Below are 72,089 nucleotides of genomic sequence, written 5' to 3'. Positions count from 1 at the left end.
ATCTCTAGCTCTACCTGGGTCCAGTCTATTATTCCTGCAGTGTATCTGATAACAGGTATAGCCCAGGTGTTGATGGCTTGTATGGTGTTCCCGCCATTGAGTTTGGACTTGAGGATTTTTCTAACTCTCCTGATGTATTCACTTCCCATTTTTCTTTTAACTTCAGCATGTGTAATGTTATCAGCCTGGAGAATGCCTAAGTATTTGTAATGTTCTTTCTCTTCCAGGATGTTGTTTCCATTGGGCAGTTCTATACCTTCAGTTTTTGTTATTTTTCCTCTGTTCATTATTAATGCAGCACACTTGTCTAGTCCAAACTCCATTGCTAGATCGCTGCTGAATATACGGACAGTGTTTATCAGTGATTCGATTTCTGACGGGGACTTTCCATACAACTTCAGATCGTCCATGTACAGCAGATGGTTGATTTGACTTGATGTTTTAGATGGTTGGTATCTGAGGCCTGTTTTGTTTAGTATTTCGGAAAGTGGGGTCATGGTGATTACAAACAACAGAGGGGATAGTGAGTCCCCTTGGAAAATGCCTCTTCTAATGCTAACCTGTCCAAGTGTCTCGCCATTGATTGTTAACTGTGTACTCCACATGCTCATTGCTTTTTTAAATAAATATAGCAATAGCACTTACATATCTGAATGTTTTTGCTGACACCAGTTGTTTCTAAACATTTTAGTATCCATGTGTGAGGCAATGAATCAAAGGCTTTCTTGTAGTCAATCCATGCAACACTTAGATTTGTTTTTCTTCTCTTGCAGTTTTCTAAAATCATTTTGTCAATCAACAGCTGGTCTTTTGTGCCTCTGGTGTTTGGGCAATTTCCTTTCTGTTCAACTGGAAGCTGTTTGTTTGTTAATAAGTGTTGCATCACTTCATCTGCTATTATTCCAGTTAATAATTTGAACATGGTTGGCAGGCAGGTTATTGGTTTATAATTACTTAGTAGTGCACCTTTTGCTGGGTCTTTCATTATGAGATGTGTTTTCCCAGTTGTTAGCCATTGTTCAATATCACCTCCTTGCAAAGTGTGATTGAACTGTTTTGATAGTTGTTTATGAAGGCTTGTTAGGTGTTTAAGCCAAAAGCCACGCAGTTCATCGTCGCCTGGCGCAGTCCAATTTTTAATTTTCTTTGCTCTTTCATTATTAATTCTGGTGTTATTATTAGATCTTGCATTTGTTGGTTACATTTTTTGACCTCTTTCATCCAGCCTGCTTTTTAATTATAATCTATTGGATTGTCCCATAATTTCCCCCAGAACTGCACTGTTTCTTCTTTATTTGGTGTTTCTAGGTTTCTTGCAGTTTCTCCTTCTATGCTTTGGTAGAAACGTCTCTGATTCGACTGGAATTGGAGATTCTGCCTGTGTTGTGTAATTCTAGCTTCGTATCTGCTAATCTTCTTTGACATTGCTGTTATTTGCTGCTTTATTATTTCCAGGACTTCTCTAATTTTCCTTGAATCTAGGTAGTATTTTTGGATCAGATACTCTTTGGTGTTTTCATTCTTCAGCTTCTTGTCTTTCATATCTTTCAATTTACTGGCATCTGATCTAAGCCTGGAGATTTTATTTTCTAATCTAATCTTCCATTTAGGTGATGTACTGCTTTCTTCTTTTACAGGTCCACTGATCTTATATCCGAGCTCTTGTGTTGTTGTTGTTGCTACACTGTACATTAGTTGGTTTGTTTCTTGCAAATTATTGGTTGTTATTTCTGCAAGTGCTGCATTGACATCTTTTAATGCCTGAACAAGTTGTTTTTTGGCAACTGTTTTTAGAGCTGGAAGTCGAACCCTGGTGGTTGTTTGGTTCATGTGCTCAGTTATTTTTTTGCTTTAGTTCTTGTTGCTTTTCTGTTAAACGGCATTCGGGTTTTTGAGGTGAAGGCAAAGGGGAGATTGCCTGGTTTTGATTTTGAAACAGTTCAGCAACAGTGGCATCCTCTATTTCCAACACCTCCTCCAACTGAGCAACTTCTTCAGTTGGTGGTAATTCTTCTTCCCTATCTTGAGCCTGTGTTGCTCTTTGCAGTTCTTCCAGCTCAACTCCTGTGAATACTTTATTTCTTATTATGAATCTTCTCTGGTCTGCTAGCCTTTGTTCTGTTATTTCTGTATCTGGATGCTTCTCTTTCCAAATGTGGTACATTCTTTTTAAATAACCTCTTCTAGTTGGACTAGACTTGTAATAGCAGCTCATTATTTCCTTGTTGGCATTTTTCGTATATTTTTTTCGGTTAAGCGACGTTTTTTCCAGTAACCTTGCAGTCTCCAGCCCTGGTTGCTTAACTGAAGATCCTGAGTCCTGTTGCCTACTTGCCACCAGATGTCCAGGGACTCCAGAACCTGGCGCGGTCCTTGTTGACCCGGGTGATGACCGATCCGGTATAGTTTTATTAAAGTTACGTCTCACCATATTGTTGATGGGAGAGGCACTCTTTGTCTGGATCCTCTGGTGAGACCTGCCCAGTATCGTTGGACCTCTGGCATAGCTCTCACCTTCCTCAGAGCACGCAAGCCCCACAACCACGCCAAGGTAGTGCCGCCTTCTTCTTCTTCTTCTTCTTCTTCTTCTTCTTCTTATTATTATTATTATTATTATTACTACTACTACTACTACTACATTTATATCCTGCTCTTCCTCCAAGGAGCCCAGAGCGGTGTACTACATACTTGAGTTTCTCTTTCACAACAACCCTGTGAAGTAGGTTAGACTGAGAGAGAAGTGACTGGCCCAGAGTCACCCAGCTAGTTTCATGGCTGAATGGGGATTTAAACTCGGGTCTCCCCGGTCCTAGTCCAGCACTCTAACCACTATACTACACTGGCTCTCATAAAAAAATTTATGTATTTATTGATCATATTTTATACCACCTGATATGTAAATCTCTAGGCGGTGTACAAAGTTTAAAACAATATAAAAAGTCACTGATTAAAATCCATGAAACACAATAAAATCACATAAAACAGTTATTAAAACAAATTATTAAAATTAATTCTAATTAAAAGCCTGAGAAAACAAGTGAGTCCTGAGGGTCTTCCTGAAAACAAAAAGAGAAGGAAATGCTCTTATTTCAGCAGGGAGCATATTCCAAAGCCCTGGAGCAGCCACAGGGAAAGCCTGGTCCCGGGTTGCCACCAAACAAGCTAGTGGCAATTGTAACCAGACCTCTCTGGAAGATCATAACAGGCTGCAGGGTTCATGACAAAGAAGGCGTCTCTTAAAATTGTTTTGTAGGCATGAAATTTATTTTTAATATAAAGTATTGTATGGTGCAGATGGTCTTGCATAAAAAAACTAGCATATGGGGATAAGGCAAATGTCACAAGAATGAATATGCAATGCTCATTATGAGCCTCACTGAACAGAACAAAGGTCCATCTAGTTCAGCATCCAGATTTCTACAGTGGCTAACCAGATCCCTCTGAGAAGCCCACAAAGCAATCTTGAAGGCACTAATCCTCTTCTACTGTTGCTTCCCAGGAGCTGATATTCAGTGACAACCCAAAAGTTCCATAGAACTGCAGTTGGGGTGGGGCTATAGCTCAGTGGTGGAGCATCTGCTTTGTATGCAGAAGATCCCAGGTTCAATCCTTAATGTCTCCAGGTAGGACTGGGAAAAACTCCTGTCTGAAACTTTGGAGAGCTGCTGCTAGTCAGCATAGACAATTCTTAGCTTGGTCAATTCAGTATACCATGCCTTCCTATGTTCCTACAATGGTTTCTTAGTTGTTGAAAGAGCTATCCTTCATAAATTTGTCTAATTCCCCTTTGGATCCACAGTGTAGAGTAACTACCAAATGTTCAGATCAGAATTCAGAGATGACAGAAATATATTTCACCTGAATTTTGTGGTTATATATAGTTACTATACATATACATATACATATACATATACATATACATATACATATACATATACATATACATAGAGAGAGAGAGAGAGAGAGTAGCTAATGGCTACTGGCCTGCCAACTATTTTTTTAGGCAGATTATGAGCGGTGGGCCCAATATGCCTTTCTTAATGTTTCAATGGTCAGAAGATGTCTCTGAATGTGGGGGAGGGTTTAATGCTTAAGTGTTCTGCAGAGGACTGAATATAGTTCTGAATGGAGTTCTGAATGAGAGAAGCAATAGAAATTGACTCATCTTGTCCCACCCCACCCCCCACCCCGCCACCCCAGAAAGGTTTTGTGTAGTGGAAACTAAAGAAGCTGTAGACAGATAGATTCTGAGTGTAACAGAGACTCAATGGAGAAGCTAAGACACATTGCTGAAAGCTCATGGAAGGAACTTTAGGGTGCAAGATGTAACCTGCTGCTGATTGGTAGGAGCGCACTGCTATTTGCCTCTGTATAATGCTCATGTAACCCCCACCATTATTACCTGCATTATTGTTAGTTTATAGTGTGGATTAACAATAGAATTTGGCAACTAAAGGGTGTAGTAATCTCCCCTCCCCTCTCTTAATTGGTAGTGGAGCTGCTCAGAAGGTTCTTGGAATCTTCTGAAGTCCACCAAGAAGCAGACAGCTCCTGATGGAGAAAAGGAGATTTTGGAAGCCCTCTGTTTTATGAACTTGCTTCTTTACTGCATGTAAAAGGGAGAGGGTCTTTTCTTTCAGACAGAGAAGGAGAAATTGTTTTATGTAGGATAGTATTAGTCAGACTCTGAGAGCAAGCAGGGTTGGTTGGAAAGTTGATGCTACTGTAGTACAATATTGCTAAAAGAAATTAATAATTATGTTAAATATGTATTTTAATGGTTATATGCATTTGTGTAGCAATGTAAAAGTTTTTAATAAGAAGGTCCTTGAAATCTTCTGGAGGTTCCAGTCCACCAAGAAACAGAGAGATCCTGAAGGAGAAAAGGAGATTTTGGAAACACTCTGTTTTATGAACTTGCTTCTTTATTGCAGTTCCTCTTCAAACAAGTTATGCACCAGTTTGAGACTCTGTACAAGCCCAATTAGCTTGTCACATGCCTCTTTTCTTCATTTCAGCTGCACACCCACAAGACCTCTTGTAGGAATGATATGAACTGTGCAAAAGTGCTTTTGGGATAATTTTCTTAAAATAAAGAGACTGGAAGTTTGTGTTCGTTTGGTTTCCTTTATCAAGCCACATGCTACTTTGTGAAAGAGAAGCTATCATAATATAGCCTTATGATAGCATTGTATATATGTTTTATGATTTCTATCTTTTTGTAAACAGGTATTTGAAGTTTATGTGTGCTTAACAAATTCATATCTGCAAAGAAACTTTAAATGCTTGTAAATCCTTGAATTTGGCATTAGAATTTGTCTTTATTGCAATCACTAGTGGAAATACACTGAAGCTCTTCCCATGATCAAGTGGGAAGGTGCAGTGGACAGTCACTGCCCAGCCCCTCCTCTCCCCTAAAGAGTAAACCAGAAGTGAACCCTGTCCTGACTGATAGGCTGGTGAACTCCAGGGATCAGCCAATCAACCCACCAGGTGGGTGGGACCTAGAGAGCCATGAGGAGGAAGAGAAGGGTTCCTTTGTGAGAAGCAGCTAGGCTGGAGGTGAGAGAATCATGAGTGGAAAAGGCTTAGGGAGGAGCAATGGAGTTTTGCTCCCTCGTGGTCAAAAGCTAGCCTGGAGATTTCTCTCATGGAAGGACCTCTGCAGATCCTTGAGAGACAGGATTACAGGAAGCTTGATTCTCATCAGGTGTTGGGTGAGTTTTCAAGGAAAAGGGGATTCAGCACAGGGAACAGTTTGTTAGTCAGATTTTGCATTAGAAACTTAAATTTCTTCCATGTGGTTTGCATACCCCTGAAACTGTTCTATTGTTGTTTACCTGTAACGTAACTAATCTAAGCCTGCGCCCATCCAGCTAGGTCATTGCAAAAGAGTGTAAACTTTTAAAGGTGTTTTTGTATTTTCTTACATCCATGTTCTTTGCAGCTGAGTAGCCACGATTTTTAAAGTATGCTGCCCCAATATAATCTGGGGTGCTTTTTGAAGTATTCTTGTAACCACTGAGTATTGCTTTTGTTTACCTGGAACTAAAAGCTGAGAGAACCTCAGACAGAAGCTGTCTGTAGTATTCTGAATAAAGCTTTTTCTCCCCCTTTTGTTCTTTGCATTTTAAAAGCCTCTCTGAGTGGATTTTTGGCTCAGAAGATAGGGGGTTGGAAGGGAGTCTCACTCTGGTGCACACACAAACCTTAGGAGCTCAGCAGCGGTTAGTTTTCTCACCACATGGAAGCTTGCACATGGAAGCTTTTTGTACTTTTTGTACTTTTCCAAAAGCAGAGGAAAGAAAGTTTCCCTGGGATTCCACCCACCCCCAGGGTGGGGGTCAAACTCTGTTGATAATTGGGTGGTGGCGGCAGCCTTAGGTCCTACCAACATTACAGGAATATTTTGGGGTCAGCCTTTGCTTGGAAAGCATGGAGGGGATGATTCAGCATTTTCTTCCCCTCATGTGGGCTTGCTCTGAGAAAAAGGCTGCTAATCCGCTACAGAAGGGCTACCCTGTTATGTGGGGAGGAAGCCTGAAAGTGCTTACCTCCCCACAGACGATCTAATGGAACTCCCTGGGTGGACAGATTGCCCACTCAGACAAGTGGCAGCTCCGCTCGGGTGCCATTTCCCACTGTGCTGACCTCCACACAGTACTGAACTTTTCTCAGTGCTGGGAGGGCCCTTTAAGAGAGACGTAGCCCTCTCTTAAGAGCCCTGTGGAGAAATTACTGGGAAGGACTACATTTCCCAGCACTCCATGCACACCTTTCAAGATGGTGCAGGGGAGATTTCTTTAGCTACCCCAGCTGCAGCAGAAGTTCACAGGTAAGGAGAGCACTGCTAATTAATATTGTTTGGAGTTAAAGTTCTAAATAAAGTAGTTTATTTAGGAAATCTATCAGGGAGATAGACAAGCCTACATGCCTGACTGCTACATACAGGAAGTGCGGGGAGAGAGAAGAAGGAAGTCTCTCCAGGTGAGCCAATGAAACCTGAGACTATCAGTCTAACAAAGGGGAAACAGAGAAAGCATGGTCAGAGAAGGAATGCCATTACTGGCTGTCTCTACCCCTTTGCCCCTAGTGATCAATAGGGTTTCTGGTGCTAAGAGTTGATGCCATCAGGAGCTGCATCTCCAATATGGTTTCCCGGCTTAAAGGATGCCCACTGATGCTGGGGAGGGCACAGCACTGCACAGTAGGAACAGTTACCACTGCATAGTACTAGGGGGATTGTGCAGAGTATTCAGCTTTGGTCAAAGTTTCACACAGGCTCAATAAAACAATTAGTCAAGGAACCACAGTTAGAGCTGATGGGGGCTGCCACGGGCCCCCAGGTCTTACAGTGCAGAAAACCACTAGATTTTGCTGTTTAAACACCTGCATTTATTGACTGATAGCTGGTTTAGTAACACTCCACCTAGCAACTTCAACCAGCGCCCTCTGCTATGGGGCTCCGTTCCTCAAATCCAGAAAGTTTCTGTGCATGTTGAAATTCATAACAAAACTTTATCAAAAATTTAAAATTGTTTTCTTGAAGAGCGAAATGACAACTTTTTCGAACCATGACTTTATCTGTTTCTTCCTGCCTAAAACTGTATTATCTCAGTTCAGGCAAGGTTTACTCAAGGTATCTTCCCTGTTGCTAGGTTTTAAATGACTGCAACCTTCAGCAGAAGCAAAGTGGTGATTCTAAATACAAAGAAGCCCATCTCCAGGCACTGAGCAGTATCTAACTATCGGTGGTCAAATGGACTTCAGTCCTGCTCTCTTTATCAAAGAATCTTGTGGTTGTGTTAGTTACTGTTTTCTTTCCTTGGTTTCCTAGCCAGAGTTGCAGATAGCAGAAACACTTCAGAAACAACAAAACCCAGTACCCCATGGGTTAGCAATCCATGGAGGTGGTTGGCACCCTCACTCTGGGCCACCCCAGCACCCCCCAAGTGCAGTTATGGGGCTGCTGAAACCTCCATTATTCCCTATGGAGAAAAACCTTAAAGCCACTTGTGGGGTGCTGGGGTGGCCCAGAGTGAGTGGTGGTCTAGTGCAAAGAGAGTACCAACCACCCCCATGGATTGCTAACCCATGGGGTATTGGGTTTTGTTGTTTCTGAAGTGTTCTGAGTGTAGATTCTTTGGTAGCATATAAGATTTTCAATGACAAACCATGAATCCACTCTCATCTGCTAACCTTAAAGACACATAAACTTCAAAAATCACTTAAAAATCAGCCCTTTGCCCAATTCCTTTCAAATAATTCTGATAGCTTCCTTGCCCACCTTGGGAACTACCACCCACCACACTCCACTCTAGGACACCCCTTTCTCCCCGACGTGAAGCTATACATTTGCTGCAATCCTCATTATTCTATATGAGGAATTCCAAAATAATTTTAAAATTCACCAATAATCAGAGTGTCCGATTGCCTTGGAACTTTGTGGGTAGTAGGCACCCCTGGTTGTCTACCACCCACCCCACTTTTGTGCCCCTAGGTGCTCCATAATAGAGGATATGGGTTGGTTCTGGTCCCATTATACACTATGAGAAAAATAATTAAAAATATTTCAAATATTCTTAGAAAATTATAGGGGTGTCCAATTGCTTCCCATTATACACTATGAGAAAAATAATTAAAAATATTTCAAATATTCTTAGAAAATCATAGGGGTGTCCAATTGCTTCAGGGTTTGCATGGTTGTTGGCACCCATGGGTGCTTCACAATAAGGAATAATGGGCTGGTTCGAGTCCCATTATACCCTATGAGAAAAAAAATATTTTTCAAAAATTCATAAAAAATTGTATGAGTGTCCGATTGCTTTGGGGTTTGGGTGGCAGGTACCCCTGGGTGTCAGCTACCATCCTATCAATTTTTGGCTGTCTGAACCGGTTTGAACCGGTTCTAATCGAACCACCCCCTGGTTCGGTTTGAATTCGAACCCGCAGCTCGAACCTGATGGCTGGTTTGGTTCGAATTCGAACCTTCGAACCACCATGGTTTGAATTCAAACCAGTTCAAATTCGAACCAGTTCGCACATCCCTACTGCCTTCTATGCACTTGACTTTGGCAAATGGACTTTTTATTACAAGAGGGAAATTGGTGGAAATGGGTAATAAGGACTTTATACACCTGTTATCAGTAACTGAAAAGGTGTATTTAAAAGCAAATGGCATGGTGACGTCAACCACATACAGCTTTTCTGGTTATTATTTGGGGGGCGGGGAATATGTCTGTGGTTAAAAGGTATAAAGGTATAATGTTTACCATGGTAAAGATTAAAAATAAAGATAGGGCCTACATTGTTTTGTTATAAATTATAACCAGCTATTTTATCTTCAGACATGAATATTTCTTTGGGGTTTTTTAATCATGAAAGTAGAAAATACATAAAATAGTTACAATATTATGCACATTACTTAATTAAACAAAAAGAAAACTTGTAATATTTTATTATTATGGGGGGAGAATACAAGTACCTTATCTTGTAACGTGCTATTCCAAAACATCACTAATAATGCCCCATCTTTCAATAAACTTATGTTTGTGAAACAGAATGAATCCTTTTATGATACATGAATGTTGCCATGGTGCCATCACTAGCACTGCTGCCCTTGAATGTTGGACTGAAGAGATGTGGAGCAGTGTGAATGCACTTTCTAACAATACTGTTTTAAATAATAAATTGTTTTATAACACAACTCTAATAAGTATTCCAATGGAAGCCTTTTGCCGATGAAACTGTCACTGTGGAAGGGATCCCAGATTGAGATCAGGACCAGGGAAAAGGAAAGGGATTAAAGCCTCCCTTCCCCTGCTCCCTCCCATGGTCTCCAAAGTTTCCTAAAGAAATAGAGGTCAAATCATATGATGATTTAGCTCATAGTGGCCATTTTGAACTGTGCTGCATATTATTTTAAAACACAGCCAGAAAGTTGTGGCTCTATCCATGGATTGCTCAGTTCACACACGGTTCTCTACACAAATTGTACACCGGGTACAGTTTTAGAACATCTATTCATTACAGCAACACTGGTGTTCTGATGCTGCACTATAAAGGCGTAAGCCTTGTACTTTCTGCAATGTGGGAACAACTGTCACATCATTGCTAGTGCCAGATGAACATAAGAACATAAGAAGGCCTATCTAGTCCTGCACCCTGTTTCACACAGTGGCCCACCAGATGCTGCTGGAAGCCACAGGCGGGAGTTGAGGGCATGCCCTTTCTCCTGCTGTTACTCCCCTGCAACTGGTACTTGGAGGCATTCTGCCTTTGAGGCTGGAGGTGACCTATAGCCCTCCGACTAGTAGCTGATGATAGACCTCTCCTCCATGAAGTTATCTAAAGCCATGCAGGTTGTTGGCTGTCACCACATCTTGTGGCAAAGAATTCCACAAGTTGATTATGCGTTGTGTGATAAATTACTTCTGTTTGTTGGTCCTAGATTTCTTGGCAATCAATTTCATGGGATGACCCTGGTTCTAGTGTTATGTGAGAGGAAGAAGAATTTCTCTCGGTCCACTTTCTCCACACCATGCATGATTTTATAGACCTCTATCATGACTCCCAGAAGTCCTCTTTTTTCTAAACTAAATAGCCCCATGTGCTGTAGTCTTGCTTCATAAGAAAGGTGCTCTAGGCCCTTGATCATCTTGGTTGCCCTCTTCTGCACCTTTTCCAGTTCTACAATGTCCTTTTTAAGATGTGGAGACCAGAATTGTACGCAGTACTTCAGGTGTGCTCATGGTAAATGGATGTGAAGCAGGAGTCCCAAATAATTCTAGATGGACACACCTGCCATTTCCATGAATATGCATAGCAAAAACAAGGCAACAGTTACTTGAGATATTGTAACCTCAAGGGTAAATAAGGGCCCTTCCCCCCCCGAATTTTTTTTTTTAATTCTTAAAATACCAACTGTTCTTTCTGTGTTGCCATGTAAACAAATGTTAGGTATCTATCAATCTATCTATCTATTAATAGATGCAAACTTTTTCTTAATGTTCCCTTCTGCAACTGAATTATCTCCCAGTTCCACCCCAGAATGTCACTAATGGTAATTTCTTATCACAGTTCCACTTGGCATTTAGTTCCATCAGTTTCTGAACTTTCCTCAGTTCTTATTCTGCCAACATTCACTTTTCATCTCTTCCCAGCAGCCAATTTATCCTTTGTTACAGAGAAAACTTTCAGCCTAAGGGAGGTCAGACTGTCTCTTGGATTACTCCGAGTTCCCTATTCCCACACCCTGATGAGAACAACTAAAATAAACTTTTTAGTTATATTGTTATTCTGACACTTTCCCCCCATTGTATAATACTTGGTATTGGCAGAGAACAACAGTGTAAATTTTATCTAGATAACACATTCCCTGGCCACACATCAGGGTCTCTATGTTCTTCAAAATATGGAGACATACCATGAATAAGTCTGTGTTCTTCTCCTTCTCCCATTTTTGATTTAAATGTATTTATGTACACCTAACCTTGAATAAGATTGGGCTGCACCTTTTCACACTTTGGAAGATCTTGTCAAAATTAAGCACTTTCTTATCATATTCATTTCAATGGGAGAGTTAAGTACATTCTAGGCATGTGCATGAACCAAGGTTCGTGCACTGGTTTGGAACCAAATCAGTTCAGATGAGGTCCAAACTGGTTCAGTGCCATTTGGAGCATGCTCTTTTTAAAAAAGGAGAGCAGGTCCTTACCTGCTCTTCACTGCCGCATGCAGCTTCCTGCTGCAGTGGTGCTTGCCCCAAGAACCCGCGTGTGGCGCTAGTACACGCATGGCATCTGTGCATGCATGGGCACCATTTGCTTGGTTAGAATGGTGCTGCTGACCATGCAAATGATGCCCGCCCATGCATGTGCAGATGCCATATGCATGCTGGTGCTGTGCACAGGTTCTTGGGATAAGCGCCGCACCTGCCAGAAGCTACATGTGATAACGGAGAGCAGGTTAGGACCTGCTTTTCTTTTTAAAGAGATCCTACTCCCCTCCCCATAGCACCAAACCGGTTTGGACCTTGTTTGGTTTGGTGTCGAATCAGTGCACGAACCTCAATACGTGCACATCCCTAGCGTATGCTCTTCCAGTAAAAAGTGCTTAATTTTGGATGGGTCATGGCATCAGCTTTTTTCATGTGTATACATTATCAATAACATTATAGAATGGCCTATTCTCATTTGGAAAGCATTTCCTTCATTACATAATCTCAACAGTACTTGTAAAGAGTAACATCAAATGTAACTCTTTAGGTGATTTTCCTTGTAGGTCCATATTCTCAAAAGGAGGAGGATTATTTTTGCCATAGGACATAGGATACTGAGGAGCATATGGAGGATGTTTTGTTAGTTGTGAGAAGTCAGTTGTTAGTTGTGAGAGCTTGAGTTGAGAAACAAAATCCTGTGGTGGGAAGGAACTTAGAAGAACCTACAAAGGCCTACCCAGGTACCACACACACTCATGTGAGGGCCCCACAGCTGCTCAGAGTCTCTGCAACTAGACACGAAGAAGCTCAAGAACCCTAATTCCTTTAGCTGCCTATTTCCTGCGGTCCCACTAAAAATCAAAATGCTCTAGCAGGCCCACCAGATGAAGAGGCTAGGCCTAAAAATGTTGAGGCCTAATTTCCAGCCCATATTGTTCATAAGGTGATTGTTACCCTATTGGGGACTGGTGATTATATTAATGAGGTTAGGATCTGGATTAATAAATTCCAAACATTCATAATGATGTTTGGATTCATATACATACTAACATAAGAACAGCCCTGCTGGATCAGGCACAAGGCCCATCTAGTCCAGCATCCTGTTTCACACAGTGGCCCACCAGATGCCTCTAGGGAGCCCACAGACAAGAGGGATGTGCATACCCTCTCTCCTGTTGTTGCTCCCCTGCAACTGATATTGAGAGGCATTGTGCCTCTGAGGCTGGAGATGGCCCACAGCCATCAGAAGAGTAGCCATTGATAGACCTGTCCTCCATGAATCTGTCTAAACCCCTTTTAAAGCCATCCAAGCTGATGGCCATCACCACATCCCATGGCAAGGAATTCCATAGAGAGATGGAATAGATAGATAGACAGACAGATGACAGATAGATAGATCTTCCGTATGATCTGGGGTGTCCAACTTCTCAGCCCTCAACACCCCCAACCACAGTGGCCTATAGGGATGATGTAACAGCTGGAGGGCTGAAGTTGAGTACCCAGATATAGGTACAGCATACGTTTACCTCACTGGTTTCTTTCACCCTCTGATTGGAGATAGATTTGCCAGCTAGGGACATTTATCAAGGACATGTACCTATTTTGGGGACCAAATGACTTTTTTTAAAAAATTAACATTAGGAGGAATAGAGGCTATTTTGGGGACCAAACAACTTTTTCATTTGTTGTGGCATCCAAAGTTCTGGGGAGAAGATGGTGCTTTTTGTTTGCTCAGAACACTTTGCTCTCAGGTGCAGCTTGTTTCCTTCATATGGGTGGCAGCAGAGAGAAGTTAGCATTTAGCTAACTAACTTTACCCAGTTAGCAGTTACCCCTGCTGAGTAAAAAGGCACCTTTTAAAGTGATGAATCTCTTCTTTTTCTCATGGGGAGAGCAACTGGCCATATCCAACCCCAGCACAGCATTCCTTCAGTGGCTGATGCTGGTGTTACCTTGTGTTTCATTTTAGATTGTGAGCTCTTTGGAGACAAGGGAGCATCTTATTATTTATTTTTCTTTGAAAACACCTATTGAAAAGTGGTATATAAATGTTTGTAGTCCTAGAGAAGAGCAAACGAGTAGGAGATGGTGCATGCACCATTGTGCCAGCATGCGGAGTCTGGCTTGGTAGCTAGCTGACTGCCTAGCCTTGAGCCCAGAGGTGAAGTTGCTGGCCTGGCTGGGGAGAGCAGGCTGGGTGATCTGTAGGGAGGAGGACAGAGGGCTGTGTGTGTGTGTGTGGTGAACCTAACCAGGAGATGAATCTACAATAAAGAAGCAGGGGCCTTGAGAACTCTACACCTGGACAACAGACTGAGCAGACATACAACTCACCTGGTCATCAGCTTCACAGAGGTGAACTGTATTTATTATCCAATTTTTATCAAAATATTTATTTAACATATTTCTGTACCATATACCATCTATACCACAACAACATATTTCTATGATATGCAAATATAATACCAATATATGAAAATTTTATACAAAGTGGAGACTTTTGGGAGACTTTCTTGGTGGAAAGAGTCCCCTATTTCCACTTCTTTGGGGATGAATATCGACTTCTTTCAGCACCTGGACCTAGCTGGAGATCTGAAAGTGAGTGGCTTGGAGTTGCCATATGTTACATTTGTGGACCAGTGATACCGACTTCTTTCCCACTGATCTCATCTAATCTATAAACCCAGATTCTGTAGCTCCCTTCTGAAGCAGCATGAATGAGGCAGTGGTGGATAATGTGGGATTACAAACATGACAAATATTATTGGATGCCACACTGATGTCACTGATAACAAATATCTGAATATGCAAATATTCAGGGAGTCTTCAGCAAAAGAGAATATTTAGAAGAAAATCTATTGCAGCCTTTACCCAAAACAACTCTTTGATCTTCATGAGTGTTTTGTGTGTGATGTTTTGAGGCAAAATTGGCAAAAGAAAATTCAATTTATTTTAAATCCAAGTTTACTCAAAAACTGACACGTATTTACAGATCACCTTTTTCCTTCTCGGCGTGCACTTGTTTTGTAACATAAAATGCTTTGACTGGGACTAAAAATGTTGATTGTTTTACAGCAGATTTCACGTATGCTTCATGCACTTAACTACAAGTATTTGCTTATTCAGAGGGGAAACTGGTACTTATTTGGCATAGATAGGACAGGAGCTCCTTTACCTCTATAGAGGCATGTCTCATTGCAGTTAAAGGGGCAACTTAAGCTTGGTATGTTGACCAAAGACATCCTGCTCTGTTCCTCTTGCCATTTAAAATGTCTCCTCCAAACTGCATCCTGTAGCCCTTCAGTAACCTTTAGTATTCTGCTGCAAGAGGCATCAGCAGCTCCCCACTAAATGAAGTAAACAGTCCCTATCCCCTGTAAGGGGCTAGGACAAAAGTGCAGGGGTTATCATGCCAGTGGCAGCTGTCATAACAGTTCTAAATCTAAAGTTGGATATAAACACCGATACAAGAGGGAAGGTACTATTGCAGTCCTTCCAGACAGTAATAAACTGCACAATGTGAGATGCTTGCACCCATGCTCTAAGTGAGCGTTTGTTCACTCTCCAGTGAAACCAGACTGTTTTCATTGCTACTTTTTTGGCCAGTGGGGGAAAGGGTGTTATTCTTGGAAAGCAAGAGCTGGCTAGGAGGAGGCACTGCAAATATCAGGCAATGTCCCTACTTAGCATATGAACAAATTGTAAGATCCTGATGGGAAATAGGACAGAAGCCTGTGGAGGGTGAGTGAGTGCTCGCTTAGAACTTGCACGCAAGCTTCCCACATTACCCAGTTTATTACTGTCTGGAAGGACCCAAAGTAGCTCTTCACCCAAAGCTATGATTCATTGGCACAATGTTGCTCCTCATAAGTCCCTTACAGATGTTCAAAACAGGCACAACAAAGATGAATGGAGGAGTGGCACCGTCGTGGCATGTTCTGTCCCTGACCTATGCACATTGAAGAGATACAGAACCTAGGAATCCTGGAAAGAGCTGGATATGAATAGGCTTTCTCCAGACACTCAAACAAATGTACTTCATATCTGCAAGAGACTATAGATTCAAACTGTATATAGCTATTATATGACTCACTGAATAAAATGAAATGATTTACATGCTGCTTCAAAAACATGTACACTCCTTGGAGGTAAAATTGCTTCCTTCATCCACCCTTTTGAGTGAGGCTGGAAATGTGTATGTTTACAGTTTCTTTTCATGACATCACTTTACATTTTTCTTCCCAGACTTCTGCTTTTCATTGGACACATTGAAACACTATTATAATAAGCTTAAAAACCTAGCACTTGTTAAGTGCTTGCTTCTATAGAACACACTTTATGTTTACCAAAACAGTGTACAATTGCCAGCTATTGAATTGGCCAAGTAAATTTTCATAAACTGGTAATTTGACAGAGAAAAGGCTAATAATGTAGCACGGATTAAAATACATCAAAATGATGCACAGTACAGTTGCACATGCTTTGGCATGGCCCAAGAACGCAAAGGAGTATTGCCAGCTACATGAATACAGCAAGTGCAGAATCTGTCAGCAGGACTCTACTTGGCTTTGGTTTCTTGTGACTCTGTTGCATCCAGGTCTGTCAGACAGCAATAGAACAGCATCTGAATAAACTTTGTGATTGTAACTGCAAGATAAAATAGGCGCAGAAATTAAATAATGTCAAAGTGGTAACTCCCCTCATTCAACTTTGTACAATGCTGAAAGCTTCATTTGTATGGCTTATGCAATATTCCTCCTGAAGCTCCACCTTTCCTGTTAAACCTTTAGTCCCAGGGGTGGCCCAAGGTATTGTGGCTCCTGAGGCGAGGCACCAATGCCACACTGCGCCACGCACCTGGTAAAGGTCGCCTGCATTTCAAAACCAGCCCTTGCAAGCTTTGTTTTGTTTTGCAGGGGATGGGGAAGGTTGCCAATGGCCTCTTCACATGCTTCTTGCAAGCTTTATAAGGAGTGTGAGAAGAGAAACTTCTTGCAGAGTTTGCAAGGGTCAGGTCAGTCCTGAAGAACTGCTCTGAAGGCAGCAGCTGGGGGCATCTCATGGCCCTGCTGGTGACCTAATTATCCGCCACCCGAGGCAACAGCTGTAACTTGCCTCATGAAAGGGCCGCCCCTGCTTAGTTCCCCGACTCTGCTGTAAGGAAGTCCAAGTATATGCGACTGAAACAACTGCATATTAAACTTACACACACACACGCACACCATTTTCTCCTGCCTCCATTTCCCTTCATAAAGCTCCATGTACATGGATGGAGCAACATAATGAACAAATAATTATGGCGTAGTCTTTATAATCTGTACTTTTAAATAAATGAAAACTTGTGTTGCTTACCAGAAAGCCACTGAAGACATCGAGGCCGCATTTCAGCTGGTAAATAGACTCCCAAAAAATAAACAGGAATTCCAGAGAGTGCTATACCAATTCCAATAATGGAATTGATTGTATCACTGTAGAGAGGGACCATGACTAGGAAAAGGGTGCATAAGCAGTACACTATGGGGAAGAAAAGGCTGAGCTGCAAATACAAAAGAAAAAAAGAAAAGAATGCAGGTTAGTTAAAAGAATAGCATGACCTGACATATCAGAAATTGATATCTGGAGAATATGTTCCGTTTGCTTTGAGTAGAAATTGTGACTTTAAAATATAATTGCCAACACATTCTTAATAGGAAATTTACAATGCATGCACACACATACACACTTTTAATGCTTTAATTATGTAGTTTGCTACTTACTTTAATGGGCCGTGGCCTGTCTGGCTGGGTGTATCTTAAGTATATTAATCCTGCAATTGATAACCCAACAAACAACCAATAGCTGAAGCAATAGTAATTAATCAGGAGAAAGACATCTTCCACAAGGAGATAAATCAAGGTCATTAAACCCTACAGATAGAAATACAAAAGGTGAAGTATAAAGGAAGGGGCAGAAATCCTTACATATTCTCAATAAATCTAATAGTCTATACACAGCATTCTTTGCTTAAACCGTAATACTAAATTCCTGAAAATATCTTTCATTTACTATTGAGCTTTTCAAATCCTATACAAAACACACCTGGATTTCCAACCACATCTTGCAAGAACTGACCTTTGTTTCTTTTTTGTTCACTTATGTCTTAATTTACTTCCTTTTTCTATTGTTGCATGACATTGTGTGACATGGCTATAGTTGCCCTAATCCTGTATGAAAGATCTACATGCTGAATCAGATTCCGTGTGCAGATCCCCTCAATAGATCAGAATACACATGCATCACAGGGACACCCATATCCTGTGACTGGATTTCTACACCTAGCGGTTAGGGTGGGAGCCTGCACAGTTCAGAACCCTGGATCAAGAAGTACATGCACAGCGCCCAGCAGATGGCGAGTGGAGCTGGATGTGAATGTACATTCAGATACAGTCTAGCTGATATGATCCCTATCAGCATGACATGGAAGGACGTGAGCATCCTTATCTACTTTCAAAAGGCCACTACACACGATACTGTGTGTGTGTTGCTAGTTGTATGCAGCAAGACAGAGGCCGACATCCAAACAAAACACTTGCGCAATGAACAAAGTTGTGCTAGGACAAGAAGATTGGGTAGTTGTGCCACACGACTACACTCTTGGGTAAAGGTGCCCTGGAAAACATATGGGGTGTGTCACAAGCGCAGACATGATTGTGCTAGTGCAACACTAGTCTGGAACACAACTAGCTAGAGCAACAGGCTTGTGCAAGCACAACACCCTTGTACAAGCGCAACATTAGTCAGGACGCTGCTCAGTGTTCTTAGGGTTGGTAAGGGCAAGGTTTGCTTGCTTGGCTCAGTTCATGCAGCATTAGCCATGATCGAGCATATGACTCGTTCTCACGGCCACCTCTACCTGGGCTAGTGCTGGTCATGAGAACCGCTAGGGTTGGTCCCAATCCTGGCACTCCGCTGGGTAGCCTGGGTTTTTTTACCTGGGCTAAAAGTGAGGGGGGGGAGGGTGCGTGAGCATGCTCCCTCCTCCCTCACTGCCCAGTAGGGGTGTGCACAGAACTGGCTGGCCCAGTTTGGTTCGAATCCAAACCAGACTGGGCCAGTTCGGTCCGGCACCCCTTCGAACCCCCCGGTTCGGTTTGGGGGGGTTCGCGGACCTTTAAATAAATAAATAAATAAATAAATAAATAAATAAATACCCCCTCCCCCTGCCGGCCTCCCTTGCAGCCCAAACTGGCTCATTCAGCTGGCTCTTTGGCCCATTCGGGCCTTCCCCCTCCAGCGCAGCAGCCATTTTGGAGGCCGCCATGCCTGCATTTGGCCTCTGTGTGACCCAGGCCATGCAGAGGCCAATTGTGCAGGCGCGGTGACTTCCAAAATGGCTGCTGTGTGGGAGGGGAAAGGCTCGAACAGGCCAAAGAGCCGGCCTAAGGGGGATGGTTCAGTTCGACCCCGAACCTTCGAACCGAACAGGTTAGATGTCGAACACGTGGAACATCAAACCTGTTCACACATCCCTACTGCCCTGTAGTGTGGAAGCTTGGACTGTCAATAGCCCAAGTTTCCATATTGCTGGGCGGAAGGAGTGCCCGGCAGTGGGAAAATCCCCATATGCTCTGTGTGAGGAGCACGGCGCATTGTGGAATGCAAGAGGAGCCAGCACACACACCAGTTGTGTGGAGCCTGAGAGCAGCTCCTGCCTCCCCGCTGGCCTCCCCAGCCCCACCCGAAGTGGTCGTGTGGACAACCTTAAAGAGTAACAATGCTAAAAGTACCCACATTTCGCTTTCTTACATCTTGCCATCACTTACATTAAAAAGAAGAGCAGGAACAGGTGTGAAACATTTTATATGAATCAAACTCAGGCTATCAGGGAGGTGACCTTCTCTGGCTCCAACATAAAAAAGCCTAGCACAAGGTTAAAAAAAAAAAAGCAGGGGGACAGGCATCAGTGCACAATACTTTTATTTTCTAATGGGTCACTGACAAGGGTCTACAAAATCAATCTGTTACATTTTAACCCGGGGCTGGCTCTACCATGAAGCAGGCGAGGGCCTGCAGAGAAAGGTGTTTCTCTGCCCTTCAGAGAAAAAAATAACCCTTCAGAGAAAAGTTATTTTAAAACACAGCTCTAATATGTATCCCAATGGAAGCTTTTTGCCAATGAAACCGTCACTGTGGAAGGGATCCCTGACTGAGATCAGGACCAGGGAAAAGGAAAGGGATTAAAGCCTCCCTTCCCCTGCTCCCTGCCACGGTCTCCAAAGTTTCCTAAAGAAATAGAGGTCAAATCATATGATGATTTAGCTCATAGTGGCCATTTTGAACTGTGCTGCATATTATTTTAAAACACAGCCAGAAAGTTGTGGCTCTATCCATGGATTCACACAGTTCACACACAATGGTTCTCTACACAAATTGTATCCCGGGGTACAGTTTTAGAACATCTATTCATTACAGCAACACTGGTGTTCTGATGCTGCACTTTATAAAGGCGTAAGCCTTGTACATTCTGCAATGTGGGAACAACTGTCACATCATTGCTAGTGCCAGATGAACATAAGAACAGCCCTGCTGGATCAGGCCCAAGGCCACCATCCTGTTTCACACAGTGGCCCACCAGATGCTGCTGGAAGCCACAGGCAGGAGTTGAGGGCATTCCCTCTCACCTGCTGTTACTCCCCTGCAACTGGTACTCGGAGGCATCCTGCCTTTGAGGCTGGAGGTGACCTATAGCCCTCCAACTAGTAGCCGATGATAGACCTCTCCTCCATGAAGTTATCCAAACCCCTCTTAAAGCCATGCAGGTTGTTGACTGTCACCACATCTTGTGGCAGAGAATTCCACAAGTTGATTATGCGTTGTGAAACAAATGGTGCCCAGTGCTTTCCCCCTTTCCTTCCTAATACATAAGTAAGGAAGGGGGAGAGATTTGAAGGAAGAAAGGAATTGGGGTATGATTTTAATGGAGGGGGGGGAGAGAAAGGGTGGTGGTGGAGGAGGATCCACTTGGTGCTCCGCTTCAGGTAGCAAAACATCACGGGTCCACACTGTTTCTTCCAAGAGACTGAGGTAGTGCTCAGGGTTCCCCACATTTTAGCTTCACAGCCACCTTGTGAGATAACTTAGGCTGGGAGATGGTAACTGGCTGAAGGCCACTCAGTGAGCTTCATGGCTGAATGAGGATTTAACTTGGGTCTCCACAGTTGGGGCTGCCTGAAGGGCAAGAGAGAGGGGGGGATGCCTAAGGCCCCATGCTCACAGGGGCCCCATGCTGCAGCTCAGCAACAGGGATTCTTACAATATAGATTCTATACCGGTGGCGGGGGGTCGGGGTGGGGGTAAGGGTGGCTGTACAAGCTAGAGATAGCCCTAATAGGGTGGCTCAACATTGTCAAGATTTGCTGGAATAAACTAAATAAATAAATAAATAAAACGGTGATTCATCGTAGTACCCCCACAAACTAGTCTTGCCCTGGGCCCCATGAAAATTAGCGTTGGCCCTGTCCACAGTCTTAATGCACCAACCACCACGACCACCCCTTTCTGTGGCATGAGAAATTCCCATATACTCCATCCACTGACTTTATCTGATCCCAGTACTCAAACATGACTGGAACTGCAGCCATACATCCAAATGACACTGATAATATTGGAGCTGGCCTTTATTCACTGCTATCTAGAAGAAATGGGGCTTAAAAATAAGCTGGTATACTATCTCATTGTGCTAGACATATAGGAACATAGGAAGCTGCCATATACTGAGTCAGACTATTGGTCTATGTATCTCAGTATTGTCTTCACAGACTGGCAGCGGCTTCTCCAAGGTTGCAGGCAGGAATCTCTCTCAGCCCTATCTTGGAGAAGCCAGGGAGGGAACTTGAAACCTGCTCTTCCCAGAGCGGCTTCATCCCCTGAGGGGAATATCTTGCAGTGCTCACACATCAAGTCTCCCATTCATATGCAACCAGGGCAGACCCTGCTTAGCTATGGGGACAAGTCATGCTTGCTACCACAGGACCAGCTCTCCTCTATAGTGGGATGTGGAGGGAATCGGAAGATGTGCTCACGTGTCTCCGTGAAGGCTTTACAAATTACTGTGTGGCTGGGGGTGCAATTCTTGGCTTTTTGCAGTCTGTTATGCTGTAGAGCAAAGAATAATGAACTCTGTCTTTCCCTCCCTTTGTGCTGGGAGTCCTTACACAATTTGCAAGAGGTGCCAATGAGTAGTTTATAATGTTTACTCTTATAAAGGTAAGGTGTGCTGTCAAGTCAATTTCAACTCCTGGTGCCCACAGAGGCCAGTGGTTTTCTTTGGTAGAATACAGGAGGGGTTTACCATTGCCTCCTCCCACGCAGTATGAGACGATGCCTTTCAGCATCTTCCTATATCGCTGCTGCCCGATATAGTACCAATGGGGATTTGCACTGGCAACCTTCTGCTTGTTAGTCAAGCATTTCCCTGCTGTGGCACTTAATATTGAACCAAAAAGAAAAGGGCTTAGTGCAGCATGCTTGGTGACATGGTGGAGCTAACATGTGGCAGTAAAGGTTTTCCAGAGATGCATTACTAAATCAGACCACCAGGTGTCATTGTGACTGGAGTACTTTCCACGCTCACAGTTTAATCCAAGACACACCCATGACTGTATACTGCAATCAAGTACAGAATTACTTATTTCCCTTTTTAAACATTACAATGGAGTGTTTACCTCTGAAAATATCTGAGAATTTCCCCTAAATTTTATTGCAGTGACATTCTGTTGCATTTCTTGCAGTGGCTCGATTGCCATGAGGCACCTTTTAACGTGATGATTCTCTTTATTTAGCAGTGGGAGAGTAACTGGCCTTATCCACCCCCAGCACAGTACCTCCAGTGACTGTTGCTGGTGTCTGTCTTATGTTTCTTCTTAGATTGTGAGCCCTTTGGGGACAGGGTTCCATATTCTTCATTTATTATTTCTCTGTGTAAAACACCCTGAGCCAATTTTGGAAGGGTGTTTAGAAATCAAATGAATGAATGAATGAATGAATGAATGAATAAAAGCCATATTTAAAAACTATATTTTTTAAAAAGCCATATTGGAGGGGCAGGATATAAATATTTTAAATGAATGAATGAATGAATATTTCTAATCTCAAACTTTCTAAATGGTTGTGGAGACACTGCAAAAGCTGCCAAATGTGCAACTGCTTCTGGTGCCTTCTTGATGGTTCTTAGAAAATGGCAATTGCTTCTTGAATATCATCCTGGAATTGAGCTGTGAGCAGAAATATCTACAGTGGCACGACATACTACAAACACAGCACCCGGACTAAGTATGCAGCAGACTTCCAAGGCATCCTGAGCTCAAGTTGCAAATGGAGGGTCTGGCTCCCACTTAGGACTAACTGAGAGACATGAATCCCTTTCTAGAAAAGTTGTGATTTATTGTGCTCTCTCTCACACTTGCTGTGTTTGCCTGCTGGGTGCTTTAGCCTCCTGTCTTGGGAAGAAGGGGAGAAAGAACCCCCAACCCCCAGCTGACGAACAAAATGCTCACTGTTGGGAGTGGCTAGAAACATCATGTTCTAGTGGGCAAGTGCTTTGTTGCCAGCTAGCTGTGGGAGGAGGGTGAGGTGGTGCCCAGTGGGAGGGGTGAGGGGACATCATGGTGCCCCCAGACTACATTTGTCCCTCACCCTTTTCCAATAGTGGCTTCGCCCTTGTGTGTGTGAGAAAGAGAGAGAGAGAGAGAGAGAGAGAGAGGATTTCTAAATGTGGCCCCCATAAGCTAGGTGTTGGCCTTTGCTTCAGGCCTGTGGGCATGGCATAGGAGGACTAGGCCCTGCCTATGCTTAAAGAAACTCTAAAGAAAGAAGGGAGAGAAGCCCTGTTCAGGCATGATAAAAAATGCGGGATACTGTTCCTGACCCCCAAGAGTGCCCTTGCAAGCCCCTCCCCACACTGATGGGCTCTGAAGTTCTGGCCCCTACTGTCCAAGTTTTGTGTTTGCAGAAAGATTCTTCCAGTGCTTTGGGACATTGGGGTATCCCAGCATACTGATCACAGGCAGCATCTGTGCACAAATCTCTGCAGACAAATACTATAACCACAGACAGTGGGGGTGCAGCTTCAAAATGCATCAGTGTGGGAGTGCGGCTTGCAAACATGCTCTCAGGGATGCTGTATGTGAGTGCACATTCCCCAGTTGTGATGCCTGAACAGAGTGGAAGGAGGATCATCTTGGGTGGAGAGCTGGCCTTGTGGTAGCAAGCATGACTTGTCCCCTTAGCTAAGCAGGGTCTGCCCTGCTTGCATATGGATGGGAGACTTGATGTGTGAGCACTGCAAGATATTCCCCTTAGGGGATGGAGCCTCTCTGGGAAGAGCATCTAGGTTCCAAATTCCCTCCCTGGCAGCATCTCCAAGATAGGACTGAGAGGGATTCCTGCCTGCACCCTTGGAGAAGCCACTGCCAGTCTGTGAAGTCAATACTGAGCTAGATAGACCAATGGTCTGAGCAGTATATGGCAGCTTCCTATGTTCCTATGTTATTTCTGGGGAAGAAATATATATTGATTATGGAATATATATATTCCTTAATATATTGATTAAGGAAGAAACACCTTGATTAAGGTGACAGTGAATTACAATATATAGGAAATGTAAAGGGAGGGGGAGGCATGGGCAGTTCTTCTTTGAACCAAGGTTATTTGCTCTGCATATATTATTTAATTACAGGGCATTGCTGAGAATGCCAGCCTTCTTCTTGGCCTTGGGCATGGCTGCCATTGCTGGGAGGAACAGAGGAGAGCAGATTGTCTCTGCAGTACCAATGGAGGGAGTTTGCAGATGGAGCGCAGACTTTGAGCAGGAGGGACTTGGATCTTTTTTTCTGGGAGTTGTGTGGGCAGTTTTCATTTGGGTGCTGAAGGATGATGGGAGTTGTAGTCCAGAAACATTTGGGGACCCAAGTTTGAGAATCTCTGATCTATACAATTAAATCATATGATTACTGCCATTTTAAATTTCCCTGCTTTTTTTTTTTTTTGAGCAAATCTTCTCCCCATATCGCTTGTAAGAGGCAGTGACAAAACACAGCTGTACGATGCATGAGTGTGATGCATTATTCCGTTAAATGTCTTGTGACAAAATGCTCCTGACTTCACCTGCACAGTGCTAGCTTCTGAACGCCTCATACCTGGAAGCTGCAATAATTGATGAGTTTAATCCTCCATAACAAGACATCGCCACCGCAATAGGGATGATCCATTTAGCATGGCTAAGAGCTTCATTACCAAACGTCTGCAAGAGGAAAAAACCAAGGGCCCATTCAGTTAGTTTCAGCCAACTGTTATGGAAAGTTACCGCTCAAGCACAAAGCCTCTTTTTGACAACAAGGATCACCATTGTCTTGAAAAAGCCTTCTAAAAAGCCAGGCTAATTATATTTGATTTATCCATAACATGCAACTAAATTGCCAGTTAGTGGGAGATCAAGCAATGACAAGAGAAAGTGAAACAAATTCCTGTATTAAAAGAATCACCACAATCCAGCAACAGGATTGTTTTTCACTGCAGTGGGACTTTGTGAACCCTCTTAAATGGCATGCTAGATAGCAAAAGGGATTAAGATTCTGTAGCTGGTTCTGCAATATATAAGACAGGTTCACATGATTCTAATTAGGGTAGGAGTAATGCTCAGGGTAGGAGAACCAGGGGCACTCCCGATTTCTGCTTCTGAATGGCGGTAGGAGGAGAGGAAAGGAGAGGTGGGAGCTGGGTAGGATGGAGCTGGGTAGGCGGGAGCTTGGGAGGTGGGAGCTGGGTAGGACGGGCACCCAACCAGCTCCTGCCCCTCACACAATCACTCTCCCCTCCTCCTACCTTGTGATTAGGGTTTACACAATCATCGATTGAGAGTGTGCCTGGCTCTCCTACCCTGACTGGCTGCTCCTCCTACCTAGATGACAAGGACCATGTGTGAATGAGCCTACACAGAAGTGATACAGGGAGCACTCCTCCATCCCTTGGAAACAATCAATAACAGAAATATATAAAACATATACAAGAAAAACAGGCGCTCACATGTCCAACCCACAAAGACATCTGTATGCCCCAGAGCAATAACTGCACACCTCAGGAGTACTATCACTCTCTGTTTGATGACAGAGGCTGGGAGAGTGCTCAGATGATAAAGGAAGACAAGGCCTTAATAAAATCCACAAGCTCCATCTCCTGACTCTGCCAATTTTAGCAAACTTATGGCTCCCCTGTAGCTAAGAGGGCTGCCACCAAAAGGTAAGGAGGTCGGACCTCTCCACCCAACCCCCTGTAACTTGAGCACTGGATTCCAGGGGATAACAGGAGTAGCACAAGTACGAAGAGTTACAAAGGGGGCAACTGACAGAGATGTGTAATAATTCATCTCTTCATGTTCAAGGGTTACATGAAGCCAGTAACCACAGATGCACAACTACATCAAATATAACCTCTACTCTGGACATTGTACATTTGATCCTCAGAGATAGGATAGTGGGGGATCTCTGTGTGTGTGTGTGTGTGTGTGTGTGTGTGTGTGTGTGTGTGTGTGTGTGTGTTTCTTAATATCTTTTTATAGAAGAGGAAGAAAAGAAAGATAAAAGTAATTTCACAATTAGCAGTTCTTAGACATCTCATAATTACATACATCAATCGGGAGGTCCAACAGCCCTCTGTTCTCCACTTTCCAAAAAACACCCACCCACACAAATCCGCCCTTGCCAAGAATTATAAAAACAAACAAAGAAAAAAACAAAACACAGAAATACCACTTTAATTAGCCGTGTATTCTAGAAAGAAAAACCAAATCTTAGATGAGGGTGTTGACTCTGTGCTAAATTGTAAATTATGAAAGGCTTTCGAATGGAAATAACAGTATTCCATAAGTAAGCAGTAACCTTAGCCATAGAGGCATATTCCCATAATTTTAATAACCACTCATCTACCGTCGGGGTTATATATGTTGTCTCCATTTAGCCACATATAAGGTCCAGGCTGCAGTAATCATATACAAAGACAGCTCCAAATACTTAGTAGGAATATAGGATTTAGTCATGTTTAACAAAACAAAAAAACAAAACCTCTGGAGAGTAAGGAAAATTTATGTTTAAAAGATAGTGGGGATCTGTGATTATTGGGGTTGCTCAGTAATAGAGCATCTGCTTTGCATGCAGAAGGTCCCCAGCTGGTGGCATCTCTAGGTTAGGCTGGGGAAGACTCCTGCTTGAAACTTTGGAGAACCACTGCCAGTTAGTGTGGGCTGTAAACAATGCTGAGCTAGATGGACCAATGGGCTGATTCCATATAAGGCAGCTTCCTATGTTCCTATGCTATGAGGCACAACTTCTCCCCCAAACATACCTCCTGCCACCCAAACTTACCTCCTGCACTTCTTATTTGGGCCAATAGAGGGAGTACTGTTCCTTCCTCTCTCACTCAGTGCCACAGATGAAACTAGCCACGTGGGCTAATCAACTTGGCATGGATTCCCTTATATATACTTTGAACCTGTTCAAAAATACACTTTTCCCCAAGGTGTCTGTCATAACCTGCCTGCCTAAGGTTGCTGCCTGGCCTCCTAACTGATCTCTTGCTTTCCTTTAACTTTAATCTGGCCTCTTCAGTGGCCTCTGCAGAAAGTCTTTGCAGAACTGGCAGCCAGACCTGGCAACTACTGGAGGTGTCAGCATCACCAGCCTAGCTACTTCTTTGCTTTCAGATTAGAACGTACTCCCAAGCACTGGCTTTTGGCTTGTCTTCCACTCCTAGTTTCTGTTGGACACTCAGCTTTGTCTCTTGGCTTCAGTGTCAGTGTGGATTCCCAGCTTGCTTCCTGACTCCGGATCCTCGGAGTCTCGCCTCTGGTCCTATGCTTGGCCCTCCCAGTCTTAACTATGGGTTCCAACCTACCCTCCAGCAGCTGCCCACAATGCAGCACTGACAATGGCATGCACGATCCCGGTCCCCCCTGCTACCACATACTCCATGTCGCACTGGAATAATGCTTGCTTGATTGTGAGTACCAGTGGTCGAGCCACCTGACTTCTGCAGTCTATAACATAAGAATTCCATTTCTCATACTTGGGTTGCAGTGCTGGGTCACTGCCTTTCACCACTTGAGGCGAACAGCAGATCGGTGCCCTACCCTTCACTGGACCCACCCTTGGCAGCTGATGCTGCCCCACCCCTTTGCTATCCCCACTGTAATATATAGCTAGGAATAGCGTTGCATTCTCTCAGGCTACTACAGGGGGCAGCTGAGTGCACCCTGCAACTCTTTCACTATTTTATTTATTTATTTATTTATTTATTTATTTATTTATTTACACAGTAAGACAGGTGTTATTGACTGGTTTGTTTTATCCAGACATCGAGTCCTTCCCAAGGACCTGGGATGGCTGAATTTTATTGTCAATGTTGTTGCTGTTATAGATATCGTCGCAGAATATAGGCTGTCCCCAGTAGGGTTGCTTTTTGTAATTGGCTGATGGTGATTTCTGTGGCCCCTATGGTGTTGAGGTGCTCTTCAAGGTCTTTTGGAACTGCACCCAGGGCGCCAATTACACTGGGATTATTTTGGTCTTCTTCTGCCACAGCCTTTCAATTTCAATTTGTAGATCTTTGTATTTTGTGATTTTTGCTGTTTCTTTTTCTTCTATTCTGCTATCCCCTGGTATTGCTATGTCAATTATTTTCACTTGTTCTTCTTTCTTCTCAACTACAGTTATATCTGGTGTATTGTGTGGCAGAGGTTTGTCTGTTTGTAATCGGAAGTCCCATAATATTTTTGCATCTTCATTTTCTTCAACTTTTTCAATTTTATGGTCCCACCAATCTTTGGCTGCAGGTAGCTTGTATTTTTTGCAGATGTTCCAGTGTATCATCCTTGCTTCCTTGTCATGCCTTTGTTTGCAGTCAGTCTGTGCGATCTCTTTACAAAGGCGGCACTTGCTGTTTGTTGTGGATTTTTCTACTGTTGCTCTTATTACATTTGTTCTTAGTGCCTGTTCTTGTGCAGCCAGTATTAAACCTTCTGTTTCTTTCTTCAAGTTGCCATTCTTAAGCCATTGCCAGGTCTTGGTGAGGTCTGATTTTCCACTTATATTGTGCAAATATTGATCACGCAGTGGCTTATTTTTCCATTTTTCTGCTCGGTTCTTGACTTGTTCTTTCTTGTAGGCCTGCTTTGTTTCATTGGTGTTTAATAGTTTCTCATTATTGACCATTTGAAGTGCATCTTCTTCACTGTCCTTGATATATTCTTCAAGGCCTCTTTTCTCCTCCTCTACTGTTTGATGGACTTGCAGCATTCCTCTTCCACCTGAGCTGCGAGGGAGGTATAGCCTATCTATATCACTGTGGGGGTGCAGAGCATGATTGATGGTCATTATTTTCCTGGTCTTACGATCTAGCGTCTCTAGCGCTTTCTGGGTCCAGTCTATTATTCCTGCAGTGTATCTGATAACAGGTATAGCCCAGGTGTTTATGGCTTGTCTGGTGTTCCCGCCATTGAGTTTGGACTTGAGGATTTTTCTAACTCTCCTGATGTATTCACTTCCCATTTTTCTTTTAACTTCAGCATGTGCAATGTTATCAGCCTGGAGAATGCCCAAGTATTTTTAATGTTCTTTCTTCTTCTTCTTCTTCTTCTTCTTCTTCTTCTTCTTCTTATTATTATTATTATTATTATTACATTTATATCCCGCTCTTCCTCCAAGGAGCCCTGAGCGGTGTACTACATACTTGAGTTTCTCTTTCACAACAACCCTGTGAAGTAGGTTAGGCTGAGAGAGAAGTGATTGGCCCAGAGTCACCCAGCAAGTTTTATGGCTGAATGGAGGTTTGAACTCGGGTCTCCCCGGTCCTAGTCCAGCACTCTAACCACTACACCACGCTGGCTATTTACAGGAATCTATGTTTGTTCTCAATATCAAATGCTGTCTGTTCCTAAAAAGTCAGAACATAATACCCAACCCTCACTGGCTCCACTCCCCCACCTCACAAGCCCAGAAGCCACCTCTCCTCCAGCCGCCAGCTTCAGTGGCTGGAGTGCACTGCTGCTGGCTGTTTGCAGGGCTTGCGCGAGCATGGCGCATGCTTCCAGCAGCAGTGGTGGTGGTGGCAGCAGCTGGCCTCTCCATCGCCACTCTGCTGCTAAACCACCAGCAGCTCTTTCCTTCCCTCCCTCCCGCTGTCTCTCTCTTCCCTCCAGCAACAAACCTGACCAGAGATAAGACAAATTTAACTGGAGGGAGGAGAGCAACAGCAGGGGAGAGAGAAAGGGAAAGAGCTGCTACTGGAGAGAGAAATTGGGAAAGACGTATCATAAAAAGTAGCCCTTTTTGTCTGTTATGATTTAATGTGTTGTGTGTTTTTACTGTATGTTTTAATCCTCTGTTGTGAGCCGCCCAGAGAACAATGTTTTTATATATATATATATATATATATATATATATATATATATATATATAAATAAAATAATTATTTTTAATTATATTATTATTATTTATTTACACAGTCAGACAGGTGTTATTGACTGGTTTGTTTTATCCAGACATCGAGTCCTTCCCAAGGACCTGGGATGCCAGAATTTTATTGTCAATGTTGTTGCTGTTGTTATAGATATCGTTGCAGAATATAGGCTGTTTCCAGTAAAGCTGCTTTTTGTAATTGGCTGATGGTGATTTCTGTGGCCCCTATGGTGTTGAGGTGCTCTTCAAGGTCTTTTGGAACTGCACCCAGGGCGCCAATTACCACTGGGATTATTTGGGTCTTCTTCTGCCACAGCCTTTCAATTTCAATTTGTAGATCTTTGTATTTGGTGATTTTTTCTATTTCTTTTTCTTCTATTCTGCTATCCCCTGGTATTGCTGTGTCGATTATATTGACTTGTTTTTCTTTCTTCTCGACTACAGTTATATCTGGTGTATTGTGTGGCAGAGGTTTGTCTGTTCGTAATCGGAAGTCCCATAATATTTTTGCATCTTCATTTTCTTCAACTTTTTCGATTTTATGGTCCCACCAACGTTTGGCTACAGATAGCTTGTATTTTTTGCAGATGTTCCAGTGTATCATCCCTGCTACCTTGTCATGCCTTTGTTTGTAGTCAGTCTGTGCGATCTTTTTACAACAGCTGATTAGGTGGTCCACGGTTTCATCTGCTTCTTTACAAAGGCGGCACTTGCTGTTTATTATTATTATTATTATTATTTTATTTTATTAAACAACGCAGTGCAAGCAGCTGGCAATGATGGCCTGCCTCAGCTGCTAAAGCTGGTGGCAAGGGGAAGAGGGCAGGGTGTGGGCTTGTGAAGTGGGCTGGGGCCACTGAGGGACTGGGGTGTAAGGAGGGAAGATAGGTAGTGCAGCAGGACTGAGGTGGGGTGGCAACAGCAGAGGCAGGTGAGGCAATACCTGCAGCAGGGGCAGGAGGCCTGGGTGGGTTGCTTGCCCGTGCTGCCCCCTGCTGGCCTCCCCAGCTGTGGGCGTTGCCTCCCCCGGCTTCATGGTGGAGCCATCCCTGTTGGGAAGAATTCAACAAGTTTTGCTTCTTCTCCTTGACTTAGGGAGTTTGCTGCAAGATAGTTTGAAAATCCTGATCAACAGGGAGTTTAGGTTGATGCAAAGCTGTGTTGGGGAAGGTCCTTTACCAGCATTCTATGCACTGTTCCACCACACGCAACAATTGATTGCTAACTAATTAGGACTTGCAACTCACCACAGCCACAGCATCGCTCACTAAGAGAGCCGGCATGTCCAACACAACATAGTAGGCGACATTAGTCAGCAGGTAAATGATTGTCACAATTGGCATTGAAACTGCAATGGAAAGTGGCAGGTTCCTGCAGGGGGAGATAAAACCGCATAGCATAGTATTAGCAGTGGAGCTAAAGGTACATCAAACAGATGGGGGCAATATAAAAAGCTAGTAATTTGTACAGGCATCTTTCCACATATGAGGGCTATGGAAGTGAAGTTTATAAACCCAGTCCCTCTGGGAATCATGATTAATGCCAAGCCAAGCCAGTACTGCTGGGGTCTATGATTTAGATAAGATTTCTAAGATCATGGCTTAGCCATATATCATGGCTTATAGTTCAAGCCTAGGGTGGATCACACAGTTCCTAACAGCTGCTACTACTATTACTACTATTTATATACGGCTTTTCAACAAAAAGGTTCTCAGAGCAGTTTATATAGAAAATAATAATAATAATAATAGTAATAATTTAATATTTTCAGATTTCTAATATTATATAAGCCACCTAATGGTGCCGTGGGGAAATGACTTGCCTAGCAAGCTAGAGGTTGCTGGTTTGAATCCCTGCTGGTAAACACCTATATTGGGCAGGAGCGATTTAGGAAGGTGCTGAAAGGCATAATCTCATCTTGCATGGGAGGAGGCAATAGCAAACTATTTGAAGTATTCTTACCTGTATTCTACCAAAGAAAACCACATGGCTCTGTGGTCGCCAGGAATCAGCACCGACTTGAGGGCACAACTTTACCTTTAATATTACATATGATATTAATGTTTTATCAAATGTAAGACCTTCAATTATGTAAAGGTAAAGTGTGCCATCGAGTCGGTGTTGACTTCGGAAATAGTAGTTATTTTTTGTTTTCCCTTTTTGAAAGGTATATTATATAAGGTGTATTATATTTTTAAAAAGTTTTTTTGAAAAGGCTAACACATTCGTTTTCAGCATAAATGTCTGCAGACTAGAGTCCACTCTGTCTGTGGACTCCAGTCCACAAAAGCTTATGTTGAAACACACTCCTTATTCTTTTGAAACTCAGTCCCAGCTGGGCTGTATCATGTGTTTCTCAGAAATGTGGCGATTGGCCCTCAGAGTCATGCATCTGAGTGCTTTGAAGAAATAGGCTGTGTTTGCATGCATAGTAATCACAATCTTGGGTGAACCAGAGCCAACCTTTTGTATGCAATTGATCACAGGAAGTAAATGTGCAATGTGCAAACAGCTACCTTGGTCACCTGGAGCCATTTTGAGACCATTGAGGTGATGGTGTCCCGATTTGCTAGTCTCTACAACTATAAAATGTCGTTCATACATGCAGTAATTTTTTAAAAAAAACCATCAACCTACTAAGGGGGGGAAATGAGGAACAAATATGTAATGTGAGAAATGATCTTTTGATATTTCTAGAAAACTGGAGCACCGTAATGCAAGGATTCTGTCTTCTAAGACATGCAGATACCTTTCTGGGTTTTTCATTTCTTCAGTAACAAAATTCAGCGTGTCCCATCCAGAGTAGGAAAAGAGAGCGGAGTAAAGAGCAAGTGCAATGAATCCTGCATCTGTGGTTGAACCTTCAAATGGTTCCTTTAGGTTTTCAGTTTCTCCTGTAGAATATTCAAAACCTACATGTATTTATATACATAACAGATTATGTATACAAAACAGGGCACATCCAGAATGTTCACCATGTGTAAATTATGGATCAAAGTAACCCCATGTTGCCTTTATCAAGGTTGACCCATAGGCTACTTCTGCTGTATCTTTTGCACATTTGTCCACTTTTGCCAGCAGCTTGTATGCAAGAATTGTCTACAGCAAAGAAAGAAACTTGCAGAAGATCAGTTCCACTTCTTTGAAAAGCGAGATCTACTTTTGGGGTCACCTTCGACATATCCACTGATCTGCAATCTCTTCCATGCATTTCCTATAACTGTTATGCCATTCACACAGGTAGCCAGCTCTAATCTACAGTTAAGTATGGAAAAGGGCTACCAAAAGTAAAAATGAACTTGATCCACATCAAAAATACACATGAGAATCTGGGCTTCAAAAGGCCTCCAGTTGTCTAGCATCATGTATGTAATTTTGATAAATACACAATATGCTTTTACTCTGTGTCCATATTTATTGAATACATTTTTGAAAAGTTTCTTAGGTAATAGAGATTACCAAATATTTGGTGCATCACATGGAACTGACGTTTCAGGAGAAACTAGATGCTGATGCAGACAATCTATAGGATAATTTGTTCTATGAAGAACAATAATCTGGAGCAAGTGGTTACTGGATTACAGCCACAACGCTGGTTCACATGGTAGTTTCAGTCACTCTAAGTTCTCTGCATGATCACCCACATGCAAGTACTGTGATGTGAATGAGTTGCACATAAATACAGTGGCTGACATGCTATGACATGTTGCGTTTGTGTAAACTTAACTTTGCACAGTTGCAAAAGAGTGCTTTTGTGCTAAACTGAAGAATTGTGCAAATACAGTTGTATAATTGATGGCTATTGAAAATAATGGCCATCAGTTGCACAACTGTGATTGTGTAATTCTTGCAGTTAGTGCAACCGTGCTCTTGTGCAACTGCATGAACATTACATTTACTACACACACATAAAAATGTGCAGTATGACAACTAGTGGCCAGTACAATGCTCAGCCTAACACCAGCATTTATCTTCTGCTGGGGCTGCTGTGCATGTAATATCTAGCTCCAGTGGAGTTGCACAAGAACACAATTGCATACAATTCAGAAATGCATGCCTTCACATGCACTACAGAGTCTCCATTGTTTTCAATGACAGGGAGCATTTCCGAGTCGCTGTGTAGCTGCACTCTTGAGCAGCTTCTCCAGGGCTAGATTTTATGTGTGCAGCAGCCCCGAAGGAAATGCTGGCATTATGCTGCACATCATGTTAGCCACGGTGCAGAGAATTCCATGATAGTAGAAACTATTGCAAGTGTAACCATGTATCCCTGGTTCGTTAGAGAACCATTCTCCACATGGTTGCATACCTGGGGATGGTTGGTGCTGAGGGGGGAAAATATCTGCCAAAAATTGTGTATGAATTGGTCTACAGCTACCTTGATATGTTGCTCAGTTTTGATAGTATTTGCACATAGAAGTATATTCTTACCTTGGCTAATTTTATAAAGACCCACAGCTATTACCATAATAAGGGCCATAACTTTTGCATATGTGAAAAGGTCTTGTACTCTGGTCCCCCACTTCACATTGACACAGTTAATAAATGTCAGGGAGCCTAATGAGAAAATGGGATACAAAGAAGATAAGTATCAAAAGTGGGATCTGAGTTACTTGAAGTAGTTCCATTAACAGTACATTAAAAAAAAAACAACCCAACAGAGTGTAATAAGGACAGGAGCAAACATCAGAGTTCTCTAAATACATACCAAATAGGATTGCTATATTTTCATATTATGCAAATTAGCTTGCAAATAATTTGCATATTATGCAAAATGAACTGATGCACTGTCCTGTTGGCTTGTATTTGCTCTGGATATCTACCAACAATAATTGGGGAGGATCTCTTTACCTGACCATTACCTGAACATTAAACACCCTGACTTTATATCCCAACACTTCCTAACATACAAGTTCAGTTTTTAACCTTGTCTGGTTAGCTGTGTGCAATACTGTCATGGATTCCTCATCAACTTCAAACTACCACCCCACTCCATTTTCCAATTCCTCAATAAGTTATTCACTGGTGAATAAATATGCTAATTTAAATATGCTATTTATTGGTGAAGTTGAAGATACCAGATAAGATTGATGAAGATACCAAATCAAAAGCTCATGTGGAGGAGCAGTGCTGAGTGCATTTTCATCACCACTAAATTCTACAACTGACCCTTCAAAACTAGCGCTCGTGATTAAGGCTTTCATGTTTGAGCTTTGTCATGGTCGCCATTTACATCCTGAGACAAGTACATAAAATGTAACACCAAAATGACTCCTTTTGGTTAAGAATACTAGTATAAGGGACAGGGAGAATTCATGATGGCTTAAAACAAAATTTAAAAATACACAAAAACAAAACAATATCCATAGAAAATAGATGAAGACTACACTAAGTTTGAGATGTTAATAGCACTAATAGAACAAACAAACAAACAAAAACCACACACTGAGCTTTTCAGTTAAGGCTACAGTCCTATACACACTTACTTAGCAGATATTCTGATCGAAACCAATGTTACTTACTTCTAAGTAGGCATGCATAGAATGGATTGTACTATAAAGCCAAAAACCTTAAACATTACAGCCTAGGTAGCAGTGATTTACATCAAAAGCAAGCTGTCCTCTCAGCTGCCCTCTAGGGATCGATCCCCTGCTGACAAAAACCAAAGGCAACATTCCTCAGGGGGATGACTTATTGTGAACCTCTTCTAGCCAGTCTCCTGTGTTTTACATGCCTCTATGGTTAAGCAGAATAGTGACCGCACATTTTGCTCCTTAACTCTGCTTCTACAAGGGCTAGAGCTTAGCTTCCCCCCCCCTTTTTTTTTTTTTAAGAAAGCTGGGAATCTGGGCAAGCAATTGGACTACCCAGGCACCAGGAAACATGCTTAAAATCCGGTAAATACCTGGAAATCTGGGGAAGATGGCAACCTTAACCCAAACACAGTTTTGCAAGTTGAAGCAAATCATTTTAAACCAAAGTGGGGCAAAGCCATTTCAAGCCTGATGCTGCCTCCTGACTGCATTAGATGGAATGAAGAGATATTAGAGAGAGAGAAATTCTGTCTGAACTTCAATAAGGTAAATATTGATTTGTAAATTATCTTCTTTATGGCTAGCTCTGCACTTTCCAAACATGCCTGAACAGCTTTGACAACTCCAGAGGGGAAAAGCCTTACATTCAGATAAGATTTTTAATACTAAAGCAGCACTTCTACTCTGTGCAGACCTCTGCTACACCAAATGGATAGTGCTGGATCCGAGCGGCTTGGGTTCAAGTCCTACCTCTGACACAAATAATTGCATGGGCAAACCACTCTTCCTTAACCCTCAATTTATCATTTATTTATTTGTTATTTATTTATTTAAAATATTTCTATACCACCCCAAACCTGCATCTCTGGGTGGTTTACAATGAAAAATTTCCCATCAGTAAAGTGAAGATGATCAATTATCTATTCCACAGGGCTGTTGTGAAGAAGAACAACAAAGGGCCTGTTTACATATTATATTTTTAGATCTACTCCTGGTAATTTGTAAGGGTCTAATTAAAAATGTAAATTATGAATGGGATGCACAAGTGCTGGAAAACACACGCATTGTACAGGTGTGTTTCTCAGAGCACTGGTTTGGCAGAGGGGTGTTGAGAGCACATGTGTTGTTGTGTACCGTGTACAATGGTCCATCACCAAAAGCATTTTTGCAAACTAAGTAGACAGTTGCAGACCATGCATTTCCAGTGCAAGAGAATGAGCATTTCAAGGAGAATATCACATACAGTTTCAAAAGAGAGTTTAAAAAAGAGTGTGAAGAGTGCAGCAGGGTTCATCACTTTGTCATGAACCCGCCTTTTACTATCTTCTGGAGAGGTTCGGTTTCAGGACCGGGCTTTCTCTGTGGCCGCCCCAGGGCTTTGGAATATGCTCCCTGCTGAAATAAGAGCATCTCCTCTCCTTCTCTGTCTGTTTTCAGGAAGAACCTCAAGACTCTCCTGTTCTCGCAAGCTTTTAATTAGAATTAATTTTAATAATTTTAATAAGTTGTTTTATATTGTTTTTATTGTGTTTTATCTATTTTAATCTGTGATTTTTAATAATGAAATTTGTACACCGCCTAGAGATGTACATATCAAGTAGTATAAAAATATAATAAATAAATAAATAAGCAAGCAAGCAAGCAAGCAAGCAAGCGTTCTTTATCCAAATTTTGCCATAGGCAATAAAGGTGCAGAAAAATGAAACCCTTGTCTAAGTAATCCTAACAAGCGGTAGATCCACATGGTGATTGACAAAAGGGTGCCTCTGACATTTGTGGAGGCACCTGCCAAATCGCAGTTTGATATCAGAGTAACATGGAATAAGTAGCACCCCACATGCTGTGTTCATTCAAACTCTGATACAGATTATAATCACTGTGCTATGTTTTAGTGAAGGGCTGCACAGCTTATGACTCCACAAATGGAATGTGGCAAACCACCCAGCAATGGCAGCTGGTGCAGGCACCGTTGGGGGCGGGGACAGCGGGAGGCACCTTTAAGTGTCAATTAGTAGGTGCTTACCTTCAGTACTGCCACACTGAGAGCTCTTCCCAGCAGTGCCGCACCGCCCAGCACCTGCTGCAACAGAGGATCGGCTCTGCCACTCAGCTGGCCTCTCCACATGCATGGAGTCCATTTGTTGGTCACACAAATGGCCTCTGCCAGCTGACTGGTGGAGACAATCTTCCGTCACGGTGGGTGCTGGGTAGCTCGCCACTTATGGGAGAGCTTTCTAGCACGGTGGTATAGGAGGCAAGCACCTACTAATTTACACTCAAAGGTGTCTCCTGCCACCACCACCCTGCAGCGGCTGCCACTGCCAGCCAGGTATTGTGGCCTGTTAGAGGCCTGACATCTTTGTAGCTTTCAGGATGAATAGTTGCAGGTGGGGAGGATTTGGGGCGAGAGGAAATAGTCAAGCCCCTCGCCCTGTGAGCTAGATTGGCTCTAGGAGTGCTTTTGTTTGTTTGCTTGACTCAAAAGGAAGACTTACTGTGTTAGGCCTGAATTAATGGCGAGTGAAGCGGGTGTTCTCAAACCTGGATCCCCAGATGTTACTGGACAACAACTCCCATCACCCCCAGTCACAATGGCCTGTTTGATAACCCTGGCTTAATGCAACATAATAGGTTCATTCTCACAATCCTCATTGGAGTAGGGCCCAGCCAGGATAGGAGAGGCATGTGCGTGCCTGACTGGTGGCCATGTGTTTCCAAGGATCAAGATAGGAGGAGGGGAGAATGATTGTGTGGAGCTGGGAGCTGGGTAGGATGGTTTTTCGCCCACCCTTAATGAAAGGCTGGGGATAGCATGTGTGTTGGCCTCCTGGTTGATCATGTGGTAGCAGGAGGAGAGCTGGTCTTGTGGTAGCAAGCATGACTTGTCCCCTTAGCTAAGCAGGGTCCGCCCTGCTTGCATATGGATGGGAGACTTGATGTGTGAGCACTGTAAGATATTCCCCTCAGGGGATGGAGCTGCTCTGGGAAGAGCAGAAGGTTCCAAGTTCCCTCCCTGGCATCTCCAAGATAGGGCTGAGATAGATCCCTGCCTGAAACCTTGGAGAAGCCGCTGCCAGTCTGTGTAGACAATACTGAACTAGATAGACCAATGGTCTCACTCAGTATATGGCAGCTTCCTATGTTCCTATACAACCACTCTCTCCTCCTCCGACCTTGATCCTTGGAAACACATGACCACCAGTCAGGAGTGCATATAGCTCCCCTACCCTGGCTGGGTGCTCTTCCTATCGCCAATGTTGATCATGAGAACGAACCTAATGTCTGGCCCTAGTATTGGGGGCTGTAAAGCTAGATCGTACCAGGCTCCAACCAACCTGCCCTGATTCTGCCCCTAACTAACCCATCCAATTCCATCCTGGCTCCAGCTCTTGGTTGCCAGATTCCTGAGGCTACTCCATTTGGACTCGCCAGGTTTTGTTCTGCCTCAGGCTGTCTTGCCTCTTCTCCCCACTGTATTAACCCAGAAGGCAAGAATTTTTAAAATGAATAGCTGGGAATTGTTCTGTGTTGGCCAAGCGAAAGCTGTTAATGAGGGGTCTCACACTGTGACACCCCCCCGCCAGCACCTGTTGCACTCTAATGCTCCATCTTCCTCAGTCACATTGGCCAGTAGCCAGGGATGATGGCTACAGGGATGATGGCCAACATCTGCAGGAGGGGTGCAGTTTGAGAATCCTGCTACTAAAGAGAGCTTTTAAGTGATTGGTATGAGTGCAGAACAAATAATCTGAAACTGGGGAGAAAATACTGCCCCCACTCCACTTGTTTTACCATATCAACCCAGTAAGAATGAAGTCAAGACAAGCTCAGTTGTTTAGTGCCCTCTAGTGTTCAGACACAAAGCTGGAGTTTTCTGTGAAATATCTTGGCTTCTGGGAATAAGCAGCATACTGGGCATTGGGGATGACATATACAGGTACTTCAATTGCTTACAAGCACAATATAAGACAGACCATTTGGTGAAAATGCTGCACCATACCTATATTTCCTGGTATGAGATTAGGGGTAACAGAAACTCTAGCAAAAGCTAACTGATAAATCTGCATTTAAGGCTCAACAATAAAAAATGATTGCTCATTTAAAAAAAAGAAAATTGTTGTTTCTGTAGCACCCAGTAAACAGAGAGTGGAACTTGGTTTTGAGAGACCTGAAAAGTCCACAGAGAGATAACCCAGAGCCAAACTTAATCTTGGGGCCCTCCTCCTGTGCTATCAATATTAACCAATATCTTGGGGGGCCCTCAGTCTTGGGGCCCCCAGAGCAATTTGCCTCCTTTGCCCTCCTTGCTGCACCCCTAGACCAGGGTTCAACTACTTGCTTTGTTGAACCGAGGCCACAAAACATGGATGTGGCCTTTAGCAAGATACTTCCCCTCAGCCTTGCTTTTTGCAAAATGTATAAGGGCCTATCCGCACAGTCGGGCCTGGCTTTTTGAAGGGTTCCATTCTGATTGCACATATGGAGTCCATGCACATACATTTTTTTATACCCAAAGGGTCTGCTCAAACAACATACTGGATATATACAGTGGTCCCTCGACTTACGAACTACTCGACATAAGTATTTTTCAAGTTACAAACGGCAGTTTTAGATCCGGTTTTAGATGCGGTTTTTTCGACTTACAAATTTTTAGATGGGGTTTCCTCGACTTACGAATTTTACATGCGGTTTCCTTGACTTGCCTGCCTGTTTACTGCCTGTTTATTCTTGAAAAGAAATGTTCCTGTGCAGTTTGCAAGCCTTACTGGGGGTCTGGGTCTTTTTTCTAGGCTCCGGAACGCATTAATCCGTTCCCAATGCATTCCTATGGGAAACCGCTTTTCGACTTATGAACTTTTCGACTTACAAATGTGCATTCGGAATGGATTAATTTTGTAAGTAGAGGGACCACTGTATAGGTCAATGATGAAGCTTGCTGCTGTGATCTCATTCAACACACACCAGTAAGTCAATCTACTTAGGTTGTGTAAAAATGACTAAATTTTTCTTTGATATAAACCCTATTCACAATTATGTTCAACACTCATCGGTACAGATCTGTACAAAGGTACAGGTATTCACACATTATGTTGAACACAGGTAGAGGAGCACACTTCCTGTCTTATCTGTACCATGCATTTGAGGGGCCAGGTTCCCTTTTAAAATGAACCCAAATGCAATCACTCACACCAAAGCAAAAACATAGTATCTGAATAGGGCAGCAGTTACAATATGCTGGACCTGTGTTCAATGTAACATGTGAATAACTGTACCTGTACTTAAAGTGAGAATAGGGTTTGTAGCTGTGTACATTGTACACAGACTGTATGTGCATTGAACAGAATGTGTGACCAGTGCAAAGGATGAGCATGTGAGCAGTTGGGCTGTGTATACATTCTATTTCCTTCCCTCCAATAAGACCACAAATATTGACTTGCTAGATCAGTGGAAAGTTTTAATATTAGCTAATACAGCTAATACTTTTGGAAGCTCACAAGCAGGATATGAAGGTGATAGTGATCCCTGCTGTTTAAATCCAATATTTGTTTGACAGAGGTACACTGCTTCTGGAGAAAAGTAAAAGGAATAGCAGAACCCTACAGCCAGTCATACTGTTGGATCACTTAGCCTGAATTCCCTACAATAATTTTCTCTAGGTTCTTAAGCAGGGGCAGATTAATCTTTTTGCCGTCCATAGGCAGCCAAAGATTTGCTGCCCCAGGGACAAGAGTTAAGGGAGTTTGGTGGGGATGGAAACTTAATTCTTTGTTTTACCTTTTAAAAGGCCGCTATGTGGCAGCAGAGGCTCTGCCCGCCTCCTAAACCATTACAGGAGGTGAGGTCAGGCACTGGAGAACGGCGGCAAAATAGGTCTTCACTTAAGCCCAGTTTAATTGCAAATGATACAGAGCGGGTGATTTCTGGCCTCTGCGCATGCGCGCGTGTGCACAGAGGCCTGAAATTGCCCGCTCTGTGTCATTTGCGAGTTAGCCGGGCTCAAGTGAGGATCTATTTCTCCACCATCTCTGCACCTGACTCCAGTGCCCAACCTCACCTCCTATAATGGTTTAGGAGGCGGGCAGAGCCTCTGCCGCTACATACTAGCATTTTTAAAGGTTAAAAAAAAAGCAAGTTTCACTCTATCCCAAGATGCCACTCCCCAAGATTTGCTGCCGTAGGCAGTTGCCTATACTGCCTATGAGGTAATCCGCCATTGTTCCTAAGCAAGAGTCTTTCTTTCTTTCTTTCTTTCTTTCTTTCTTTCTTTCTTTCTTTCTTTCTTTCTTTCTCTCCCTCTCTCCCTCTAGGGATGTGCATGAACCCAGCTTCATGCACAGCTTCAGAGCCACTGGGAGACGGGGGCAAGTGGGATCTTTCAAAAGGAGGAGAGCCGGTCCTTACCTGTTCCCCGCCGCCCCATGCAGCTTCCTGCTGTGTGAGCGCTCCTCTCAAGAACTCAAGAGCGGCGCCAGCACACAAATTGCTCTTAATGGTCCTCGGTTCGTGCACATCCCTACCTCTCTCTTCCCATCTCTGCCATACTACCAATTACTGAAATACTTTTATCTTTCAATTATTGCATCCTCTTGCAAAGTCGGTTGATCTAACCAGTTTTCTCTCACTGATACAATGGCACCAGCCTCACCTTTTCTCTCCCCACCTTTCCCATCGCCTGCGTTCTGAACCTTTGCAATCAGATTAAATAGTTGCATCAACAGACTGCCATTTTACTTACAGATGCAAGCAGCCGCAATCAACCTAACTGCTCCGTAGGGTGGTTCACAGAATGGAAATATTGGTTGAACAATATAATTAGCAAAAGTGATGGCTATGACAGCCTGAGTTGTTGGCTCAATAATGAGCAAGGAAGACCATAGTCTGATAAAGGCTATAAAGCCTCCAAAGGCTTCGAGGATATAGGCATAGCTTGCTCCTGATTTAATAATGGATGTTCCCAGTTCCGCATAACACAATGCTCCAAACAATGAAAAAATCCCACCAAGGGCCCAGAGAAGGAGGGCGAGTCCGTAAGAGCCACTGTACATCAAAACACCCTTGGGGGACACAAATATCCCAGAGCCAATCATGTTCCCTACTATTAAAGAGATGCCATTAAGCAAGGTGATCTCTTGTTTCATCTGCATTTTTTCCTTCTTGTTCTCTGCCACCGTGTCCAGTTCATGTAATCCATTCTTGGGTATGTTCTTTTTATTGCAACATGTCCTCCAAGGGCCTGTCATCTTCAGTTAATCATTACCTGAAAATGAGGAGAAAGAATGTTTTGTCTGCAAGGGGGGAAAAACAGCACAGTCACAAAGAACAGAAGTGGAAAGAGACAACTAAGAACCACTTTGTAGCTGCTTTAACAGCTCTCTGCAGGGCTGCTCAATTTTGGCCCTCCTGCAGATGCTGCCCTACACCTCCCATAATTCCTGGCTATGGGCCACTGTGGCTGGGGATTATGGGAGTTGTAGTCCAAAAACAGCTGGAGGGTTGGAGTTCAGCAGCCCTGGCTTACTGAATGGTGGCTACAGCCATGTGGGGAGGTGATAATTTATGAACCTCTGGCCACACAGTATCCAGTGGTGGTAATACAGAGTTCATCAGAGGCTACATACAGTACAACTGGTTTTCCATGCAGTCATTACTGTCACACTATGAGCAGCTGCTGTGAGGTTCTTGGAAGTCTGTTTTCACCCTGAGAATTGCTGGAGATGCAGCTCCTGATGGCATTGACTCTTAGCACCAGCAACCCTATTGACCACTGGGGCAGGGATACTGAGCAAGGGAATCCCCTCTTCGATTATGCTTTCTTTACTCTTCTTCCCCTTTGATATGTAGGGATGTGCACGGACCGTGGAGGCGCAGTCCGATGCCAGGGTGTGTGTGTCTCCCTTTAAGGGCAGAGAGGGTTGTACTTACCCCTCCCACTGCTTTCCCCCCTCCAGCGCTCCATTTTTCAGTGAAATTTTCGGGGCGGCAGTGTTCCTCCCTGCCGCCCCGCCCCCTTCTTGACTGGTAAAAGCGGAAGTCTTCTGCGCATGCGCCCGCCACTGCCGCGCGTGTGCCCACCGCACAGTGTGCGCACGCAACATGTGACGTGCGTAGTGGGCACATGCGCCAAAGTTACTTCTGCTTTTACCGGTCAACAAGGGGGCAGGGGTGGCAGGGAGGAATGCTGCCGCCCTGAAAAATTTGCTGGGAAATGGAGTACTGGAGGGGGAAAAGCGGCATGAGGGGTAAGTACAACCCCCTGCCCTTAAAGCGAGACACACACACCCCCGGCGTCGGACCGCTGGATCAGGCCACTTGTGAACCGGTTCGCAGGCCTCTTACATGGCCTGCGTACCGGTTCATGCACATCACTATTGTTATGCTGATAGTCTCCGGTTTCATTCTCTTGCCTGGAGAGACTTCACACTTCCCCACTTCCTGTATGTAGCTAGCAGCAAGGCATGTAGGTCTTATCTATCTCCCTGATAGATTTCCTGAATAAACTACTTTATTTTGAATGTTAACTCCATGTCTCCAGACAATATAAGTGCTCACCTATACACTTCTGCTACAGCTGGAGTAGATAAAGTAATCTCCTCTCCAAGCTCTCTAACAAGAATGAGCTAAACCAATAGCTACCTTCTAGACCCCTGCTAAGTAAAGAGGCACCTTGCAAAGTAGGGATTCTCTTGTATTTAGCAGTGGGAGAGTGCTATCCAACTCCTGCACAGCATCAGTGGTTGTTGCTGGTGATTACTTTGTGTTTCTTTTTGGACTGGATTGTGACTGGGGACAGGAAAGCAACTTTATTGTTTGTTTTTCTATGTAAAACACTTTTACTTTTGTTGAAAAGCAGAATAAAAATATTGTGTAGTCGTAGTAGTCATAGATTCAGAGTCAATAGAAGACTGCCTCTGAAATGTAGCAGCACAAGTACTTAGAACCCAACTGTAGCAATAAAGTAGCTGTTTACTATGGCTATGCAGGGGCCAACTTATCAGCCCCATATCAGTCATTCTCACATCATATTAACAACGCAGGGGGTGGTCAGAACTGCATCAAGCCAATAATACCGTATTTACCCAAACCAAAGACAACTCTGAATTTAAGATGACCCCCCTTCCACCCAAAAGTAAATATTAAATACAGGTTATACCTGCATTTACTCGAAAGGAACATAACTCTGAATTTGAATTTAAGACCACATCCTGATTTCTAATATCAAAAAACTCAGGGGGGAAACTAGTTTTGGATTCAGGCAAATACAGTAGTTACTGGCTTCGTGCTTTGGAATGGGGTGGGGTGGGGGCCTGCCTGTCTTTATTTTATTTTTATTTATTTATTTATTTATTTTCCTTTTCGACAGCAGCATCATATCAGAATGCTGCCTTTTTTTAACCTGGTGCCGCCCTAGAATGTATCAGGAAAGGAGTTCAATTCATGATATTGCAACTTTCCCAAAACTACATTACTGGGATAAAAATGGCTGCGCCCTGTAGTTACAGGGAGCAGCCATATTTCCCCCCAGTGGTGCACCGGGAAAGGGATGCAACATCATGACATTGTTTCTTTCCTGGTGTATTCTAGGGCAAGATTGGAAGGGGAAGGCAGCGGTTTCAAATGCTGCCTCTGTGGGTGACCACAAGACAGCTGATTCCTTTGCAGTAGCCAGCTCTTCGTTTAAAAAACCCGTATAGGAAGGATAGTAGGTAGCCTCAAAGTCTTGGGGTGGGGATTGCAAAAGTCAGGTGGGGGCAGGATATATGGTCTTTTTAAAACAATTTGCAGCCTGGGGCAAATTTTGGGGGTGTCAATTACAGCTCATTGCACCCTGTAGTTATGACCCTGAGTATAGGCATTGTCAGAATATTAAGCATGAAAGTGAGTACATCCACGAAAAATGACTGGATTGCAGTTAAAAGACTGGGTAGGTCCCTTAAAAGTACAGCTCATCTAAAACTGAGATCGCTAGCAAGTAGTAATCCTAGACTAGTGGAATATGTGGCTCATGCAGACTGGGCAGAAAACAGAACAGATCATAAATCCACAAGTGGATACCAGTTCTTTTATGGAGGTGGAGCAATTAGTTGGTGCAGTTGAAAGCAAAAACACTGTTGCTATTTTGTCTGTGGGAGGGAATATGTGTCAGCTACTCAGGCTGATCAGGAAATAGCATGGATACACAAACCGTTGCAAGATTTTGGGGCTGATGAACTAAAACCAACTGAATTGTTTGAGGACAATCAAAGCTGTACTTAGATCTCACAAATGGAGAAGACAAAATCCAGAATAAAGCATATTGAGACAAAATACCATTATGTACGTGATGGACAAGAAAAGTGTCTTGAGGAATTGAAATATGCCCAATAGAGAAGATGTTAGCAGATGTACTCACGAAGCAGGGGTGTAACTACTATTAGGCAAGGGGAGGCGGCTGCCTGGGGGCCCCCACGCCTCGAGGGGCCCCCCAGAGGCAAGTCACATGTGAAGTGTGTGTGTGTGTGTGTGTATCAGCGAGGGGCCCATTTTAAAATTTTGTCTCTGGGCCCACTCCAGCCTTGTTACGCCCCTGTCACGAAGCCATTGCCAAGATATAATTTTCTTGCATTGTGAGAGATGATGGAGAGCTGTTGATCGGTGCTTGAGCAATGAGGAGCGTTAGAAGTGAAAATTCTAAAGCAGGGTTTCTTAACCTTGAGCCCCCAGATGTTGTTGGACTACAACTCCCAGAATCCCCAGACATGGCCTTCGTGGCTGGGGATTCTGGGAGTTGTAGTCCAACATCTGGGGGCCCAAGGTTAAGAAACCCTGCTCTAAAGCACTGCAGTAACCAATTCTGGCCACTAGAGGCATGCTGAGATGTTAATGGATATGTTTTGGTCAGAGTCAGTTAGAATTGTTCCGTTGTTGGCTAGTGCCTGTTTGTGTACATTGTTCAATGACTTTCTCTCAGTAAATGGTGTTTAGTTTCTTAATAAATCATTAATTGTTTTTTGAACTCAGCCTAGTGTCTTCAAATAATCTCTTGGGCTAAACCTCTTTACCACCAGAGCATACACGCACTGCTGTGTGAGGAAGTTAATGTTTCTTCTCACACCCCTCAACAAGTCTTATCTGCTTTTTTATCATTTATTTTTCCCAATCACGGTGTTGCTCATTCAGATTATTAGAGGCATCAGCATCTGCAACATATTTTCTGGACTTCTTCTGCCACAACCCATCAATTAACTTACAGATGGACAGTCAACCAGCTAACTACCTCAAGCTCACCATATCAAAAGAACTGTGTTTTATAGCGGCTTCCCTCATATCAACAAAGACATCTTATATAGATTTAACTAAAGGTTTCTTCAGCAACAACTCCATTTCCTCCTCTTCTTTCTCCATTTTTCTTTCTTAATGTCTGGGAGAGAGTTCTCTCTCTGTATTTGAATGAAATGCCCTTCAGCACCCGCCTTCACCACTCAAGGAGAGGAGCTGCTCTATGGTGTGAAGACACAGCGGTTTGAAGCTTGGAACAGAAGCCAATACAAAGCAGGCAGTGAGCTGAGCTCAAGGTTATTCATTTTATATGCTTCTATTAGTTTCATTATCTTTATGAGCTGCCCCAAGCATGCACACGGGATACACATATTTTAAATAAATAATAAATAGGGAGACTTGAGGGCCACTAGGTGTAATGTGGAGTAGTTCAGGCATGACTACATACGCCTGAACTACTACAACTCCCACCATCCTTTTGGCCACTGTGGACTACAACTCCCACCATCCTTTTGCCCATTGTGGCTGGGGATGATGTGAGTTGTAGTCAAACGACACCTGGGGAGGAGACCCTGGAGTAGTGGAGTTGAAGCAGCACCTACTTTTTTTTTTTTGCTTTCACTTAAGCTGTACTTGAAAATACAAATAAAAAAAGCAAATACACCAAGAAGCACCATGTCTCTAGTATACACTCACCCAAAGGAAACCAAGCCCTAGTAATGCTGCCCCTGAAACCCCTCATGTGCAGGGAAGTGAGGAACACATAATAATACTTAGAGCCATTTCTCACGATCCCGTGAGCGGGCTTGAAGGTGGGTGGTGGGGAAGGCTGCAGGAGCTTACCTTCCCCATAAATGATCTAGAAGAGTTGCTGGGCATGGGGATTGCACCCCAGACAAGCTGTTGCTCACCCAGGCACCACGGAAGTTAGGGGGCTGAGACATGTTAAAAGAGCCCCTGGTGGCGCAGTGGTAAAACTGCCGCCCTGTAACCAGAAGGTTGCAAGTTCGATCCTGACCAGGGGCTCAAAGTTGACTCAGCCTTCCATCCTTCCGAGGTCGGTAAAATGAGTACCCAGAATGTTGGGGGGCAATATGCTAAAATCATTGTAAACCACTTAGAGAGCTTCCAGCTATAGAGCGGTATATAAATGTAAGTGCTATTGCTATTGCTATGTTGTCCTGGCCCCCAGAAATCCCACAATGCACTGTGCAAGTCTGCAGTGCCTTCTGGGGATCCCCCCATCAGCGGCTGGGAGCCCACTCCTGTGTCGTTGCCAGCTGGGAGCGGCTGGCGATGCCACATGAGCAGTTAGCCCGGGTTAAAGGCATGCTTGTGCCCTTAACCTCAGCTAACTGGTGGGCTCCCTAAGGGGTTTGCCATCGAAGCACTGCTGGGAGCCACGTAGCACCCGGCCGTACTCACAGGCAGCCAAGCCCGGGCTTAGCTGCCCTAGCCTGGTCTTGTTGCTCATGAGAACAGCCTCTTTATGTAATAGAGGTCTTTCCCTGATGCTATGGAATGGAGGGATATGGAGATGGGAAGGAGTTTTCTCCCTTGTTGCTTGAAGAAGAGTTGGGGAGAGCAAGGATACAACTGCTTATGTTTGGGGAAAATAAGGGGAAGGGCATGTGTGTCCGCAGGATGCTGTCAGTGGGGAGGGGGCGGGCGCGGGCGCAAAGCCAGGAATCCAATACCCTCCTCCTTGGAAATAGGCCCCATTAAATTCAATGGGAACTGGCTCAATCTGGGGTGGGGAAAAGCCTCCTCTTGTTCCCCGCTTCAGACACCCATGGGGAAGGGGTATTATCAGAAAATGGAAAACAAAACAAAAATAAAACAAAAAAGAAACCACGAAAGGAGCCGAAATTTCACTGTGCAGAATAAAAAGCACAATGCAAAGGACTATTTTTATTCTTCAAGAAACCCCTGCTTCTGATTCAGGAACAAACAGCGGACTTGCCTCTCTGTGTTTCTTATGCTTCAGGTATATACACACCCATTGCTCCTAGACAGAGAAGGGGTTCGATGGGCTCTGGTTCGAAACTTACTGTAAAACTGATTAATTGTTCACTGTTATTACTAGGCGCCTCCGCAGTAATGGATAAGCCATGTGGTTTAGCTATTACCTTCCTTGTCTACTGGATAATATATATATATAGCAAGTTGGCTCTGGACACTTTGTTCTGAGAACAGTGTATGTGGCCAAGTTAAAGCAAATGTCTGTCCGTGCATACACACACACACACACACACACACACACACACACACACCTGCCATATGGAAAAGAGGACAGGTCTCCTGAATTCTGTACCTTTAGGAGATGCCTAGAACCAGGAATTTCAGCAGGTGCAGCTTATTATGCAGGGGGGAATTAAAAGCTGCCCCTGCTGAAATTCTCTCTTCTGTTTATCTCTTAAAGGTACAGGAGCTCTACACACACACAATCATAAACACCTCTTACAACAACCTTCCCATTAGTTGCGGGGGGGGGTCACCTCCTCCAAAGCCCTATGCAAACATTATGTTGTACAATTGTGTGCACATATGTTCATTTTGTGTGTGTGTGAATGACTATACATGCAAACTCCTCTAACAGAAGTCCCTTCTTCCCATTAATGGGAGGGGGGGTCACCTTCTCCAAAGCCCTATTCAGACATTACGTTGCACATTTGTGTACACACATGTACATATTTTTTGTGTGAGTGACTACACATGCATTCATTTTAAAAGTGAAGCTAGGTACAGCCTCCCCTCTCCCGCCAAATACAATAGAAAGTATGTATGCTACTATATGTGAGTTGAACACATGTGAATAACTGTAGATGTGTATGGATCTGTGCACGCATGTACACAGACTGTACATGAACAGGACTCAAGTCAAGCCTTGATGGTTATCTTCTTAAAAACGATCAAGAGAGATCTCCAGGTATCAACTTCATTCAGCCAACTCTCTGCTTTCTTTCTGCTTCTGTCTTCCAAATTGCTGTTTCTGTGCACACGTACACACACACACACACACACACACACTCACACACTTCTTTAAAACAATCAAGAGAGATCTCCAGGTATCAACTTCCAGAGGAAATTGTTTTTGATCCAGGAACCAGGAGACCACCTCCTAACAATTAACTCCCATAAAGAGATAAGGGAGAGCTATTCACACCTTGAGTTGCACATGTATACACGTGTCTGTATACACATACTGTACATATTGTTGTGCATGCATTCATTCTGAAAGTAAATCTGGGGACTGGGCTCCTCAAATGCAAAGTATAGCTTGTCTGTTCTGCTGTATGTGTGTTGAACACAGAGCCTTTTTTAATACTCTGAGAGGCCAAGGGGCAGAATGTTCATTTAAGTTCAAATGAACATTCAGCCCCCAGACCTCTCAGAGTCTTAAAAAGGCCTTGTGTTCAACACATGTACAGCATAACACACAAGCTTCGCTGTCAACCATTGTACATAATGGCTGCACTGTTGAGCAGTTCCACTGGCTGTTTTTTGCCTTTGTGAAATGGCACAAATGTTACATTCTACTGACCACATAACAGTGTGCAGCAGGTTATCCACTGCACCCTGTGTCAATATAATAACCAAAAATACTGAAATAACTCTTGATCCTGGGGTTATATTTCAACTGATCTGTTTTACTGCCTTGAATGAAAAGCATTGATCATATCATTTCAAATACTGAACCATACTTGGATGGGGCCCTTTCTATGTGCGGGGTCCCAGGACAATCGCTCCCCTTAAAAAGGCCCTGGTTGAATATCATATGTGAATAACTGTATGCAAGTACAGATCAACAAGGAGTTGGTTAGGCTAATAGTTTATTGGACCTGTGCTCCTTGTGTGATAATGACATGTGCACACTGTGAGTGCACACAGAGGCGCCCTTACCACTGGACTTCCAGGCCAAAGTCCAGGGCCTCCACACACCCCGGGGACCCCCAAATCCTCTTTAGTCTGCCCTGGCTGGTGTGGTCACGCTGCACTGGCTAAGCGTGAGTGTGACCTCTGCTTTAGAGACAGAGTGGGGAGTGGGGAAATATGTGGGATGGGGATATATTAAGTTGTGTGTTGAAACGTTTCTGCTAATACCAGCGTGGTGTAGTGGTTAGAGTGCTGGACTAGGACTGGGGAGACCCGAGTTCAAATCCCCATTCAGCCATGAAACTAGCTGGGTGACTCTGGGCCTGTCACTTCTCTCTCAGCCTAACCTACTTCACAGGGTTGTTGTGAGGAGAAACTCAAGTATGTAGTACACCGCTCTGGGCTCCTTGGAGGAAGAGCGGGATATAAATGTAATAAAATAATAATAATAATAATAATAATAATAGTAGTAATAATAATGCAGATTTTCATAAATATACCTGTTTTATATTCTTACATTCTTGTGAGTTCAATTGCTCTTTGTGCCCTCAAGAACCCATGTGTTAAAAATACTGCATGTGTCATGGTGTGTATGTGTGTGTGTGTGTGTGTGTGTGTGTGTGTGTGTGTGTGTAGGGGGATGATGCTTAACTTGCGGCAGAGGCGGGAAGCTCCAAAGGGCGGCCTTTAGGTCCAGGCTCCAAAATTACCTAGGTGCACCTCTGAGTACACATGTCCTTCTCTGCTCCCAAGTGTGCTGGGATGCAGTTCTTCAATCCTGTGGTGGTGTGGTTCATCCAAACCACGCATCTACATTAGTTATAAATACTACATTAACATAGTTTGAAGAATGTGTAGAGGGGCAGTTTGAATTAACTGCTCCCCACATGAATACAGAATGGCACCCTGGCACATTGAGAGGGGGAAAGACATGCATCACAAGTCTAGATCTGGGCACATATTATACACAGATCTTAGGCTGTGATTATCAGAAGGCTTGCAAACAGGAACAAGTGTTTTATATATATTTATATATATATATATATATATATATATATATATATATATATATATATATATATAAACCCTGACCAATTGCAAAATCAGATTTGCCCTGTTGCACTCCCTATTTTGAACTTTTAAAAAAACTTCTTCAGACACAATAGTTTGAAAAAAATGCATCTGCTCTTTTTGTAGGAAATCCTGTGTGGTAAAATGAAGCTTATTCTTGTAGTCTCCTTTCTGGATGTTGTCCCAAAGTCCTTTGAGACCAAAGGAAGTCCTGCAATTAACCTTTATAAGGTTTCCACTTGTGATATGAAAAAGTGTGAAAGGACATTTAGTTGCACAAATCATGCCATTAAAGCCCTCAGGGATCATTGCCTTCTTACTGAAGGAATACAAACAAGCCTAGGGAGGATAATTCAAATTAGTAAATCTTTGACAGTGCAACCTCATTTGCCCAGGTTTCCTGGAGAACACCCAAAAGGGATAGCAGTGTCAGATACATTGGGAGCAATGTGACCTGCTGCCACAAGGTTACATTGTCATGGTTGAAAGATACTGGCCCACACCCAGACTAATGAGTCACTGATGCTGTGAATGACGCACTGGGACTACAGGGAGAGGGGCGATTTTAATCAACCTCTTCTTTCCTCTGAAGCCCACTGTGACTCTTTAAAATATGTCCCTGAGGGCTGTATGTCCCTTGCAGACATATTTTCAGGAGTCACAGTAGGCTCCCAAGGTAGGGTTGCCATCTTGGGTCTTTTGAACGGGATTTTAGACTATTTTTAATCCCCTCCAACTATTTTCTTATTGGAGGGGGTAACTGGGGTCCTAGCCATGCTGCCATAATTTGCCTGCTTGCCTCCTCCTGCCTGCTTTACACTTTTCTTCTCAGCTACTGACTGCTGTCTGGCAGCAGCAGAGGAAGAAAAGGGTTAACAAGTTGTTCTAGTAAGAACTAATCTGCCTACTTTCCTTTCACTGTCCCTGCAACTAGACTAAATTTGGTCCAAATCGGTTAGGCAGTACACGTTAGCCCACTTACACCTCAAACATTCATGTGTCCACCATCTTGAACTGGGGTGGATGGCATCATCACAAACTATTCCACTGAGCCGTCCCTATGTGTTCCTACAGCTGTAGCAAATTTGGTTCAAATTGGTTAGACGGTCGACAAGTTAGTTCACTTGTGCCTCAAACATTTTAATTAGAGCCCACCATCTTGAATTAGGCTGGATGGCATTATCTATAACATTGAGGTGTCCCTACAACTGTACCCAATTTGGTTCATATTGGTCTAGGCACTGCAAAGTGGAAAGGGTCCCCCCACTCTCTTTCACACACACACACACACACACACACACACACACACACACACACACTGCCGGCTGCTCTCATAAGCCTATTGGAAAGTAGTCTAAGAACCCTTATCTGTTTGTTTTGTGTGTGTGATTTCTGCCCCTCACTTAGACGCCCCTCACTTAGACGATGTCATGGGCTTGCGATGATCTCTAAACTGCGCATGTGCTCCTCGCTGTTGATAAAGGACACTGGCCCGAATGGACAGGCCCAGTGTTGCTCTGGTCCCCACTGCCACTGAGGGAGGGAGGAGAAGGACTACTTCACACACACACACACACACACACACACACACACACACACACACACACCCGCAGCCATCCCTCGGCTGTGGGAAGAATGTTAAAAATGAAAAAACAAACGGACAGTGGAAGTGTGACAGGGCGTGGGGTGGCTGCCGGAGGCCCCCAGCCATTTGGCGGCCGCCCTGGGCTGGAGCAGGTCCCTAAGGTCTGGGGGTTAAAGCGCCTCTCTCAAAAACAAACCCCTAGCCAGCCAGAAATCAAACCCTAGAAAAGACTTGCACTAACAAACTTACCTTGTCCTTTCCCCTTGTTTTCTTGTTGATTTAGTCGCTTGCTTTCTTCTTTAGGAAATAAAACAAGTGTTTGCTGACTCCCCTGTCTGAGCCCACCCTCAGCATACACTTTCTTGAGGAAATTAGTTAGTACATAATTATTAAAAAGCACCAAAAATAAAGAGAGAGAGAAAAGAAGAAACGGTCTAGCAAAACTGATCTCTTTTTGTTTTCTCTTTCTGCTGTTGGGTTTACCACGTGGAAGCTGCTGGGTTTGAAAATATTAGGCTGTTTACTAGCTCTGATTTGGTCTGTAGTCCCCACCTTCTTCTTCTTCTTGTGCCTTTGCCATTATTATTATTTGTTAGAAATATCTATATGCTTCTTTTTTAGCAACAAAGTTCTCAAAATAGCTCCCATATCAAAAGATATGAGCACAGTGGTTCTTTACCCCCAGATGGTTCTTAGTAACTATTTTATTTTGCTCTGCGCTTGAAACAGTAGCTCATCTTTTAAATATTGAGGCTATTCTCATGCACAGTGGAAACTGGGCTAAGGGAGCACAGCCTGGTTTCCAATGTGTGTGAGAACCATCGGGAGCCACATGGCTCCCAGTGGTGGTGCTGTGGCAAACTCTCTTGGGTAGCCTACTACTTAACCCGGGTTTCAGGAGCAAGAGTGCCTGAAAAGCGGGTTGGAGGATTGTGCATCGCTATGGCACAGCTCTGTGCTGACTCACGTGTAAACCCCCAACAGGGAAGCTACAACAAGCCTCCCAGCACTGAGAAGCTCCCCCAAATGCCCTCACACTTGCGTGACTTCTGGGGGCCAGGAGGCCCCCAAACCCTGCCGCCTCAACTAGCTCTGTGACAGAGCCGGTAATCATCTGGGCAGCCAACCAGGGCTGCCTGATTGTCTGTGGAGAGAGCGGATCAAACCCTGTCAATCATGGAACAACTGCACTGGTTGCCGATATGTTTCCGAGTGAAATAGAAAGTGCTGGTGGTTATTTATAAAGCCCTTAACGGCTTGGGTCCAGGGTACTTATGAGAGTCCCTTCTCTCCTCACAGACCCCGTTATTGTCTTTTTCAGGATTGGAGTGAATGTAGCTAAAGCCTACAAGTCACATAAATATGCATAGGAACATACGAAGCTGCCCTATACTGAGTCAGAACATTGGTCCATCTAGCTCAGTGTTGTCTTCACTCATTGGTAGCAACTCTCCCAGTCTGAGAGAAACTCCTGCCTGAAACCCTGGAGATCTAACTGGAGATGCTGTTAGGGAGTGGACCTGAGACCTTTTTGCAGGCAGAAGAGATGCTCTTCCACTGAGCTACAAGAAGAGTATCATAGAGTGCTCACAAGTAATCTCCCATTCAAATGGAGACCAGGGCAGACCCCCCACCCCTTACAAATGAAATTCAATGCGCCATTTGTCCCAATGGGATTCTGTGATCTGAACTGTAGAGAGGGGGGCAGATTTAATGGCTTCCATTTCCCCCCCTTTACAAATGCACCAGATTTGTTCAAATATGCAAAATATGCATATATTATACCATATGCAAATCTTAATGCTAAATGGAGATTTTTTTGGGGAGACTTTTTTTGGTTTCGGATTTCAACTATTTTTGCATCTGGACCTGGCAACCCTATTCAGAGGGAAGGAGAGATAGATGAAAATTGACTTTCCAGATATCCAAAAGGCTATATGTTAATAATTATCATACTGATGTGGTATACTTTTTGGTTTGGCTTTTCTGCTTTTTGAACATGCAGTCTTAGCAAAGCACCATTCTAGAAATGTCCTAAAGGTGTCTAGTCGACCATTTGCTCTAAGAAATTATACTCCAAAGATCAGAACCTTCAGAGAAAGGTGTTAAAAAAAGAAAGAAATTACATCTATATCACAAAGATTATAATGTGTCACATGTAGAACATGAGTGGAAAGGGTTGTACTGATGGTCCTTGTTATTCACATGGTTTCGGTTCCTGCCAATTTCTGCAGAAAATTTAACTGTGAATAAAGAAACCTTAACCCTTTGGTGATTGGGGAGGTGAGGTTCCTAAGCACACTGAAGTGTGCCAAAAATCATAAGAAAAAGTGGGGGTGGGGGGAGAGCAGAAACAAGCACAGTACCTTGCTCTCCAGCAATGCCCACAAAACTTCCAAATCCTCCAATCTTTGTTCCTTTTTGAGGGTTTGTTTTTTAAAGAAAAGAGCCACAAAATGGATCAGCACTACAACATGGCGGCAGGAATTGATGTCAGAAGTCATTTTCCAGCCACTCAAGAACCACGGGTAGGCAAAAACAACCCTATTTTCACCCTGCAAATAAAGAAACTGGGACCGTGAGTAATGAGGGCCACCTGTACCAATGTAGTAGTCCCTGTGTGCAAGTGACAATATCGACTTCGACATCGTCAGCCCACTAATGAGGCAACTATTTCAGGCTGTAGATTGGCCAACTCTGCTGGCCCACTGCCTCCTCAAACCTGACTTGGTAGCAGCACTACCACTCTACTCCTGATTCTCTATTTCCAACTCCGACATTTTAAAAAAAGTCACAGAGGAAGGGCAGAGAAGGAAGCATGAAGGAGGAAAGTAGGAGGAGAATACCAGAGTGAGGACATGCGAGGTGGCACACTGTGCCATCTCAGGTGCCAAGCAAGCTTGGGCTGGCCCTATACTTCTATTTATAGCATTTGACGATATGGGCTTTCCCATTATGACAGTGGGTCAGTTTGACATGGTAAATAGCAGCTCTGATTGCAGTCCCTTTTTATGTTCTCCATGGAAAGCCAATGTGTGAGGGAGGTACGTGAGAGCACACCGGCTAGCCATGTCCCCGCCTGACCTACAGGCAAGTTACACCCTCTGGCCATCTGGGCATGCACAACTTGCTTGCTTCTCTCCAAAGGTAAACACTGAATGTGCCCAGGCTTTCTCCGCCCATCTGAGTACTCAACTTAGGAGGAGCTGGTCTCGTGGTTGCAAGCATGAATTGTCCTCTTTGCTAAGCAGGGTCTGCCTTGGTTGCATTTGAATAGGAGACTACATGTGAGCCCTCTAAAAAATTCCCCTTAGGGGGTGGGGGGCCACTCTGGGAAGAACATCTGCACGCTTATATGCAGAAGGTTCCACGTTCCCTCCCTGGCAGCATCTCCAAGATAGGGCTGAGAGAGATTCCTGCCTGCAACCTTGGAGAAGCTGCTGCCAGTCTGTGTATACTGAGCTAGAGGGACCAATGGTCTGACTCAGTATATGGCAGCTTCCTCTGTCTTTGCAGATGGCCGCTGGCAGTGTGTGGTAGCTGGCACAACAGCATGGGAGGCTAAGGCTAGCTGGCACATTCCTGTTTGCCTCCCCTCATGTGTTGGGTAAGGGTTTCCACCGAGAGGATGACAGCATACATCCAAACAAGATGCCTGCTACACAGAGCCTGAAGTGGCAAATCACTTTGGGGCACTTTCCTACATCAAAATCTATCAGCCAGGCCTATTTATGTTTGGGGAAGCGCAGTATTATTTCTCTTGGCTTATTTCATTGGTTATTGTTAAAATTCCAGTCTTCTGGAAAAACTAAGATGTAGTTGTTTTTTGAGCATATTGCAAATTTGCATTTCACTATTACAGGCTCTTCTGATTTCATGACAGGACGTTTAGCTGATGTTTGCCTGCCTCCCATCTTAACCCCTCCCCCCCACACACAGTTCTAGGAGTGTTCATTTCACACTCAACTGAGGGGTAGCCTTCTGAGTAAAAGGATGGTGGTGGGGAAACCTAGCTTTCCCGAGCAAGGAAATCGAGATGCTAATAAAAGGAATTCCTTATAAGGTTGTAGAGAATGCCTGATGATGACGGCCCACATATTATTGTACTGTAATTTTTACAGAGACATCTGCTGTAAACATACGTTATATATTTAAAACTGATTTTCCAGAGAACTCAGATTCTTTTTACATTCAATATCTTTGAGCTGACCAGAATGATAAAATTTCAAATGTAGGTAGGTTTTGCCTGACTGCATTTAAAGTACAGCAAGAGATTATGACACAATCATGAGTCATTTGATAGATTGTATACTTCAGTAGGCACAGACGTCATGTATGGCTTATTTACTGTCTAGGATACAGTATTTGTGTTATTCATTGAAGAACTTTACTCATACTGTGGTTCATCCACTGAATATATTTACCTATGTTATATAACATTTTGAATTTGTGTTTTTAGATTGTTTGTACCTTGTTTTGTATATTTTTCTTTTCTGATCAGTGACAGTAATAAAGAAATCTGAATCTGCCTCATTATTTCAAACCTTCCTGCACAACCTCGGTAATCACAGTAACCAGGTACAAAAGGAGGACAGAATTTCTGTATCATTAAATATTAGATAATGACAGCTTGGTCTTCTCTTTGTTTGGTAGAATGCTCACTCAGAGGCCAGAAGGCCAGTCTCTGAACATGGTGTTAATGGCTCTGAAGGATCCTGAATGGGGGAAGCCATAACAGGCTGGTAAAAATGCTATGATGGAAAGGGTTGCTATCAATCTGTAAGGTGACTCATCCCCTCCCCATAATCCTAGCATGAGTGTAAAGAGAGAACAAAAGCAGAAGCTGGGAAACAGGTAGCTATTATCAAGCAGACATATGCCCACGATCGCCCAAAAGCGGGCTAAGGGAGCCCAGCCTGCTTTGGGGCGATCGTGTGCTGTTAACGGGAGCCACCAAAAATCTCCCTCCCCTTAAATGAGGTTAATGGAGCAATTGATCCGTCAACCTTGTTTTTGTGCCCGTGTGTCGCTGCGGTGCACGGTGACAAACGGGTAGACCCCTGACTGGGAGGCTGCAAGCCTCCTGGGCTTGGGGGTCTCTCCAGGATGCCTTGCGCACTTATGCGAGGCATCCTGGATCTTCCGAAGGCCATGCGCCCCATCCCCACAGCCCCTGCTGGCTCTGTGATGGAGCCAGCAGCCGTGTGGGCAGCTGATTCGGCCACCCAGCTATGAGCGGCTGCTTGTCTGCAGGGAGAGCGGGCTAAGCCCGCTCTCCCTGCATTACTCCGTCAGGTGCTTCGCACATGTCGTGTGAAGCACCTATAGGCTAATAGTGGAAAAGCTGAGAAAAGAGCTGAAGCATTTAGGGTACAGGGCATTTTCTCTGTGGATCTGATGTAGCCTGTGGCTGCTTGTAGGAGTGCTTTGCTATTTCAACTACTTCTAATGCTCAACTGGCATATTTATAAGTAAATAGGAAATGACAAAGATACCACACGACTCCAGTGATCTCTCCTCCAAAGGAAGCCAGAATGCTAGCTGCATAAAGGGGCAAATTTTAAAGTGGTGATTTTTAAAAATTATTATTATCAGGGGATAACTGCTGCCCCTGTCCAACAACACCACAACTTCGTTCTAGTTCACATCTTATTTATTTATTGTTTTTCTATGTAAACTGCTTTGAGAACTTTTCTTGAAAAACAGTGTATAACTATTCATAGTAGTAAGGTAAAAGGTAAAGTGTGCCGTCAAGTCCGGCGTCGACTCCTGGCACTCTGTAGTATTAAAATCTGAAAAGTACTAAGATGGGGCTGTAGCTCAGTGGTAAAATATCCGTTCTGTGTGCAGAATGACCCAAGTCCAATCCCTGGCAGCATCTCCAGGTAGGGCTAGGAATGACGTCTTCCTGAAATCTTGGGAAGCCACTGCCAGTCAGTGTAGACCAGCAATTCTCAACATGTGGGTCCCCAGATGTTATTGGACCTCAACTCCCATAATCCCCAGCCACAGTGGCCTTTGGCTGGGAATTATGGGAGTTGAAGTCCAATTACATCTGGGGACACACATGTTGAGAATCTCTGGTGTAGACAATACTGAACTAGATGGAATAGTCCGTCTGACTTGGTAGAAGGCAGCTTCCCATGGCCACTGCACCCTTGGAACTTCTTATTGCTCAGGGAAGCGCATGGAACGGTACCTTTCACAACTGTGAAGAACGGACACTTCAACAGGTATAGCTTTCCTCACACCTGCATTACAAGCGATGCACACTCAAATTCCCTCATATGCAGTTGTTAAAAGTACAAGAGCCTTATGCGTCTTCGCCTCTGGTACTTATATTTGTACTACTGTAGGGGTTGGGAGCTGGCGGCCCATGAACAGAATCTGGCCTGCATAAGTAAGCTGACCCTCGGGGTGATGCTGAGCAGTTGGGGGCACTGCTCCTTTCTCCCTCTGTCTGTGTTGCTGGTGCTTTAAATTAAGAGGTGACAGCAGGAGCGGCATGGCTTCCTAGTTGTTGCATAACCATTGCAGGTGTGACTCTTTCTGTTCGACCTCCCTTGCTCTTTCCTGGCATAATCTTTATTACTCTAGTTTGGCATGAATTCAGCTGGAAAGGTATGCAGTCGCTGCTACCGTGCCTCAGTTTAAAACTGCAGTGTGGAACGAGAGAAAGGATAATCACCTCTCCCCCACTGACCTGGTGGTTGTGCTGTCACCTAGTACTGGGATGGGTGTGTGTGTGTGAGAATGAGGCTATAGTCATACACAGGGTTTCTTAACCTTGGGCCCCCGGATGTTGTTGGACTACAACTCCCATCATCCCCAGACATGGCCTTTGTGGCTGCGGATGATGGGAGTTGTAGTCCAACAACATCTGGGGGCCCAAGGTTAAGAAACCCTGGTCATACACATGAGAAGCTGCCTTATACCGAGTCAGACCTGACTAGCTCAGTATTGTCTACACTGACTGGCAGCAGCTCACCAAGGTTTCAGGCAAGAGTCTTTCCCAGGCCTACATGGAGATGCTGCCAGGGACTGAACCTGGGATCGTCTGCATGGAAAGGAGATGCTCTACCACTGAGCTACAGTCCGTTCCCAGAGTGTATGAGAGCATGTCGCTTGTTCACTTAGTTCAAACTATACAAGACCTTAAGCCTGTTCTTAGGACTGATGGGCTTGTTTTCAACTGAGCAACCAGGCTGGAACGAGGCAAGGAGACTTTCCCCTTGCAGTCATTCCAGTCTGGATCAGGCCCCCATCGCTAGAATTTAACAAGGGAGGAAAGCTCCCATTGGACAAACAGGGGCTTTTTTCTTGTTGCAAGAGCATATGCAGAGGATCTGGATTGGGACCACTGGGGGTGGGTAACAGTGGTGGAGCCAGACCATGAGCAGCCCTGCATCTGATGCCAGATGTGGGGGCTAGCCATGCCAGAAGCGGGGTGTGTGAACAGGGCTGCGCGGCCCCGTTCGGGAGCTAGAATGGGGCCGGTGCTGCATTCACAGTGTGGCCAGGAGTGGCAGGGAAGAGCCGCTCCTGGCCGCATTGCGAACGCAGTGCCGACCATTTAACTCCTGAAAGGGGCTATGCAGCCCCACTCGGTAGCTAAACCAGCACCCCCCGCGTCTGATGTCAGACGCGGGGGGTATGTCGGGGCCGTGAGGCGCAGCCCCTGAGGGGCTGGGTCCTGGGGTTCTTTGTACCTGTTTGCCCAGTGGTGGCTCCGCCCCTTGTGGGTAAAGTAAAAGACCCCATTCCTCCACTATTGTCCCAGTGTATGGGGTGGTGTGTGGATCCAGCTATTTACTCATAAGCAGGCAAAGCTGAGAGCAGGGGTGGGAAACCTTGGCTCTCCAGCTGTTCTTGAACTACAACTCCCATAATTCCCAGCCACAATGATGGGTGTTGTAGTTCAGCAACAGCTAGAGGGCCAAGTTTACAGGGAGGAGAGCTGGTCTTGTGGTAGTAAGCATGACTTGTCCCCATAGCTAAGCAGGGTCTGCCCTGGTTGCATATGAATGGGAGACTTGATGTGTGAGCACTGCAAGTAGAGGGTTCCAAGCTCACTCCCTGGCTTCTCCAAGATAGGACAAGATTTTTTTTTAAAGGACAAGATTTTTTTTATTGAACCAACAAACTACCAAAGTATACAGTACGTTGCCAAAGCACAATTATATACAAAGTGGTTGTTTGTACGTGATATATCTACAAAGATTTACACACAAGGATTTGGAAACCCACAAGGTTATGAAGTATATGCAGGTAGTACTGTAACTCGGGGGTGGGGGATTTCAAGGCACATCAGGTAATGGGGGGTGGTTACGTCCAATGTCCATTTCCACAATTTTTCCCATTGCTGTTTAGAAGAGATACACTTGTCTCTTTGCACATAACCATACAAACTTTTCCAGAAGAGATTTACTGTCTCATCTACATGAACCTCTTGGTCGCGTCTTCCCACCGTATTCCTATGCAGGAGCATTGCATAAATGACATACAGGTTTACTAACCTGATTACGAGAAGGGGAATGTTCCAATTCCCTAGTATGGGGGCACCCGTTCCGTCCCGTTTCCTTGAAGTTTTCTTTCTGGGACCTCGAAAGGAGGCTGAGAGAGATTCCTGCCTGCAACCTTGGAGAAGCTGCTGCCAGTCCGTGAAGACAATACTGAGCTAGATAGACCAATGGTCTGACCCAGTATATGGCAGTTTCCTATGTTCCTAAGTTGGCCCACCCCTGGCCTGGAGCTTAATGTGAAATGTAATGTCCATCAGCCATAATGTGAGCTCAATGTGACATGTAGTTTGGCCCACAACTGCAGCCCTGGATTGGCTGGCTGATCAATCTAGTTGCTGACCACCATTCTTCTGTCTCACTTGAAAATAAAGTAAGTAGCATAATATTTGGTAAGGCTTTTTCACACCATCAGAGATACTTGGTTGTTTCAGAGGCTTTGGCCCAAGGTTGAATCCTGCTTTTTATTCATTCATTTATTCATTCAATTTATATACCGCCCTTCCTAAAGTGACTCAAGGTGGTTTACATTAAAATTAAAATATGACAAATATTTATATACCGCTTTTCAGCAAAAGTTCCCAAAGCGGTCTACATATATAGAAAGATATAGATAGATATAAAAGCTCCCTGTTCCGAAAGAGCGCACAATCTAACAAAGAAACATAAGAAACACCAGCAACAGCCACTGAAGGGCTGCTGTGCTGGGGATGGATAGGGCCAGTTGCTCCCCACCCCTGCTAAATAAAGAGAATCAAAGAGGTGCCTCTTTGTTCAGTTAGCAGGGGTTGCTAACTGAGCATCCCATAATAAAACAATTCAAATAAAAAAACATTTGAACCAGATTAAAATTAAAAGCCAGGCTAAAAAGATCGGTCTTTAAGGCTCTCCTGAAGGCCTCCAAGGAAGATAATCCTCTCATATTCATGGGGAGGGCATTCTACAACCTATTTGACGCAAACAGGTGGGGATTCCACTATGGATGCTTTACCACGAATGTTTGCTGGCATTCTCAGGTCGCTGCATGCTTTTTATGAATTGGGCACACTACCCATAAGGAGTTCATCCAAGGTTACGACCCACTTTCAGCAGTCATTTACTCCAAGAGGGAATAGAGTTGAATCATAAACTATGGGTATTGTTCCTCCCTTTTAATTGAGTTCAAATTCAAATTGACCTCTAACCACGTATACAAACTGGAGGCTGAAAAGATCACCCTAGAATAATTTAGCGTGCAAAAGTGTCCATCATAGTAAATGTTTAGAGAAGACATCTGCATTAAACCAGGCACAGTGTGAGCTTTAGCACTGGAAATTCAGTCATGCTTGTATCGGACTTCAAAACAGAGCTACTGAGCATGTCCCGAGGCAAGCTGTTTATTGTACGAACACATGCCAACCCAGGAACAAGCCAAGTGTGCAAAACAAGTCATGACGTCATAAAGAGATACCTCCTCCCCAAAGACAGCCCTAAACAACAACAAAACCCACATTCCAGTTCAACAATAATACATGCCCTATAATACTGTAATGCTCCTGTTATGTTACATTACTGGAAAAGTTTATCATCCAGTATAAAAAACAGAACATCCCCCCCCCCACCCCACTAAAGCACAATGCACATTGGGCATTCCCTTTATTACAAGAGCGCGTTAGCTCTCGTCGTGCATTTCCGGTTTGTCTACAGGGTTCAAAAGTCTCTCCTTTTCCTTTCTCATCTCTGTAAATCCGCACATGGTCGACCCTTCAAAAGACTCATTTCTAAATGCACCTCACTCGAGAATCTCAAAAGGAGGATATTACAACTTATCTGTCTCGGTGGAGTCGGGGTGGCGGGGAGAGACTGAAAAGAGAACTTTCGAGCTCACCCGCGTATCGCCGAGGTCTTGCTTCGTTTAGTGAGACGCTTTCGTGCTGGAAGTTCAGGAACCGAACAGTTCGTTACCTCCGGGGCTAAGCCAGCAGCTGCCTGATGAGCAATGGTAAGTGATATGCATGTGAATGGCCCCTTCTCTCCCTCCGCGCTTCTATTTGTGTCCCCATCGCAGGAACACTAAAATCAGCAGCCACGCAGCAACCACAAGAGAGGGAGAATTGTGTCTCCCCCCCCCCCGCCCCCCGGCATCTCAGGTTCACTAATGAGCAACAACTATCTCAGGGCTAAAGCCAGGCCCTCTCTGCTTTCAGGATTTCTTAGAAATGCTCTTCTGGAACCTAAGAGATTGTTCAGGGTGTTTTTGTTTGTTTGTTTGCTCGTTTTTTGGTGGGTGGTTTATTTCTAAATGTCTTAAACTTGTTTTTAGCGTCTTGGATGGTAATGTCGTGCAGTTTCCCGTCAAAGGAATCGCAGTGGGATATTTGGGCAGCAGGGGGACTCTCAAACATATCCACCCCCCGCGCCCATTTCCCCATGAGGAAGGACTACAACTCCCATCATTCCCAGCCACAGCCATAATGGGGATGGTGGGAGTTGTAGTCCAGTAGCATCTGGGAACTGAAGTTTGAGAACCCATGTTTTATGGTGAGCTGATAGAACTCAGTCAGTCTTCAGGACAGAAACAAGGCTAATGGTAAGCAGTTGCTGTGTGGGAGCAGCACACAGAGGGGAAAGAATTATTTTATGAGTCACTGGTTCAGATCCAAGTCAGCCAAGCTGGAGGGTCAACTGGAGGCCAATTTCATGGCATAATGATTCAGAGATCACAATTAAAATCACAGCGGAAATAGGGAATGTAATGCTTGGATTCCAAATTACATGGAAAGACCCACATAGAAACCAATGGAGCTTTGTTCCAAATATTGGCCAAGATCCAATGGAGCCAGTCTCACATCTAGATGTGCTTTCACCATTCTTTATTGACTGATAAGTGTCTCACCCATTAAATTTTTATTTTTTCATTTTCATTTTTTCATTTTTATTTTTTCAATATTTTATTTGTCTACTGGCCCAAACTTCAATCTCTGGGCGGTTTACAAAAATAGGAATGCTCTGAAAGTTCTTAAGAATAATTCACTCTCTAGAAAGAACACAACAATCTCAGATGTTCCATCCAGATGTTTCATCTTGTGTTTTATTGCTTTGAGGTATTACAATGGCTAACTGCAACCATTGTTCACAATTGTAGACAAGAATCCAAATTGGCGAGCCTCCACTAACTCAACGGGACATAGGAATGACCCTACCGTCTGCCCAGCTGATGTTAGTTAAGGATAGGATTGCTCTGAAAAAGTGTGCATTAACAATCAAACAGTCATTGCCACTAAAAGTCTCAAACACGTTTCTCTTCCAAGTCAATTTAAGAACATAAGAGGAGCCTTGCTGCCTCAGGTCTATCTTGTAAAGCATTTTATTTCCAACAGTGGCAGCTCTGGAGAGCTGAGCTCACAAGCTGGGCATGAAGATAAGAGGCCTCTCCACTCCAATTGCTTTCTCCCAGGATCTGGTATGCAGAGGTATGCGGACAGATGGCTCTAATACTGGACAGAAGATGCACTGTTTTGGTGCTTCCAAGTGAGAAAGAACTGTAGCTCAGTGGTAGAGCACCTGCTTTTGAGTGCAGAAGCTCTCTGGCAGGGGCGTAACTATAATAGGGCAAGGGGAGACAGTTGTCTGGGGGCCCACTGCCTTGGGCTCCCCCCCGAGGCAAGTCACATGACTGACTCCCCCAGCCCTGCACCTGCCCGGGCTTCCTTCAGTTGCATTCATCCTCCAAAACTGATGTGGGTGTTAAGACCTGGAGCTACCAGAAGAGCATGTCTTTCTCTAGTACCATTAAATGACTTGCATCGTCCATAATTTACAAAACCTTAAAAAAAAAATTTAGGATGATGTTCTGTTGTGGCACATAGGTGTTATATATAAAATTTTACTATGCTTTTTCAGCCTGATTTAAGATTTCTTCTTAACAGTGTGTGTGTTGGGGTGCATTTTAAAATCTTGTCTCTGGGCCCACTCCAAGCTTGCTATGCCCCTGCTCTCCGGTTCAACCCATGGCATCTCCAAGTATGGCTGGGAACTAGCCCTCTGAAACCTTGGAGGACTGCTGCAGTCAGTGTAGATCAGGAGCCCTTTCTCCCAATCAGTGAGAAGGGCTTGAGGGGGCGCAGAGAGGAAGGCTAGAAAAGCTTACTTCCCCCACAGAATCGCACGTCCAGACATTCCATTGCTGGTTCTGGCAGCGCAGAGGTGAGGGGGCTGGGATATTCATTCATTCATTCATTCATTCATTCATTCATTCATTCAATTTCTATACCGCCCTTCCAAAAATGGCTCAGGACGGTTTACACAGAGAAATAATAAATAAACAAGATGGATCCCTGTCCCCAAAGGGCTCACAATCTAAATGGAAACACAAGATAGACACCAGCAACAGTCACTGGAGGTTCTGTGCTGGGGGTGGATAGGGCCAGTTACTCTCCCCCTGCTAAATAAAGGGAACCACCACGTTAAAAGGTGCCTCTTTGCTCAGTTAGCAGGGGTATGTCGTCCTGGCCCCCGGAAATCCCACAATGCATCGCGTGAATGCGCAATGCATTGTGGGGATTCCTCCAGCAACAGGCGGGCACCCATCAGTGTTGGCTGATCGGCTAAAAGCGGCCGGTGCTGCACATGAGCAGGGGGACGGAGCTAAAGGAGCACTCGCTCCCTTAACTGCATTTAAGAGGCGGGCCTCTTTGGCCGGTTGGCCGCTGAGGTGCTGCTTCCGGCTGCGCAGCTGCCCACGGCTCTTACGAGCTGCGAAGACCAGGCTTGGCTTTCTTAGCCTGGTCTTGGCTGCATGTGAGAACAGCCTGCAGGAGTTTTGACGCTTGGGTCCCAGATGTTGTTGGACTACAACTCTCATCATCCCCAGCCAAAATGGTCAAAGGAATTGTAAGAACCTTTGGCCGATACTGACTGGCAGCAGCCTTCCAGGGTTTCAAATGGATATCCAGTCCTACCTAGAGACTCCAAAGACTGGGAAACTATTATGGTGGGGATTATGGGCGTTGTAGTGCAACAACATCTGAGGACTCAAGTTTGAAAACCCCTGGCATACACAGTACTGAGCTAGATGCACCAATGATCTGACAGCATTTAAGGCAGCTTCTTATGTAACTACATAATGCCCACAATCCAGATATACTGGGTATTTTACCCCATGCTGCTCTTTGTCCCCCCATGGTCCACACAAGTAACAGAGACTTGTGTAGGCTGTCTGGTATGCATGGCTTGTTTTCTGCACTTCCTAATGAACCTTCTGCCTTTCCTCTGGACATTTCCCAGGTGCATTTCCCAGTTCCCAGGTGCATTTTCCATACCAGCATGGAAGTTGCTATCTGAACAAGCTCTAAGACGAATTAAAAACATGTCAAACTTACCAACAAGACTTTCTTCCTTAGTAATAAAGCTCTGGTGTAGAATGTGTGTGTGTTTGGATTCCAAGGACCAAGTAAAGTACAATACAACCCAAAGAAGCTGAATGGCTAAACAGCCCAGACGAATGTCTTGTGAGCAACAGCTTAACAAGTTAATGAGTGTTGGAGAACCAGGAGGCAGTCAAAACAAAGAGGCCAGGGTCAAGGAATGACTTGGTGTTTCTAAGTCAAAGAACAGCTAGAGTGAAGTTTATTAAGCACAGTGTAGCAGCAACAGGCTTGTGATTGAGGCAAGTCAGGGAAACCTTTCTTTCCCCCACCCTTTCGTATTCAGGGTTTTATAGAGAAATTGTGCTAATTTGGTATATACGTTAGTCCTAATGCCCTGTATGAGCTACCTAATGGTGCAGCAGGGAAGTAACCTGCCTAGAGAGCAGGAGGCTGTTGGTTCGAATCCCCACTGGTGTGTTTTCCAGAATATGAGAAACTCCTATATCAGGCAGCAGCGATATAGAAAGGTATTGGAAGGCATAATCTCATACTGTGCAGGAGATGGCAATGGTAATCCCCTCCTGTATTCTACCAAGAAAACCACATGGCTCTGTGGTCGCCAGGAGTCGACACCGACTCAACAGCATAAACTTTCCTTTCCTTTAATGACCTTTACAGAGACGCAAGGCATTTCATCCCATGCTGATCTTCACTATACCATCCCTGCTATTTTATCAAGAACTAACACAGAGATAACAAGAACTAACACAGAGAGGCTTTTCCAGCAAGCAGCAAAAATCGGGCTAGGAGCGCCTAGCCTGATTTTTGCTGCTCGTGTAAACCACCGGGCTCGCAGGCCTGAGCTCGTGTAAACCACTGGGCTTGTGTAAACCACCAGTGGCTTACAAGCGGCTAGCCCACTTAGGTAGCTTGCCCCTTAAACTGGGTTTGTGGAGCGATCACTCTTCAAATCCGATTTTTAAAATCGTGAGTAGCCGTGGTGCAGCTCCACGCCGTGGCTACTCACGAGTAGAACCCCCCTACGCCAAGAGCAGACTGTTGCTCGTGTGCGGGAAGAGCAGGCTTAGCCCTCTCTCCCTGCAACCCCACTAGCGGCTCTTCTCACTAATCCTGTGAAGAGCCTCAGAGTATCCCATTTGTGTGGCTTGTTTTCTGCAGTCCATGAAATGTTTTCAGCGAATATCTAGCCAATTCTTCCATCAAGCCCAGCCTTCCTAGCATGCAAGTAAAAACAGCAATGAGTCACAGCACTAAAGGTGCTTTGCCCACAAAGTTTTAGCAGTAACATTAAGAGAAATGACACAATATTCAGACTCAGGGAAACAAGAAACCCAACGCTTCCAATACTGTCTTCTAAGAAGAATTGATTGCAAAATAATAATTTGAGAGGGCTTGGTGGTGTAATGCTATTTACAGTTCTGAGAAATTCTACTCCTCCTGTAACACAGTAATGGCTGTGCTATTTTGAGCCAGCAATAAATGAGCAAGCAAAGGCAGGCGAAATGATTTCATGTATTGGATCTGTTTGTGTTGGGAAACGTGTGCAAAAATTCAGACTCCAGTCCACGGGTCTCTTCTCATCAAGAAAATTCATTAGATACTTTGAATTGTTTAATGAATCTGCAGTTAGGTTTCACTCTGTCCTGAAGTACATTGAATCTGCCAAGCTGCTGTATCTGCTACTTTTACTTTGTTTGTTTGTTGCTCCATGAAAATGCTTTGTGAAAAGTTCTGTGTCTGCCTGGAGTTATACTGTGTAAATACTACACAAGATTATACAGTAGTATGTAATACACGCAAAAGTAGCAGAGCACAACAGGATATTGGGCAAGGAAACTGATGCTGGATCCAGCACCCCTGTGAGTGTAGCCGTTCTTGCTGGATGTGGGCTACACACACAAACTCCTGCCCCACAACTTAAGTTTAGTTATGGTAGAGTAAGGAGAATAAGGAGTCATGCTAGCATACTCCCTGTATTTCTTCAGTAAGCATGGAAAACTGAAATAGACCTTGGGGCTATTCTCACAAGCAGCAAAAATCGGGCTAGGACAGCTTAGCCCGATTTTTGCTGCTTGTGTAAAACAGTGTTTCTCAAACTTTTTGGAGTCAAGGACCGCTAAATTCTTCGTGCAGAGTTTCAAGGACCGCTACATTCTTCATGTCCAGTTTCCCGGACCAGCAGTTAGTAAAGGGGTTTCAAGTCTGTCTATCTATCTATCTATCTATCTATCTGTCTGTCTGTCTGTCTGTCTGTCTGTCTGTCTATCTATCAGACTTCTATACTGCCCAAAACTTGCATCTCTGGGCAGTTTAGAATGAAAATAATATAAGCATTAAAATAATTAAATTTGGAATCTTTTGCAAACATGGAATATTAGGGGTTCTTAACCTTGGGTCCCTCAGTTAAACTCCCATAACCCCCAGCAACAATGGCATTTGGCCATTATGGCTGGGGATTATGGGAGTAGAAGTCCACCAACGTCTGGGTACCGAAGGTTGAGAACCCCTGAATCTAAAAGCCTGGGTGAACAAATTTGTCTCCAGTATGTCTGGAGTGGAGGTGCTTGTGATTACTCAGTGGAGAGGGGATGTTGGGCCATTAGAAAAATTCAAAAGCTACATGGGGCCAATGAAAACAACATACAAGCAAGCCCCACTGATGCAAGAGGGAAACAGCGTTCCCGCTCAAGGCGCCTCGATCACAACAGGCAGCTGGGTTTCAATCAACCAACCTTTGGCTGCAAACAATGAGCATGCAAGAACCAGCAGCCCTTCAAGTGGCGCCCACTGCCATACTTTTTCCTCCATGCCCCTGCATCGCATACAGTTTGAAGCTGTAAAGATAGGGAATATGATAGCTGTAGGAAGATCTCAGCAGCACGTAGAGGCAAGGCACAAGAAGGGTCCCATGCCTCCGTGATACTCTTCCTCTTCCGTGCCATGTGCAAAATTGAGGAAGTGAGTGCCTTGATTTCAGTTGGGGGGGGGTTGACTCCCAGTCAGGGACCGGCACTCAACCCTACGGGGACCGGCAGCGGTCCAGGGACCGGTGGTTGAGAAACACTGGTGTAAAACACCGAGCCCGGTGGCTTACAAGCGGCTAGCCCACTTTTGTAGCCCTCCCCTAAGCCCAGGTTTGCGGAGCAAGCACTCCGCAAACTCGGGCTTCCCGATCGTGTGGCTGGGCTTCTCGATCTGGCCGCCCAGGGCTCCCTCCCTGATCGTGAGCGGGGAGAGCGGGCTTAGCCCGCTCTCCCCACTCCGCTACAGAAACCGGGTCTCACTGATCGTGAGACCCAGCTCCTCGACTTCCATGTTACTGTCTTCTAATCAAGCAGGTCTACCTCCCTCCACCCAAATGAACCTGCTTCAGGGCTGGCTGAAATCTAAGGGGGACCATGCGTGGTCACCTCTGGTAGATCCCTTGCCCTGGCCTCCGGAGGAGAATTGGGCCCAGCCACTAACTGGCAGCTGCTCACTTGGCCTTCCTCCCTCTTACCGTGGAGCAGATGCCGGTTTCCACAGGACAGCAACAATAGTATTCTAGCTGGTGGCTGCCACCATGCTGTTTCTCCTGCAGTGGCCCACATAGCAATGTGATGCAACATGGGGTGATGAGATTTTCTTTCTTTCTTTTTTTTTTTTTTTGAAGAACATGGCAGGCAACAGCTGCCAGCTAGAATGCTGCTGTTGCTGGCCTGTTGTGAATTAAAGAAACCAGCCTTTGTTGCCATGGTAACGTGAGGAGGCCCCAGCCTAGTTGGCAGCTGCCAGTTATGGTCTGGGCTCAGTCCTCCTCATCAGCAGTGTCCCCAACCCAGGACACTGAGACCAGTGGGCCAGAGTCTGAGAGAGCTCTAGAGGTGGATCCCTTCAAGACAGGGATGTGCACGAACCTGTTCGGAGGCCCTTTTATGGGCCTCCGAACAGGTTCGAGCACTGGCCGGTTCGAAGGTTTGACGGCGGTGGGGGGGGGTGTCTGCCTTTAAGGGCAGGGGAGGGTACACTTACCCCTCCCTCTGCTTCTCCCCTACTGGCGCTTGGTTTCCTCAAAGTCCATCGGGGCGGCAGTGTATGCTGCTGCCCCGTTGCTTTTACCAGATGTGACTGGTGCAGATGTGACTGGTACAGGTACTCAACGCACCTGCACGTGATGTGTGCTTGCACGCTGACACGCACATGTGCATCAAGTCCTTCCAGGTACATCTGGTAAAGGGCGCAACAGGGCGGCAGGGATGTACGCTGCCGCTCCGATGAACTTTGAGGAAACCAAGTGCTGGTGGGGGGAAAGCGGAGGAAGGGCTAAGTGTACCCATCCCTGCCAAAGGCAGACACCCCCTCCCCTGCCTTCAAATGGGGCCCGCCCGGTTCTGTGCATATCCTTACTTCAAGACAGACCCATGGAGCCTGAACCCCCTCCCTGCTTTCTTAAATGACACTTCAGAACCCAAACTCCCCGGGGGAGCTGGCTCTCCCTGCTATCTGTATGTCAATGCCGATGATGACCGACAAGGCAGGATCAGCTGGTGAGTGTGCTGTTTTTGGTTAACCCATCCCTTGATCCAGGCCAGCATTTGAATGGGGCTTTAGTTACTTGTATTCCGGTCCTGGAGTAGAGGTGGGGCTAACCAACAGCCAGCAGCAAGAGCACAGAAAAGCGGTCTGCACTTGCCTC

General features: G+C 44.4%; 1 protein-coding gene across 5 annotated transcripts; it reads right to left on the bottom strand.

Moving 5' to 3' along the window:
- Positions 1-14,646: 14,646 nt before the first annotated feature.
- Positions 14,647-71,443, bottom strand: LOC128323551 (Y+L amino acid transporter 2-like). 5 transcript variants are annotated; one of them, XM_053246882.1, is made up of 11 exons: positions 71,426-71,443; positions 63,913-64,013; positions 42,475-42,996; positions 34,636-34,761; positions 32,954-33,098; positions 31,452-31,575; positions 24,895-24,998; positions 19,522-19,618; positions 17,476-17,625; positions 17,072-17,255; positions 14,647-16,366 (listed from the first exon to the last, which is right to left on the bottom strand). In XM_053246882.1, exons 3-11 carry the CDS (start codon positions 42,977-42,979, stop codon positions 16,278-16,280), a joined length of 1,524 nt encoding a protein of 507 aa, XP_053102857.1. In that variant the 5' UTR covers positions 42,980-42,996; positions 63,913-64,013; positions 71,426-71,443; the 3' UTR covers positions 14,647-16,277. The 5 variants fall into 5 exon arrangements, with proteins under 5 accessions (XP_053102857.1, XP_053102855.1, XP_053102856.1 ...); XM_053246880.1 differs by lacking the exon at positions 71,426-71,443 and adding an exon at positions 70,914-71,003; XM_053246881.1 differs by lacking the exon at positions 71,426-71,443 and adding an exon at positions 67,406-67,458.
- Positions 71,444-72,089: the final 646 nt, after the last annotated feature.

Source organism: Hemicordylus capensis, chromosome 4, assembly GCF_027244095.1.
Source record: "Hemicordylus capensis ecotype Gifberg chromosome 4, rHemCap1.1.pri, whole genome shotgun sequence".
NCBI classification, from domain to species: domain Eukaryota; kingdom Metazoa; phylum Chordata; class Lepidosauria; order Squamata; family Cordylidae; genus Hemicordylus; species Hemicordylus capensis.
This window is presented reverse-complemented; position numbering and strand designations above follow the sequence as displayed.

Coding starts and splice junctions, on each gene's coding strand:
- LOC128323551 (XM_053246882.1), bottom strand. CDS start 42,979: ATGACAGGCCCTTGGAGGACATGTTGCAATAAAAAGAACATACCCAAG. Junction 34,762..42,474: donor GATTGCGGCTGCTTGCATCT/GTAAGTAAAATG, acceptor TTTTCTCATTAG/GCTCCCTGACATTTATTAAC. Junction 16,367..17,071: donor ATGTCTTCAGTGGCTTTCTG/GTAAGCAACACA, acceptor TTTATCTTGCAG/TTACAATCACAAAGTTTATT.